The sequence below is a fragment of the Podarcis tiliguerta genome (genome assembly GCF_965153285.1).
Source record: "Podarcis tiliguerta genome assembly, chromosome: Z".
Taxonomy (NCBI): Eukaryota; Metazoa; Chordata; class Lepidosauria; order Squamata; family Lacertidae; genus Podarcis; species Podarcis tiliguerta.
In genome coordinates, this window is record NC_139553.1 from 46,815,294 (window position 1) to 46,886,183 (window position 70,890).

A 70,890-nucleotide genomic window follows, 5' to 3' on the forward strand; every position below is an offset into this window, starting at 1 on the left:
CTGCAAGGGGTTCTTGAGCAGGGGAAAGATCTCAAAGTATCTTTAAAAGTATGCCTGTTTGGCTAGAAACACAGGTAGAACAGATGCATGGGGAGGGAGGGGGTGCCTCCCTTCCCTACAAGGCACTGTTGCACAATGAGATACAACAGGCTGCCACTTTTGACACAGACAAGGCAGGTTGGGATTTGGAAGGGATGGCGTCACTCTTGTGGAGAGGCTGGCGCTGGGCTGATCAACTCTTGTATATGTAATGTTAAGCAATGGTTTAGTGTAGCTCTATGCTAGATCACAGCCTATAGCAGCCTTCACCAAAGTGGTGCCTTCCAGCTGTTTTGGATTACAACTCCCATCTGGCTGGGGCTGATAGGAAGTGCAGTCCCAAATTGCTGGAGGGCACCAGGCTGGCAAAGGCTGAATGAGAGCCATGTTTGAGATGCAAAGTGCCTAGCTGCAAAAAAGCATGTACTTTCTCTTCGTCCTTGTCCTCCACACCCCTGGAACAAGAATTGCAGCCTAACTCAGCTTTCTCAAATCATGCAGGGTGTTTTATTGATAACAGTTTCAGAAGCACGTAAGAAAAAAGAACATTTCTATCACCTCCCAGACCAGGGACAACACTTAAACCTTCAGATGGAATCTCCAGTTCTTTGCCACAACTGGTACAGTCCTTTCCTGACAGTTTCAGGATCTAGGCCATGCTGAGAGAGATGATTGCAGGATAATTGCAGAAGTCCTGCTGTGCTCCCCAGAGGCTATGTGGCGGCTGTGCCTCTTGGCTCCAGGGGGCAGAGGCCCCCACAACCAGGTCTCAGCAACAGCCAGAAGCCATCCCCAGAAAAGACATTTTGAAAGGTGAAAACTGCCCTGCCCATTCACCAATGGGAAGGACAGGGCGTCTGCTCTGTTTGTGCTGATATGTCACTCAGACAACAGGCTGTGGATCTTTGTCAGGAGCACATCTGAGTCATAACCTGGAAGAGCAGAAAGGGAAAAGAAGAATGTCAACACAGGAGATCCTGGGTAGGGGACTTCTAGCTTTATGGTGTATTCATTGTGGGCCAAGGTGTTTGTATGTTTTAAACAGTCAGGCTCTGCCTGCAGGATCGTTGTGGGTGAGAACCATGTACGCTACCCTTAAGCTCCTTCGAAGAAAGGTGCAATAGAAATAACTGCAGCCTCTGCCCACTGATAAGAGTTGTTGAATAGAGTTCAAGTCACCCCTGTCAGTTTGCAGGTATCCCAAACGATGGTGGAAAGTGGATCGCTTTTCTTTGTACAGCACAACACACACACAAAATATAGCAGAAATATCACACTGATCAGAAGGCCCAACGTCTCCCTTTACCTTGTGGATCTTTTCTTCGGGACCATTTTCTGCAAGGGGAAGGGAGGGAATAAGTTAGCTCAGAGACAGGTGTGCCCTCCCACCCTCAGCTTCATCGCTAGTAGTGTCTGTGGTTCTGCCAGAGACAAGGGAAGTATTTTGATCTTGGTGGAATAGAGGAAGCTAGGATATATCACACCAGCCATTAGCCATGTTGCAAATACAGGGGGATTATTTTACCCGCAACTTATTACCAACAATTCCAAGAAAAAGAGGAGAGCAACCATCTAATGGAGCTCAGGAACCTGAAAAAATATTTTAGGTAGGTCAACAGTGTCACTCAGCATTGAGGCCATGTTTGGATCAGGGAAGAGCAGGGCAGAGGTGAGGTCAGGGCTGCAAGGACACACCAGCAAGACTGGCAGATTGGTCCATGACATCAGGTGACTGACAGGTGGGTGGCACCCAAGTGAATACACTTGTGCATTGGTTTTCCTAAATGCCCCCTTGGTAGGCAGAGCCCAGCCCATGGTGTGAAGATATGGCTATATAGCAGGGAAGGCGATCATGAGTGGCCCTCACAACTCCCATCAGCCCCAGGCAGAATGGCTAATGGTCAATGAATCACGGGAGTGCCACAGGTTTCCCCAGCCCTGCTATGTTAGGTGTTGGCAGCTGCAGGATGCCCTGCGCATGCAGAAGGGAGTTCCTCACACTGTACTTACTTCAGCAAGAAGAAGGCCCAGACAATCAGCAGAAAGGAGACACAGTCTGTCACAATCCAGATCATTTGGTATGTGGCACGAGGCTGTGGAGAAGGGAACATGGGGAACGGAGGTCATTGGGGTGGGAGAAAGGGCAAACGGGCAGCTGCCAGTTTCCCTGGGGAGCTGCCTACACAGGGGTGGTGGTGGTGGTGATACAAGTCTAGTCCTTCCCTGCCCCAACCAGTCTTACCAGTAGCCAGAGGGGGCGCTCCATTCCCTGCAGCAGCTGGCAAGCGTTAGTGGTGACAGAGCTGGCTCCTGCGCACCACAGGATCGAGAAGAGCCACGGGGCATTCACCACGTACAGGTTCACAGAGATGTTGTCACGGCGATACTCCCTAGGGAAGAAGGTGGGATTCATGGCACCAAAGCAGAACAGGGAAACTCCCGTGAAGCCTCTAGGGAGGAGAAACCCCAGTGCCTAAGATACGCTGAAGGGAAAAGACAGGCTCCCAGAAGCAAAGGCAGAGAGGGAGACTCTGAGCGTAAGCCCCACAGTTTCCACCCACAGAGTTTGCTGCCGTGTTCTGGGACGATGTTCAGGGCTTATCATCTGGGGTTAGATACACTCTGGTACCTCAGGTTAAGTACTTAATTCATTCCAGAGGTCCGTTCTTAACCTGAAACTGTTCTTAACCCAAAGACCACTTTAGCTAATGGGGTCTCCCACTGCCGCCGTGCTGCCAGAGCATGATTTCTGTTCTCATCCTGAAGCAAAGTTCTTAACCCAAGGTACTATTTCTGGGGTTAGCAGAATCTGTAACCTGAAGCGTATGTAACCCGAGGTACCACTGTATCCTTTGCTCAGCCCAAAAGGGTGCCAGATCCCCTGCATGCCCTGTGTGAGAGCATCCAGCAGACAGTGGTGGGCTTTGGGGTCTCACGTTTCAGCGGCACCCTGTGTGACACCAACATGTGGCACGCACACACCCTGGCCTGCATTCTAAATAATGGTTGCAGTGCCACCGAGGCTCCACGTCCGGTGTAACTGAACTGGTTGTGCTCCCATAAATCCACTTCTGCTGCAGATGCCATTCTATCAGGAGACCCATTCTGCACCATGTTGGAATCAGGCCTTTGGTTTGGAAGTATCTCCCCTCTGGAACTCCCTCCCACTGCATATCAGAGGGGCACTTTCTCTATTGCCTTTTCGGAACCTGCTAAAGACATTCCTCTTTCAACAAGCTTTCTAAAAGTGGAAATCTTTATCCTGGCGGATATCTGGCTTGGATCTGTATTGATTTTGTGCATGTGCTGTTCTAAATTGTTCTCCTTTATGTAGGATTGTGTCCAAAGTTAGTTCCGCTCAAAGTGATCCAACTGAAATTAGTGGACGTGATTAACTTGGGTCCATTGATTTCAATGAGCCTATTCTATATTTCCAAACTTATCCATGGAGTAACAAAAACTTGAGACTTTTTTTTCAAAAAGAAAAGATGTTGTCTCAGGTTGCTCAAACTATCTTTGCTAGCCAATTCTCTCTTCTTGACCTATGCCTGGGATAGACACCAACCTGCCCCACTGTCACCGCCCTCCCTCCTGCGCATCGCCCCCCCCCACTAACCGGATTTCAGTGCTGCTCAGATTTTGGTAGGGCAGGTTAATACGCATAAGGTCTTCTGTTTCATTGCTCAGCTTCTTCCGGCCATAGACCTGCTGGAACCTGGGCGCCCGCTGCTTCACCCAGTCTCGAAACTCATCAGGGAGCCATAGAATCTGGGAAGGAGGGAAATGGTAAGCAAGAGATCCCTCCTCACTCCCCCTGCTTCATGGGGGGCAAGACCTAAAAGACAGGACTTGCTGTGCTCATTAGGCCAGACACTCCTGTGTAGATCCCGTTTTTGTTAATAAACAGCTACTTGCTCTATTTGCTCAGTGTGATTTACTGCTGGCTTGTTCATGGCTTCCTTGTTGTTTGCATTCAGGCAGAATTTCTCAAGGCAAGCATGCCAGCCTCATCCCTGTCCACCCACTTTCCCCACCAGCTCCAAGGGGAAGCCCACTGTGTCCTGTCAAGCAGTGAGGACAACTCACCAGCTCCGGGGAGATGTCTGAATGGAGGATAGTCTCCACAGTGACATTGACGAGGTCCTCGTAGTGGGGATCCTCCTCGGGACGCAAGTCAAACATGACGGACACGTTGTGCCTCTTGGCCTCAACCAGCAGCTGCTTCAGAGACAGAACACGCTGCGCCTGTGCCAAAGCTCGTTCTGCCTTTGAGAGGCTTCGTGCTGTGGGGAAGGGCAGCTTCTGGTAGGGGGAGAAGGGAGTCAGTGAGAGAGGACATCATAGAGCCCTGCAGCTGCAGGCTTCTTCAACCCAGGCTTAGTTCCCCATTGAGACTGAATAGGCAATCACCACCCATCCATTTTTGCTGCATGCAAGGGCTTCCCCAGTCAGACCTAAGGATCTTGCTCACTACAAGGGAGCATAACGAGCACTGTACCATTCACTCCTATGGGACAAGAGAAAGTAAGAGGGCAACTGCACTTGAGAGAATGCTGTTTCCATGGTCTGGGACTGGTAATCACAATAATATTCATTCAACAAAATATTTACTGGTATTCAGCATTGCTCAACAAACCAAAATGTAAACAATAGAAACAGTTTATTGATGATAACCATTTTGACAAGCAGTTGCAAAGCAAGGCTATGTGATACAAAACAAGAACCAAACCAAACCAAACCAGAGGCCTCTTGAAAAAGAACAGTGTTTTGAAAGTGTTTGAATAAGCCTCCCTTGGGAGAGAGTTCTGAAGTATCAGGGCTGCTCAAAGAAAGCCCTGGTCTTTTGTGAAGGATACTTACCTTCACAGTAAGACAGAATTTGGAGCAGGACCACATCAGGATATCAAAGGATTTACCCAATTAGCATGCAGTCCATGGAGCTCTGCTACCACAGAGCAGTCATCTGCACAGCCTATTGAGGACCCGGGCTCAGTAGGGATCAGATCATCATCAGCAAACACCACAGCCCACATGCCCCTGTTGGATTCATTAGATCTGGTCCTATTGAGGGACTAAGCCAGGCGTCAATCACCTTTCTGGGCCCACAGGAACATTTGGAATTTTGAGAAAGTACCATGCGCACCAGTCACAAAATGTTGGTGTGTGTGAGTAGCAGGGAAGCATGGCGTAATGCAAATTGGCTGCCACACCTAAAAGAGCAGAGAAAGCTGAAGGCAAGCCCCTGCCAGCATCACGGGGAAGGGGGGGGGAGGCATCTTGACAGAGAGAAGCCCTTTGCACCTCTCCTCTGTTCAGAATGGAAAAGAGGGTGGGTGTCCAATTCTGGAGGGTATGTCCAATGTAGGAGAGGCTGAACTGGTGAAAACAGGGGCTGAGCAGGAAGAGCTAAACATCTCCCATGTATTGTGGATTTTTGAGCAGATACATACTGAGATCTTTGCAGGTGCCATAAAGGTACAGATGGGCACAATGGAGAAGCCCACATTGGCAAACCCAGGTCTGTGTATTCTGGTAGTAAGAATTATAGCCAGATATACAGCACCTTCTTGTCTGTTCTCCATCCCACACAAGAGGAAATCATTTCCCACCGTATTGTATCCCTTCAGACCAATGTTATTCCACTCATGCAAGTCAGCCCAGCAGCACCCATTTCACCCCACCAAGCAAAGCACAGGGCTTGAGTTGGCACCACCACACAGCTCTCACCTGCAGAAACCAGCTGCCAGCATCAAGTTGCTGCAGCTGTGTCCAGTTGAAGGAGCTGGCATTGGACTGGGCTTGAGCAGGGAAAACCTCTTGCACATTTGTGGTCCGGATGAGCTTCTCGTCATGCATGATGAAAGGGACCCCATCGGCACTGCCAGGCGAGAAAGAGAAAAAGAGCTTGGTCTGGGGAATGGATTCATCTCTACTGATGGAGGGGGAAGGAAAGAACTCTGGAAGTTGCCTTGGGGGACCAGGAAGTCTCTTCATCTCCCACACACAGCTGATCTGCCACCTCTTCTCCCCTTACCTCACCAGGACATCTGTCTCCAAGACGCTCACTCCATAGTCAACTGCCTTCCGGAAGGACATCAGAGTATTCTCAGGTGCAAGCTGGATGGAGATTAAAAATGGACATAAAATGACAGGTGCATTTGAAGGACAAAGGTAGTAAGGTTGGTGCTGGATGGCAAGTAATGCTTAGTGGGGACATGGGAGAGGGCCTTCTTGGTGGCTGCTTCCAAACTTTGGAAGTCCCTCCCTAGAGAAGCTAAACTGCTGTCTTTCTGCTAGCCGGTGAGGACTTTCTTGTTCCAACAGGCCTTTGGGAACTGACTGCTTTTAATGAAAGGGCTGGTGCTGTGCTGCTTTCATTGTAATTATCTGCACAGATTTTTGTATAATTTTAATTCTACCAATGCTAAATTGTATATTAATGATGGATTTTTCTATGTCTTTTCTTGTTTTTATCTGTAGGCTACTTTGAGTCCTTTTGGGGGGAAAGGTAGAATATAAATCTAACAAGAAGAAGAAGAGGAGGAGGAGGAGGAGGTGGTGGTGGAGGAAGAGATAAGGCACCTCTGGATCCCTTTAGTCAGTCTCCCTGTCCCCAGTAGGATATGCCACCTATTATCCTGCTTCTTGCTATGCAAAGGAGGTGCTGGCTACTCACCATGGGAGCTCCACGGTGCCCGAACAGAGCTGGCTTGGGGGGCAGCTGGCTGTACTCCAACAGACAGGGGGAATCAATACCCAGTGGGGCTAAGTACAGAGCAAACACTGCACCCAGATACAGCAGCAACAGAAGAGTTCTGAGGACTGTGGAGACACAGACAGATGGAAAATGCAGGTAAAATGCAACAGCAGTCTTGGAAGAAGATAATAGCAAGCTAGACCTTCATTACTAGCATTGAGAAGACATTCCAGGTAAGATATCAGAATTGGGCCCCCAGCTCTTTGGGATCATCCTAGTCTCTTCCCACCAGTGAGGTTACTTGTTTCTTCAGAATGGAACTCTAATAATGCAATGGTGCCACCTGCTAGAGCCCTAAAGAAATAGCTGAGCAACACACTGCAGCATGCAGTACTGCCAATAAACAAGACGTAGGGCCCCTCCATACTGGCATTTTATTCAGAGTGTAGTCTGCAACATGCTCTTGGCACAATAGTGGTGCATTAGTGGTGAATTTAGTCTGTTTTGTTAGTTGTTCTGTGATGCTTCCCCACCGCTACTATGTCATTGTTGTCTGGAGGGGCTATAAATCGACAAAAGTGGGACGACTTTCCCCTCACTTTCTCAGTTTTGGTACAAATAAATAGGATTTCAACAGGATATGCACTGACTGGAAATGAAGCAGTATGACTGCCCCAAACATTTGCAGGTGAAAACAGTATTTGAAGAGAGATTGTGTGTAATTGTCTGAGTAGCCTCATCACAAGCACAAATAATCATGAATGAGTGGTAAAAAAGGACACTAGGGCTGGATCAACACTGATCTGGAAAACTATATATTTCCCAATGCAAGTTCTCATTGGCAACATTTCGCTGCTCTACAGCGCTATCCGGTGTCACATTTTAATAACACATTTCTAACGTTTTAAATGATGATGGTAGATTAGTCCTAGGAGGGACCCCGTGTGGCCTTGAAACATTGTTCAACACCTAAGGAAGACTCCGAAATGCCTGCTGTAGGAGCCTGTACTGGGAGAGAACAAGAATAGCTTTGGCCTCCCTGGTACCTGAGCAGGATGTACGGTAAAAGCAGTCAGCCACTGGCCAGGCAAGCAGTGTCATGCCCACCACAGCTCCGATGTGCAGGAAGGGACCTGTTGCCTGGCAGGGCAGAAACAAGAGTTAGCCATTGGTTTGGAGTTTCCAAGGGAGTCATATCAGGCTGCAGCAACATGGAACAAACAGAACAGGTAGAATGATGGGGCAATGCCAGGGAATAGGCTGGCCCTGAAGCTAAGCTTTTAACCCAGAGTTCCCTGCAGGATAATAGCAGAGGGCATCAAGGGCTGGAGTCCCCACCCAGAAGGAAAAGCCACAGTTAGTGTTAATTGCTGCAAGATGCTTTCACAAGGAATGACTCATAAATTAAATAAGTGAGCTGGAATTTAAACTGTACTAAGGTTATACGTTTTTGGCAAGAGGCGTTGAGGATTATAAATGAACTTCTTTGTGGCAATATAATCTTAACCACCAAATATGTTTTACTGGAGTGTCTAAAATGCATAGCAAATGTGGAAGGTTTGGAACTTGCAACGCTGCAGCCAGTGTAGCCACAGCAAGGAACTGGAAATCAGATAAACCAGCTGACATCTTGCATTGGTAATAAAACATATGGGATATATAGCACTGTTGACAAAACTTGCATGTTATAAAAGAGATGCTGAAGGATGTGCACAAAACCAATTTTATTGAAAAAATGAGTACCAGATAAGGTTGAACATTCCAAAACAATGTTTAACCTTATCTAGTATTCTCAGTCTTATAATTTGACATTTTGTTTAAAATATAATAATGAGCAAGGATGCCTGATTATATAATGCTCCTTAAACCATAAATGACATTTTGTATATACATGATATTAAGACATTATATATCTATTATTTATTTTTGTAACCCCTTTATTTTGTGGTATAAAACTTGGTCAAAATGTGCAAGGGTATTCTGTGTTCCAATCAACTTTGCCTCCTCCTGTCCGGTCTTCATCAGCCATAAGAACCACCCCACCACTGGCAGATTGCCTGACTTGCTCCTTACTACCTGTACTGGGTAGGATGCTAGAGGGCAGGGGGTATCAGACTTTTCCTGGGGGTCTACCTGTGCTGTCAGTTGTCTGGCCGACAAGGTCCAACAGGTGCACAAGCAACTGTTGCTGAATGTACCCACTGGGTTGGTTCACAAGTTAACTGCTGTGTAGAAGCTGCTATGAATCATTCCATGTTTCAGTTGCTGCTGCAAGCGATGCCATGCGCAGCAGCTCAGCAAGAAGGGAAGGCAAGGGAAAAAACACAACCTGTGCCAAAATCACATGGCAAACACTTGTTATATCCCAAAAGCTCACCATTCAATTCATTTTTGGGCAGCGTTCATGTGGCAGCTGTGCCATGGCTCATATTCTCTGAGATCATGCCATCAGCTGTGGATTCTTACCTGCAGGGAGATGCGGGCACTTTCCCACTGCTCTTCCCACTGAACCTCCACCCCCACAAAAGCAGAAGCCACCACAAGTGCCGTCAGGATCAGAAGAACCTGGAAGGAAGAGAAGACAGCATCAAGTGCCTGGGGGCGGGCGGGGGGGGGGGGGGACAATTGTATTTAAGGCCAACAATTGTATTTAAGGAGGCAGTATGTATAGACCAGGGGTTGGCAAACCTTTTCAGCAAGGGGCCAGTCCATTGTCCCTACACCTTGTGGGGGGCCGGACTATATTCTGGGTGAAAAAATGAACGAATTCCTGTGCACACCAGGCAGGCCCCACAAGTAACCCACAGGTGCATTTTAAAAGGACACATTCCACGCAAGAGCACCATGCAGGCCAGATAGCATTGTAGATGATAAATATTAAAATTAAATTTTTTTCTTACCTGCACTGATGATAGTCATTGTTTGGATGAGGGGGCCCTTGCCTGGGTTTGGTGCTGCATTGTGGCCTGCTGGGCCTCCTGCTGCTGGCACCTCTTCTGCGCTTTGGGGGTGGGGGCCCCCCCTCTCTCTTTTCCCTCCCCCCATAAATATCTTTCCCCCTCCCTGGGTGGTGCCTCTTTTCCTGCCAGCAGCACCTCCTCCCCCTGCTTTTCCTCCTTCTGAAGGAGGACTTTGCATAAAGAACATCCGGCAGCTTCCCTCTTTTTTTGTCTTTCCCCCCAGGGAGCTCAGAAAGCGGTTGGGCCGGGTTAACGACCCTTGCGGGCCTGATCCGGCCAGCAGACTGTAGTTTGCCAACCCCTGGTATAGACTGTCAAGACCTTTCTGCAAGGACTGTACCACTTTGGTTATTTTGTACACTGTTGCAACTAAATAAAGCTATTGGTTTCTCACCATTCTGGAAAAAAGTGTGCTTGCTTTGGCAACACATGTATTAAATTTTTGGGAGGCGGGGGGTGAAAAGTAGGGAGCTGCAGGGTTCTGTTCTGGGCTAGTGAACATCTTTAGAGAGATTGTTGCGCATTTGGAATGGGAAAGTAATTGGGTTGCTTGTGAGTGTTTGAGAGAGAAAGTGAGTAACAGAACGTAGAATCATAGAATGGCAGAGTTGGAAGGGATCCCGGGGTCTTGCTGTCCCCTGCAATGCATATATTGGGGTGCAGGGAGGCTTCTCTCTGGGGAAGCTGATGTGGGTATGCTTTTCACTTCCACCTGTGTTCTACTTGCATGTTTGTAGGGAATGGTGAATATGTCAGTTTCAGTTTATTTTAGTTTCCTATTTTTCTAGTCTTAAGCTCAGTTCCCTACATTTCCAAATCAGTTACAAGTCCTTGTGAAAAGCCGTTAAGCATTTTAGTGTGTATTTATATGTACACTTTACTGTATGCATTTTTGAACATATTGCTTAGCTGGAGAACTGCACAGAAAAAAATAGAGAAATGTAAATTTCAAAGCACGGCAGTATTTTGGTTCTCACATTGTAGTCATGTTTCTATTAAATGTGAGGTGAATCAATTTTTTCCTCCATCCTTACAAAACATTGCAAGCCCCCAGTGTCCTCTTCCCTTCCATGGTATTGTTACATTAGCTCATTACTGACTTTATTGGGAAAATATTTGTTAGTTTATAGCACTGGCTTTATTGGAAAAGTCTGGAAATCTGTGGTATTTTTGCTTACAGTGCCTTATCGTTTCAATTGTTTGGCTTTTATTCTGTAAATTACCTTGTTATCTTATAATGGAAGACAGTCTCTAAACATTTTAATAAGGAAAATAAACTTACATAGTGCCATCAGTGTGCAAGGCACTGTGCAAAGTGGAACCCTGTCCCAAGGAGCTTACAGACTAAAATGTAACAGGAGAAATAGAGGAAGGAGAAGGAAGTTGGGGGACCACCAGGCCGTTTTGGGCCAACCCCCCCCCCCGTCATTCACCTAACATCAAATGACATCAGGTGAAGAGATCTGTTGTACTTTATCTCAGCACTAAGTGCAAACATAAATAAATGCATGCTCATTTGATACTGGGAATCCACCTAGCTAATGGTGGTGATCTGGTGTGCACCAACATATGCAGCAGCAGCAGCAGCAGCAGCACAAACCTTTGTGCAGGATTGTGCCTTCCACAAAGGAAACCGGTAGGAAGTTGGAATTGTGCTTGGGGCAGGGTTTACCTTGTGTATCCAATGGAGCTTCAGGGGCTGGTGCCAGAGCTGCAGGCAGAGTGCCAGAACCTATAATTAAAATGGGAGAGTGATGTGACTTAGGACCAAAGAACCCACTTTGGATTCTGGCACAAGGACCACATTCTCATACGAAGATGATGGTGTTGACACCACTCAAAAATGAAGAAAAGCCATAACTCTGCAATTAGGCAACCTGCTTTCTATACCCAAACCCTTCAGACCTGTATTATGAAAGTTGCAGATACTTTCCTATTTGCATTACAAATTCCACTGTCACAGTCACTAACCACTAGACACCCTTCTCAGAAACTTCCTTCTGGCTTCTGAGATGTTCACTTATACAGTGGTACCGCAGGTTCCATACGCTTCAGGTTACAGACCCCACTAACCCAGAAATAGTACCTCGGGTTAAGAACTTTGCTTCAGGATGAGAACAGAAATTGTGCTCTGGCAGTGCAGCAGCAGCAGCAGGCCCTATTAGCTAAAGTGGTGCTTCAGGTTAAGAACAGTTTCAGGTTAAGAATGGATCTCTGGAATGAATTAAGTACTTAACGCGAGGTACCACTGTATACGTTTTAGGCTAATCTTATCCAGCTGATGGAGAAGGGGCTGTGGCTCAGTGGTAGAGCATCTGCTTTGCATGCAAAAGGCCCTGTGTTCGATTCCGAATCTCTCCAGGCAGGGCTGGGAGAGGCATCCTCTCTGAAACCCTGGAGAACTGCTGCCAACCAGTGCAGAGAATACTGAGCTAGATGGACCAGCAGTCTCACTCAGTCCGAAGGTATCTCCTAATGTTCCTACTTTGTGTGTGTCTGTTTTGAAGTACAGTGGTACCTCAGGTTACATACGCTTCAGGTTACATACGCTTCAGGTTACAGACTCCGCTAACCCAGAAATAGTGCTTCAGGTTAAGAACTTTGCTTCAGGATGAGAACAGAAATCGTGCTCCGGCGGCGTGGCAGCAGCAGGAGGCCCCATTAGCTAAAGTGGTGCTTCAGGTTAAGAACAGTTTCAGGTTAAGTACGGACCTCCGGAACGAATTAAGTACTTACCCCGAGGTACCACTGTACACTGGTATTCTCAATGTGCTGATTTAACTTTCTCCCAAGGAGCTCTATTAAGTTTTATGAAACGTTGGGCTTAGATATTGCTGGATCTCTCAAAAAACTGGAGTTCCCAGACTTAATCACATACTAGCAAATTCAGACAGATAGGTATGTCTTGTGTGACAAACCCACTTTTCTCAAAGACCTGACTTTTTCTAATAAGGAAAGTGATGGGAAAATGTGCTGGAGTATGGGATAACCCTTGTTTTGATGCAACATCATGTAACCTCTCCTCTAACAAATCAGGATAAATGCTCTACAAATAGGTTATATGAAATGGTCCTTAGTAGACAGAGCAGCATGTTCCCAAATGGGTTTTAAGAAGTTGATTTCCCCCCACCCCCAACCACCCCAAAGCGAGACCAGGGAATTCTGGAGGTACGGTGCAAGTGTCCTGGGAAAAGAGCCAAATAAAAAGGGTGTACCAGGAGCAGTGAGGAGAAGGTGACCAGAGTTGTTGTTCCAGACAGCATCACCATCGACCAGTCAAGCCACCATCCTGTCTTGCGGAAAATGAATCTGTTGGGCAGGGGAAAAAACCCGAGGTGAGGAAGGGTTATGACAAAGGTAGCTGGAGAGAATCTTAGGTGGGGGAGGGCACCCCGGGCCTTCTACTCACTCATTGAGATTGTGGAAATCATTGAGGGTGACAAAGGCAAGGTAGAACCAGGCCAGGGCGAAAAGGCACACGCAGAAGACGAAGAAGAACCAGGCACAGTCGCACTGTGAAGAGGAGGAACAGGTTAGAAAATGAACCACCGGCAGATGCACCTCAATAGGTGGCTCTTGACTCTTGGATGACACACCCTCTGGCCTGGAAGCCCCACTTGCAGCTCCAGATGTGCAAGGCTGGCTGTGGCTACACAGTGGAGGGCATGCCCTAGGCACATGCTTTAGGTGGTCATATGTGAGATCAGACAGGAAAGTACCCATGACAGGTTCCTTTTCAGTGACATTGCTGTGGAATTTCCTCCTACTGTCAGCCTCCTTCTCCTTTAGTATCTGGATCAACCTGGAGACTTCCAGATGTTTTGGACTTCAATTTGCATCAGCCCCAGCCACTAAGGGATAATGAAAGTGGTTCCCACCAAAACAGCTGGAGGGAACCAAGCTGTTGAGGGCTGATTTAGACACTTGCTGAAAATTGTTTCAGCAAGCTTTTGGTTTTATTTCTTACCATCTGCTGTGCCTGTGATACTGCATTTGTTTTTTATCTGGTGCCATTAAGCTGTGGCTGTGCACACACTCCCATTTGCTCTAGATGCAGCACAACACTGGTTTGGGAAGTGGTGTACATAGGATGTTAGCCCTTCTCCTTATTATCATCATAATCACTGATTAAGTGCCGTCTAAACTGCCATCTCAAGGCGATTTACAGAAAAAATATTTTAAAACAGTTTTTAAAATAAAAAACGACAGCTCCGAATACATTTAAAACAGGACTATCTGGCATCAAACCTGTCGTTCCTTATAAAATCTGAACTTTGGTATGTCTTCCCTCCCCAACTAGCTTTGATCCAAAGCGAGAGAGAAAAGATTCAAATAGCTACAGTATATTTAAACCTGAAAATTTGTACACCAACATGTTTTAATCTTGTAAGCCAGTTTGTGTCTCCACACAGAAAAGTGGGTTAAAAATAACGAATGAAATTATGCTTTTGCCTTGCTTGCTCTAAGGCTGAGCTGCGGCACTGACAGCAGATTCTGATTTATACCCCACCTTAAATCAAGCTCTGAGGACAGCTTAGCTTTAGACTGAAGATTAGATAATAATTTTGAAAGTGATTTGAGGAGCTTTACATCCCTTGGGGAACATACATATTTCATTAGTTCTGAAATCATTTTGCTGATGTGCCTTAAAATGAAAGGTTGGACATAAGATCTTGTATTATCTTCCATGCTTTTGGCTTCTTCTTAGTAAGGGTAGATAGACTATTTTGCTGTTAATTTGGATTTTGTCTTTAGTAGTTTTATTCCCAAGCTTTAGAATTAATTGTTGGCCTAGGTGTATAATACTGAGCTGATTGTTAGGTGTGTTTCGGTGGGCCTTTTGAAATGTTGATTCTATGTTTATATTTTGGCAATATGTTTTGAATTGTTAATGATTACCTTGGAAAGTAGATGCTAAATATTTTACTAGGTGTTGTTATATTACATTGTTATTGCATGGTATACTGATGCTTTAGGAGCTGGTTTACCACAGAAAGGCAACATGCAGATAAACTGAAGCCAGCCAAAGCGGACATAAAGCCCTATACATGGAGGCATACCTGAGCAGAATATATACATTGTGAGCAGCAATCCCTCTTTCAAATGGCCTTCAACTCTCTGGAGGGAAAAACATGCCATCTGCTCCAGCCATGCACTGCTTAGAGGGCCTACACTGCAGGAGGGGTGGGAAGCAGAAAGAACACTTTCCCCCATGGCCAATCCCCCTGGCTTCCTCCCACCCACATTCTCAGGAACTCACTTTCCGTCACGTGATCAGATAATGCCTCTTCTCACTTTTGCTGAACATGCCACCCCGTAGTGGAGCAAGCCAGTCGGGTGCCTAGGGCAGTGTGCATGCCCTGCGCCCAGGGGCGGGGCAGGATGCTCCGCTGGGCCTCTGAGGAGTCTGCCTGCCTCCTCCCACTCAGCTGCCCTACAACTGAGGGGGAGGCGGTGGGCGGACCTTTGGGGGCAGTGTGGAGCCTAAGGGCACCCAAGCCACCGCGGCACTCCCAGGAGAGATGTGTGGCTCGGGCATGGTGCAAGCCCCGTGGTGAGTGTCGCCTGGCATTTTGTCTCAGAGGTTACACCCGGGGTGGCCCGCCCCAGCACACCCCTTTCCTCCACCCCTGTGTCACCCAGTATACAAAGGGGTGGAGCTGGAGCCACAGACTCTGTGGCTGCCCATGGCTGCTACTTCCTCTAAGCTCCCGTCGCCTGCCCACCTCTGCCCATCCCTGCTGTGTTGCCATGGTTTGTTTTTTAATTATGGTTTTAATGTAGTTGTTGCAAACCATTCAGGGATTCTAATTAATAGAGGGTGGTTTAGAAATTCATAATGATAATTATCATGTGGGGTTGCCCACGGGCCTGGTCTGGAAACTCCATCTAGTGCAAAACACTGCAGTTAGGCTGTTGATGGAGATGGATTATCACCAGCACATAACTCCAGTTTTCAAAAGCTTGCACTGGCTGCCCATATGCAACTGGGTCAAGTTCAAAGTTCCTGCATTAATTCACAAGGCCCTTAAGTACTTGGATCCCGATCCCTGCCTGATCCCTGATGTATTTGGGGGAATCGCAGTTAGGGGTCCCGAATGGCACTGCCTGCATCTGCCAGGAGCCAAGCGTTCCCTCTGTATTATATATATATTTGTAACTGCATTGTACATTGCTTAGAAAAAGGGTTTTAAGCAGCATTAAAAATTGTTGAACTAAATAATGATGAAGATGAAGTGATAATAATGATACAGTGAGGACCAGGGTACTTTACAGGCATGGCTACATTCCCCCACTGCGCTGGGAAACCAGTTTGTCTTTTGCTGTCAAGAAAGAGAAGGGGGCCATGATTAGTCAGTAAGAGGGAATTCCTAACACGCCAGGGCAGGCAAGCCATCTTTCTCTGTGAGAGACAGGCAGACTGACCAATTCCAGCACCAGGTCTTCTGGAACTTTTGAGAGCACAGCACTGAGTGGGCCAAAACGGAGGGTGATAGGAGAGGGTGGTGAGAAAGAGAGAGAGAGCTGGAGGATCCTGCCATATTGGACACTAGGGAAAACAGGTCAAAACACAGCTGCCTAAGAACAAAGACTTCTGTTGAATTTTTGCTGGAGCTTCTGTTTCTTTCCTCCCTCCTATTCCTTTTTCCTTGTGTGTCATGCCTTTTTAGATTATGAGCCTGAGGGCAGGGACTGTCTTGATTTTTGCAAGTCTCTCCGAGAGCCCTTTTGGCGGTGGGGTAGGGAATAAATACTGTGAAAAATGAACTTTAAAAAAGCCCATGACAGAAAAAGGGTCCATGCCTGGCACCCCCCCACCCCTCTTCTCCAGGACATGCCAGTGCTCTCCTCATGCCTCATGACGCAATAGAGCCAGGCCAGCCAGTACTCTCTAAACACACCCCTACAGATGCCGGAGAAGAGTTGCCCACTCACCTTGCTGGTTACCAGACCCTTCTTGTTACGAGTCCAACGGCAGCTGTAGAGGCACAGCAGGCAGGTGGCACACCGGCTGCAGCAACCTGCGTCCTTCACCATGGTGCGTCAAGTAGTGGAGGACACCAGGCCCTGCTGGGGGGAACACATGTAGCCTATTGGTACTGCATGGTAGGGCACGTGGAGTTTGCAGGGAGGAGGCAGATAATGCAGGAATAGGTGTGGCAAGGGAGGGGGGATAAGGAAGGAAAGAAACCATGCTGGCTTGAATGGGTCTTCCGCCTTCCGCCTCTCCTGCTCTTTTCCACTCACCAGGAACAGTTGCGGTTTGCAAAAGGGAGTGCAGAAATGTGTGAAGTTCAACGAGATCCCAAGCTCCGTTCCCCCACTGTCATCACCCAGCGCAAATGTTGCGGGTGCAATACCAGAAGAGGCTAATCTAGATCAGGCACCAGGCCAACGGAAACCTGCGCACGGTGGCGGCGGCGGGGGGGGGAGAGAACTCAACCTGCCTGGTGAGTTGCACCCCGGGCACCCCACCCCAAATTTGCAAGCTGGGGCAGGCCCACGTTGCAAGGAGTCGGGTTAGTATGGAGCTTAATCGTACCTCTCTCCTCCAGAGAGTGAAAGATAAAGAGGCAGACACAACACACGAGAGCAACAGGACAGGAGGGTGTGGGGAAACCCACAAACACAGCCCCTCCTTCCCCTGCTTCTGGTGTTGTTGGGGTTTATACTCGGAAGTCACATTTTGGAGAGGAGAGTCTGCTTCCTGCGTACTCACTTAACCCTACCTACCAGCCTCATTCATTCATTTCTTTCATGCACAAGCAAAGGCTATTCCTGCATTCCAGGTCGCAGCTCTGAGTGGAGCTCTTGGAACCCCTATGGAGGGTCTGTTTACAGAACAGGTGAAGCACATGAAGGGTGGAAGCCTGTTACTTGCAGCTCCTCCTCCTCCAGCTGCTGTGAGAGCAGGATGGCGGACTAGATGGGCCACTGGCTCTTCTTAGGTCCTCAGCTGAATTAAAACCCAGATTCCAGCACACTCAAGCTACCTAACATCAGCCACACAAACAGGGCAAGGAAGACATGCAGACCTGCTTCTTTTCCCATTAAACCCTGTCTCCATGTCCCTCTCACCATCCTCTGTCCCGCCCCGCCCCCAGACTGTATGGCCACTGGGGCAGGGACCTGCATTCTTGCTCTTGGGAAAGTATGATGTACACAAATGGCACTGTAACAATAATCACAAATAAAAACCATAATGGCAGTATACGGTATTTCATAATGATGATTCCAGTAATACTTATGAGCCCCCAAAATGCTCTTACAAATCAGAAGCCTGCTTTAATTGGGTTAAGTTTCTCCCCATGTCAAGATAATTGCTTTGGGAAAAGACGTATCCAGCACCTGGCATAATACGCACAAGTGTGTTTACCGCAATCACCCATAACCAATGTCAGAAGAAGCAACAACAAAAACGCATACGATCTTCCTCTTCACACATGGCGATACAGCTCTCTCTCTACACGGGGATGGTCTCTGCATCACGTAATGTGTGGAGCACTTGAGAGTTGTGAGAGGGAAGGAGCACTCCCGCCCTGCCAAGGCCCCTCAGGCATGGGGAAGGTGTTGCTATGGATACCAGAGAGACTTCAGGCCTTGGTGCACAGGGGCATGTGGGGGGTGCAGGAGGAGAAAACACGACCAGTTGGCTACTCTGCTCAAAAAACACCAGCCTTCTCAGGCCACCTTATCCGAGAGTGCCAGGGTAAAGGCAGGTGGGCAGAGGCGATGCGGAGACTACCCCTGGTTTGGTTGCAGTAGGCATGGAGCCTGGGGGACACCACAATTTTTATTTAGAATGGAGCGTGAGAGGCAGTGGGGCACTGAGGTTTGGTGTTGCACTGGGCACTGCTTAAATTTGAGACTGCAAGTTCTGCCATTGCAGATGGGGACAGGATGGCACCCACTGAGGGGGGCAGAAGGAGCTGCTAGGGGTGGGGTGACTCTGCAAGTCTTGCAAAACCGGGCAGGCATGGCCCCAGCTTATTTCCGGGGGGGGGGGGGAGACATTGCAACATTTTGAGGAGTCATGTGTTTAGAAAAAAAGGCATTTTCCTTCTGAATAAAAGTTTGGCTGTACAAAATTATTTCAAGTATGAATGACCAGATTACATTAGTCAGAGGAAGGGGAGAGCAAGCTGGGAAATAAACTAGTCTTAATTGTATCCTCTCCCTCCCCCACCCTCTCCAGCCCAACTTCACACACAGAAAGTGGAGGAATGCACATGGAATAATTGCATATAATTATTAAGGAAAACCCCATACAGTGGTGCCCATTCCCATGATGGGGGGGGGGGGATATCATGGTTTCGCTCTTTTAAAAGAAAGGAAAACTTGGAGAGAAACCCACCTTCAGAATCCCACACCAAATATTTACCCCATCTAAAGCTGGAAAGTGAAACTAAAATGCGTATTTTCAGAAGACAAGATAGCTCCTTTCTCTAGCCCCTTCCTGCCGCCCCCACCAAAACAACCCAATTCCTACTTTATTACCATCCCCTGTTTTTGCTGGGTGGGCTGGAAAAAGGAGGGACCCTTCTTTTCTATGTCCCAGAAAAGAGCCTATTTTGCTTCAAGGCAGTTTGCCTACTGCCCAGTTTGCAGCACCTCTGGTGCTCCTCCCAGCCCCCTCACTCACCTTGACCAAGGCCCCAGTCCCCTTGGAGGACAGGCTGAGAAAGAGCTGGCTGATCAGATCTCCCTTCTTTTGCAGGCAGTCCGATGAGGCACTTTTATCTGACAGCTGCTTTTATTCTTCCAAGCTGAACTTTTGCTGCGGATGCTCCTCCTCCTCCTCCTCTCCTCCTCCTCCTCCTCCTCGCTCTGCTCTCACCGGCTGTCTCCTCTCACCTGCACAGTAGCTGGCATGAAACCCGTGTGTGTGCCACCTATGGGCAGGGCCAGGCAGGCTAGGTGCACCAGGGAGAGGCAAGAGCGCGTGAAGTGGCTGTAGGGCTGCAGCTGGAGGCCAAGGAAGGTGCCGCGTTTGTGCCACACTCTTCAGCCACTCAGTTCACAGGCCAGGGGAGCTTGTTCTGTGGCTGGCTGGAGAGGCCCAAGGTGGGGGGTGGAGGGTGGGGGGAGTCACTCACTCAGAGCCCAGACCTGAAGTTTGCAGGCAGCCCACGCTCCGAGTGGAGGAGACGGAGGAGGGAGCCAGACAAAGGAGAGGGCTGCCCCAAAAGGAGAGAAAAGGAGCTCTGCAGCACCCAGGCGGCTCATTCCACTCTGTCTTCCTCTAGCAAGCAAGAGGAGCTCTAACAAGCATACGCAAGTTATTTCAGGACCAAGGGCAAGAAGAAACCCAAACAATATCCTCTCTTGTAGTAAAACATTCATAAAACTTAATTGTCTGACCATTTGTAGCCCTTTAATGATACTCCTTCACATCTTCCTCCTTCTGCCTGCCTAATAGGTATAAAAGCTTCCCTGGGGGGTATGGACAGTTTCTGGGAAACTTAAGTTTTTATTTATGCATTAAAATGATGTTTATATATCACCGCTCAGGGCAATTGTTCACACAAAGCGGCATCATAGAGAATAACCACACAACACACAAAGCAATATACTAAGATTTAAACTGGCAGCATAACTCTTTAAAATTAGCAGTAAAACTTCATCAAGAAAAGTAACTTAATTAAAAGATTGGAATAATAGCATATTAAATGTATGTTCTCTTCTAACTCAGCTTGCGCAATGGGGGAAGAGCATCTAGAACTAAGGGGCAACCTCTGAGAAGGCCATGACTCTGGTACCAGTCAACCTAACACAGAAGCCTTATGAGGAACAGTTGAGGGAGCTGGGTATGTTTAGGTTGGAAAAGAGGAGACCGAGAGGAGATATGATAGCCATTGTCAAGTATTTGAAGGACTGTCACATGGAAGATGGAGCGAGCTTGTTTTCTCCTGCTCCGAAGGGTAGGACTCCACCAATGGCTTCAAGTTACAAGAAAGGAGATTCTCACCAAACATCAGGAAGAACTTTTTGACAGTAAGAGCTGTTCAACAGTGGAACTGACTGCCTCAGAAAGTTTTGGATTCTTGTTCCTTGGAGGCTTTTAAGCAGGGGTTGGATGTATGATCTAGTTGAGATTCCTGCACTGCAGAGGGTTGGAATAGATGACACTCAGGATCCTTTCCAACTCTACAATTTCATGATTCTACTGTTATGAAGTTGGGCTTTGGGGGGGGGAGGGAGTTGAGATCTTTCAAACCCCTGGACCCAGCAAGTATTAAAATATAAGACAGGCTAGCTTCCTGTGTTGAGGTGCTTGTCTGGGTGATGAGTCATTAAGAGAACAAAGGAAAGTGGGGTCTATGCTAGGCAGAAAATGGGTGGGGCCCCTCCCTCAACTTGCAAAAGTGAGGACAAAAGACAGAGTTTAGAGTTGAGTTATGTGACCTAGAAGCTGGATGAAAGGAAGAGAGACAGCCATAGCTGATTTCTGCTGGAATCCAAGACTGTGGCTATGGGAGAAACAAGTCCCTCTTGGGGTGTGAATGCTATGGGCCCCTCCATCATAGGCTCCACATATCGGTTGTATATGTGTAAACAAACCATATATCTTAAAGACACCACAGTCTTCGCTGAGCTTCATCCTTGAAGGAAATATGAACCTTGGGTAAGCACTAGAAAATTCCCAGACTCTTATACTGCTCAGAGATTGGGGCTCATAAGATGCAGATTACTTAGGCAAGGATTTAGAACAATTTAGGCAAAATATATAAAGCAGGTTTCGGAGTTTCTGTGCTATGGAATAACAACTGACCTTCCACAAGTATTCTGTTTTTATACTATAAATTGCCCATTGACGGAGCCAAGAAGAGGTGTGAATTAATGAACTGAAAAAAGAGTATCTTAACCCAGTAAAATTCCAGAGGTGAGACATCTATGCTGTCAGACTTCAGTCTTTCAAATTTCAGTGGCGCCGTGTGCAAGGTTAAAATTCAGCATGCTCCTGCCTCTCACCTTCTGCTCAATTCTGTCACTGTCACAGGGCTCTGTGGCGCCCTGTGCAGTGGAACTGATCATGCTGCCTCATGTCTGCCTCTGCTGCAAGAAGGATTACCGTATTTTTCGCTCTATAAGACGCACCAGACCACAAGACGCACCTAGTTTTTGGAGGAGGAAAACAAGAAAAAAATATTCTGAATCTCAAAAGCCAGAACAGCAAGAGGGATCGCTGCGCAGTGAAAGCAGCGACCCCTCTTGCTGTTCTGGCTTCTGGGATAGCTGCACAGCCTGCATTCGCTCCATAAGACGCACAGACATTTCCCCTTACTTTTTCGGAGGGAAAAAGTGAGTCTTATAGAGCAAAAAATACGGTAAGTATGCCTGCTCAAGGCCACAGCATAGTCCCTGGCTATGCGAGCAGCTGTAGACAAATAATAATAATAATAATAATAATATTTTTTGTTTATACTCCGCCTTCCCTAGCCAAGGCCGGGCTCAGAGCGGCTTACAAGCAATAATAAAAACAAGTTGAATGATTACAACTTAAAAACAAAATTAAAATACAACATTAAAATATTGAAACATTAAAATATTAAAATGTAGCCTCATCGCAGGAGAAGGAAAAGAAAAACGAAAGAGAGGGAGAGAATAAAATTGGCTCCAAGCCAAAGGCCAGGCAGAACAACTCTGTCTTACAGGCCCTGCAGAAAGAAATCAGATCCTGCAGGGCCCTGGTCTCATGAGGCAGAGCGCTCCACCAGACCGGAGCCAGAGTTGAAAAGGCCCTGGCTCAGGTTGAAGCCAATCTAACTTCCTTAGGGCCTGGGACCTCTAGGGTGTTGCTATATGTGGACCTTGAGGCTCTCTGTGGGGCATACCGGGAGAGGCAGTCCCGTAGGTACAAGGGTCCTAGGCCGTGAAGGGCTTTAAAGGTCAAAAGCAGCACCTTAAATCTGACCCTGTACTCCACCGGGAGCCGGTGCAGCTAGAAAAGCACTAGGTGAATATGCTCCCATGGCAGAGACCCCGTGAGGAGCCTCGCTGCAGCATTCTACACCCGCTGGAGTTTCTGGGACAGATTCAAGGGCAGCCCCGCGTAGAGCGAACTGCAGTAGTCAAGCCTGGAGATGACTGTCGCATGGATCACTGTGGCCAGGTCGGGGCGGGAAAGGTAAGGGACCAACTGCTTGATGCGGCGAAGGTGGAAAAATGTCGCATTGACTGTTGCTGTAACTTGCGCCTCCATGGAAAGGGAAGCATCAAGGATTACACCAAACTCTTAACGGAAGGCAATGGCACTAACTGGGCATTAGTGGCAAAGGGCCACATCTCAAGAGTAGAGCATCTGCTTTGCATGCAGAAGGCTCCCGGTTCAGTCCCTAGCATCTCCAGGTTGGGCTGGGAGACACCTCTGTCTGAAACCCTGGACAGCTGCTGCCGGTGAGTGCAGGCAGCTCTGGGCTAGAGCAGGACCAATAGTCCAGCTTAGTGTAATGCAGGTTCCTATGTCTCTACCCTGTCCCAGCCGAGAGAGCGGTGGCAGGAGGCTGAGATGACCAACTCTAGCAGGGGCATGCAGGACTGCCCTGGGAAGGTGGGTGTGAATAGGGGCGACTGTCCCAGGCCCCACGCTTTGGCCACCCCTGCTTGTCACTGGTGGCACAGACAGTAGCCCAAACTTCCTGGCTGGTCTTGCTGTCTCCTACCCAACTGGATAACCTCTCAAACCCCTCACTTAGAATCATAGAATCATAGAATCATAGAGTTGGAAGAGACCACAAGGGCCATCGAGTCCAACCCCCTGCCAAGCAGGAAACACCATCAGAGCACTCCTGACATATGGTTGTCAAGCCTCTGCTTAAAGACCTCCAAAGAAGGAGACTCCACCACACTCCTTGGCAGCAAATTCCACTGTCGAACAGCTCTTACTGTCAGGAAGTTCTTCCTAATGTTTAGGTGGAATCTTCTTTCTTGTAGTTTGGATCCATTGCTCCGTGTCCGCTTCCCTGGAGCAGCAGAAAACAACCTTTCTCCCTCCTCTATGTGACATCCTTTTATATATTTGAACATGGCTATCATATCCCCCCTTAACCTCCTCTTCTCCAGGCTAAACATGCCCAGCTCCCTTAGCCGTTCCTCATAAGGCATCGTTTCCAGGCCTTTGACCATTTTGGTTGCCTTCCTCTGGACACGTTCCAGTTTGTCAGTGTCCTTCTTGAACTGTGGTGCCCAGAACTGGACACAGTACTCCAGGTGAGGTCTGACCAGAGCAGAATACAGTGGCACTATTACTTCCCTTGATCTAGATGCTATACTCCTATTGATGCAGCCCAGAATTGCATTGGCTTTTTTAGCTGCCGCGTCACACTGTTGGCTCATGTCAAGTTTGTGGTCAACCAAGACTCCTAGATCCTTTTCACATGTACTGCTCTCAAGCCAGGTGTCACCCATCTTGTATTTGTGCCTCTCATTTTTTTTGCCCAAGTGCAATACTTTACATTTCTCCCAGTTAAAATTCATCTTGTTTGTTTTGGCCCAGTTCTCTAATCTGTCAAGGTCGTTTTGAAGTGTGATCCTGTCCTCTGGGGTGTTAGCCACCCCTCCCAGTTTGGTGTCATCTGCAAATTTGATCAGGATGCCCTTGAGTCCATCATCCAAGTCGTTGATAAAGATGTTGAATAAGACCGGGCCCAAGACAGAACCCTGTGGCACCCCACTAGTCACTCTTCTCCAGGATGAGAAGTTGGGCGGAGGCAGCAGCAGCAAAAGAAACGAGATTAAGAAAGGAGGGAATAGGCCACCGGAGCTAAAGTGGCTGCAAAAAACAAGAAATTTCAAGTTAGCAAGTGAAGGACACAGAGAGGAAGGCCACTGGCACTTTTTGCAGCTGCAAACAACAACGCTAATAAAGCCAAGGAGAGAACAGGGAGAGGGAGCCCAACAGTGTTAAACCGGGTGCAAAAAATGGCACAAAGTAAGACAGGGGAAGGAAAATGGGGAGATATTGGCCACCAGTGCTAAAGCCAAAAGCCAAAAACTAAATTGGGGGAGGAGGGACTATCAGCATGGAGAGGAGGCAGGATGGCAGAGGCAGAGGGAGATGAAAGCAATGGTGCACCCCACTGTTTGATTAGCCTTGCACCCTCTTAGGCAGGAGTTGGCAAGGTTTATCTTGCCTGGGCTGGATCGGTCCCGCAGAGATCCCTCCATGGGCCGGATCGTGCATGTGTGCGTGTAGGAGTGAGCATGCCGGTGATTTTCAGCATCTGCGCGTGTGCAGATGCGATTTCTAGTGCCGAGGAAGCAAGTCCCTGCACCGTGCTGTGTCGGTTCAGTGCAGTGCGTGAGTGGGCAACTCGGTTCAGGGGCAGCTTGTGGGCCGGTCAAACGACCTCCACGGGCTGCTTCTGGCCCAAGGGCCTTAGGTTGCTGACCCTTGCTCTCAGGGATAGCTCTGGAGACATGATATGTCACGCAAGCCGTGTTCAGAGCCTTGAGGTTGATGCCAGAGTTGGATGCAGGAGCTGAGGATGGAAGGTTCCAGGGTAACCCACAAAGTCAAAGGCCAGCCTGGAATTAATGCTGGAATCTCATTCCTAGGGAAGAGCAAGAGCAGAAGGCCAGTGGCGGTAGCAGCCAAGCTCATCTTGTTATAGGGCCATCATCCTAGTGGCGCAGCAATAAAGCTGCTAGGACATTTGCAAAGCTAAGCAGGGTCCGGTATGGTTTCAAATGGGGTGGGCAACTGTGTGTTGAGAATCCTGCATTGCAGTGGGTTGGACTAGATGACCCTCGGGGTCTTTTCCAGTTCTACAATTCTATGATTCTATTATTCTTACCTTGCTCATTGCTTACAGCATCGGTCGCTTCTTGTACATTGTGTTTTCTCCCTCCAGGTGGTCTTCTCCCTTCTCCAAAATACACCCTTCCTCCAAAGTACCGTAGACCCCTAATGAGAGAGCCTTCTGGTAGCTACTGACTCTGGGCTTCCTCCCTGTCATCATTGGCCCATGACAGGGACTTTTCTTTTTTTAAAAAAATAACAATTTTATTTATATAATTTATTTTACAACATACAAAAAAACCCCAACTTTAAAAGCAAAAGGTTTATCATATATCTCTTACTTCGACTCCCCTCCCCCCTTCTGCAATTCCTTGTTTTTATAATATTTTACTGCATTTCCAAATTAAACCAAATTATCATTTTCCCCTGTGTTCCATAGAATTCCCCTCACAACTGCTGCATGTTTTTATATTAAACCTGCTAATGCCTTAATTTGTTTATAATAATTTTGTATGTATTCTATAAATGATTTCCATTCTTTCTTAAAAACTTGATCATTTTGATTTCTTATTCTTTTGGTAACTTTCGCCATTTCTGCATAGTTGTTTCTGTAACCATTCCTCTTTTGTTGGGACGTTTTCTGCTTTCCATCTTTGGGCAAAGATCATCCAGGAGACCATGGCTGCATACATAAATACATTTCTATATTGTCTAGGTAATTCTCATAATTCTCAAAAGAAAAGCCTCCGGTTTTTTTGTTTTGCAAAAGTTATCTTAAACACGACGGGGACTTTTCAGTGGTGGCTCCCCATTTGCGGAATGGCTTCCCTATTGAGGTGCATGCACCTGTGTCCATCAATATTAACTTCCAGGAATTTTTTTAAAAAAACACATCCCTGCACTATTCCTGGCCACCCCAAAGATCACTGAATCCAAGAATGTTTTTGAAGGGCAACTGCTTTTAGAAGTACGTCTTCTTCTTCAGACTGCTTTAATTGTTTTAGGGTGCATTTGTTTTTATCCTGTTTTTATCCTCACGCAAGTCACTGAGAGACAGTGATTGGCCCAAGGCCAACTTTTGGGTTTGACAAGTTCCCTCACGCAGCAAGGACTACAGTTCCCAGCATCCCCCAGCACGCCCATTGAGCCTCCAGCTTCCCTTTTGTACCGCTGCGCATGCTGGGTAACGCAGTCCGCTTAAAAGCAGCTCTTTGAAGTCAGCGCAGGGCTGCCGGAAGTAGCCCCTTGCAGCGGCATGCTGGGTATTGTAGTCCGTCTGAACCGTTAATCGCCATGGGAACTGCAAGCCGTGATGCCCTTCTGCCGTCTTATGCTTTGGTTGTCCCTGCCGCCAAGGGAGCAGGTGGCTGGGCCTCTTAGAAGGCCTGACTGGGGTCTTAAAAAGGAAGCAGTGGCGGAGAGAAAAGGTCCTCAAAGAAGCGCAAAGAGCAATATCCCGCGTTATGCCTCAGGAACTCCGCGCAAGGTGTGCTGGGAATTGTAGTCTTTTCCATACCTGCCATGCTCTTAATACTGAAGTACTGTATTAATTGGAAGTAAATTTCATGGAGCGCCCTGGTTCCCAGAACACGTGCATAGCCAGTTGTTTATCTTTGCACAGGACTCTTTGTCCTATATTACTTACTACTACAGGATTCTTTCTCCTAACTTTAACATTCATTCATTCATTCTCTGCCTTTTCCCCTAATAGAGACTCCAGACTTCTTACAGCTAAAAATGAGAGCAGCTTAAAACATAGGGGGAAAAGGTCTCATTAAAAACAATGTAACACACACATTTTTTTAGACACCTCTGCTATTGTGCCCATTTGAGAGGTGCCGGAACTGAGTTCTGGCAAGTTCCGGCTGAAAAAACCCCAACTTCATATAGTGGTACCTCGGGTTACATATGCTTCAGGTTACATATGCTTCAGGTTACAACTCCGCTAACCCAGAAATATTACCTCGGGTTAAGAACTTTGCTTCAGGATGAGAACAAAAATCGCGCAGCAGCGATTTTTCTTAACCTGAAGTGGTGCTTCAGGTTAAGAACAGACCTCCAGAACGAATTAAGTTCTTAACCCAAGGTACCACTGTATATACAATATCAAACAAATTGATAGAATTATATATAGGGGTGCATGAGGCGATAGTGGGGGGGGGGTAGTTCCTCTGGTGGGGGACACATCATGCTCCTTCTAGGGTGGTTTGTCCACTTTTGGTCCCCACCCTGCACTCATCTCTCAGCTGGGGCTCCCAAAAGCTGTCCGCGTAAGACAGCGGCAGTGCCTCATAAAACTGCTTCAACTGGCCAGTTAAACCAAGTGAGGGTAGCTCTCAAACCCTTGGTGAGTTAGGGACTTCCCCTGCATGTGAAGACAGCTTCTGGTAGACTGAGTAGATGAAACCAGTAGTGGGTCCAATGGTCAAGGGATTGGTTCCTTGCATGTGCTGCAGAGGGAAGTGAGGGGCAATTTGAGTTCATCAACCTGAGAAGGTAGCTCATCTAGGAGAAGAAAAGCTCTGATCCTAAGCCTCTTTTGCCTTGCAGGATATCTTCAGGAGTAGAAGTAATCCCTACACAAATCTGGAGTCCGTAAGGTAGTTGGATGTCTTCTTTTACGCCTCTTTTGAGATTCCCACATTGCAGAGGACTGGACTAAGGGTCTCTCGGGGTCCCTTCCAACTCTACAATTCCATGATTCTGTGATTTCTCATGGCAACTCCTGCAGCCAAGCTAGTGCCATACATACTGCTTTGGACCACATCAGTGAGGCCAAGAGGGGGTCTTGTCATCTGGGCAGCCTTCATGCACACTGCCCAGGCTTGCACCTCAGAGAGGTTACGTTGGTGCTGCTAATGCAGCGGATAGACTTCAGTCCTGGAGGTGCATTCTATTGCGTTTTGAAACAGACTGATGCCAACTACCTCATAATGGGAGGGCAATGCCTCCCATTTTACAAGATAATCCAGTTCAGAAGAAAATATTATGTTAATCTCAGGGGAAAGCACTGCATCCCATGGGTCCAAAATGCCAGCTGAGAAAAATACAGGAACTTAATGTGTTGAACCAAAGAGGAAGATGTTATCTGGAAGGTCTGCAGGTGCCATCTTGGTAGTCAAGATAACCCCAAAACTAATTGGTAGTTGTATGACTGAGCTCATATTTGTTTATGTACTCACCTGATTGATGTCGGCTAATTGGCTCCCTTATCTTTTGATGTTGGGATGCTTGGCTCTAGGCCCAGAGAGGAGAGAAGCTTTGGACAGCTGTGGGTGAGAAAAAGCTAGAGTAAACCCTGTACAAATCTGGAGCCCCTAAGATAATTGGATAGTGCCTTGTATGCCTCCTTCTGGCAACTTCAGTGCAGCCAGGCTGGTGCCAAACAAAGTAGCTGTAACCATGGATTTGGTTGTTTTGGGGCTGAACTCCAAGGCCTTGTGGGCAAATCTTGCTGAGCTTCCTGTCACTCACCTTCCTGGCTATGCAGACACTCCTGACTTGGTCACCCAGCTCAGGCCTTGAGTGTCAAGAATCTCCCCAGGCTGCTAGAGTAACTGTGTTTCTGTTTCCATTTGTGTTTCAGATATCCAGGAGTGTTATGAGCTGAACTTGTTCTCTGCTTGAAAGCAGGATGGGGCCATGGATCTGGAGCCTGGCACTATCCAAGAACGTGGGTAATGCCAGCAAAGAGTGATACTTGGAGAATTGTGACCATAACAGATACGGCCTGCAGATGAGAAGGTTTAAAATACCATAGATTGCTGAATTAGCCAAAGGCTTGTCACTTAAAGGTAACAAAGGTTACCTTTGGAGAGAGTATGCCAAAACCAGGGAGCCATGACAGAAAAGGCTCAGTGTGGCTGCCCTCCAGACCTTTTGCAAGGAGGGCACATGAAGACAGGCTTCAGAAGATAATTGCGGGGTGTAGGACAGTTCCTTTGGGGAGAGGGAGTCCTTGAGGCATTGGAGTCTTGAGCCATTTACGGCTTTATAGGTCAAAACCAGCACTTTGAATTGGCCCTGAAACTAATTGGCAACGAGTGCTATCTGGCCAGGATTGGTGTTGCCTGCTCAAACAGTCTAGTCAGCTGGCTACCGAATTCTGCACCAGCTGAAGTTTCCAAACCATCTTCAGACGCAGCCCTATGTATATTGTGTTGCAGTAATCTAGCCTAGAGGCTTCCAGAGTGTAGACAACAGAAGTTAGGCGGTCCCTGTCCGGATAGGGGCATAGCTGGGCTACCAGCTGAAGCTGATGGAAGGTACTTGGCACCACTCAGGCCACCTGAGCCTTGAGCAACAGGAGTGGATCTAGAGGTACATCCAAACTGCGTACCAGCTCCTTCAGAAGGAATGTAGCCACATGAAGGGCAGGCCACTTTCCATCCATCAGTTCTAGGGACCCACCCACTAACATATATGTATAGTTACATATAATCATCATAATGGTGACAAGGGACTTGTGTCCTCTCCTTCCAGCTGCATTTGGATCACCCAGAGTCTGATAATAAGTACTGTTGTATGTAAGTCACCTGGAAACCAGGGCCAGCCAAATGCTACTTTCAAGACTTTGTCCTCATCTTAGGGTTGGAAACACTGTAATACAGAGCTGGATTGCCTTGATTGTGTGACATATTTGCTAAGAACATCATGGTGATTAAAATAGAGATACTCCTTCAGAAATTACTGTAGTTTGCCTGCCTCTTCTTTAGCTAGAGCTAATGTCAAAGGCAAATTCCACCCCTGCTCCTCATCATCAGGGCCGGATTTAGGTTTGATGAGGCCCTAAGCTACTGAAGGTAATGGGGCCCTTTATATGTCCAGCTGTCTTTGTCACTGTTTTTTGTGTTGAATATATGCTATATGGTAATTTATGGACCTAATAGGTATCTAAAGCCATTTGCACATAACAAAATATGTACTGTATTTTTCGCCCTATAAGACACACTTCCCCCCCTCCAAAAATGAAGGGGAAATGTATGTGCGTCTTATGGGGCGAATGCAGGCTTCTTGGCTTCAGCAATAGCAACGCAAAGCCTCCGAAGCCTGCGCTCCAGAGGCTTCCTGTTGCTTCTGCTGAAGCCAGGAGAGTCTGCTCTTTGAGGCTGGCTGTGGGGGAAAGCAGCGCTTCCCCCATCGCCAGCCCCAGAGGATGGGGGGCAGCGGGAAGGCGCGCAATGCCTTCCTGCTACTCTCCAACCCGGCTTGGAGGCTGGCAATGGTGGAAAGCAGGCTTTTCCCCAAGGAGGGAGAAGGGACTGACTGGTGGAGTCCGTCCCTTCTCGCTCCTGTGGGCTTTTGCAGGAGATGGGGGAATTCCCCCACCTCCCACAAAAGCAGGCAAAAGCCGTGCGCTCTTTAAAGCGGCTGCGTGGCTTCTGCTGGCTTTTCTAGGAGGTGAGAGAATTCCCCCACCTCGTAGAAAAGCCGGTAGGAGCCATGCAGCTTTTAAACAGCGTGCCGCTCTTGGGGCTTTTCCCCAAGGAGGGAGAAGGGACTGACTGGCCATTTCTGTCCCTTCTCCCTCCTGGTCGAAAAGCCCGCAGGAGTCGCGCGCAGAAAAGCAGGAAGAAGGTCTTGGAGTAGCGCACAGGCTGCGTGCAGCCTGTCTGCTGCTCCCAGAGCTGCGGGGGGTGGGGGTGGTCATATTTTTTTCCTTGATTTCCCCCCCTGAAAACTAGGTGCGTCCTATGGGCCGGTGCGTCCTATAGGGCGAAAAATATGGTATTTTATCAAAGTAATTGTTGAACTGAAATACAATTAAGAAGAAGTATATTACTAATGAAATACAATTAAGAAGTATATTAATAGTGAAATAATTATTAAGCTCTAACTATATGTAGGTTTTATTTTATTTGTTTTTTCATCTTATATTTTGGAACTGTACATCCAGTTTTTTTCCCTTTAATTTTTTTTGGGGCACCCAAGAGAGTGGGGCCCTAAGCTATAGTTTGTTTAGCTTATACCTGCTGTGGGTTAAACCACAGAGCTTAGGACTTGCCGATCAGAAGGTCGGCGGTTCGAATCCCCGCGCCGGGGTGAGCTCCCGTTGCTCGGTCCCTGCTCCTGCCAACCTAGCTGTTCGAAAGCACGTTAAAGAGCAAGTACAGTGGTGCCCCGCAAGACGAATGCCTCGCAAGACGGAAAACCCACTAGACAAAAGGAGGTGCTTCGCAAAACGAATTTGCTATGGGCTTGCTTCGCAAGACAAAAATGTCTTGCGATTCCTGGGTTTTTTTTCCCGCTCCTCACCCCCTTTTTCTAAGGCACTAAGCTGCTAATAGCCTTTTAGCAGCTAATCCGCCAATCCCTTAAGCCTTTAATAGCCCCTAAACCGCTAATAGCGCTAATCTGCTAATCCGCTAATGGGGTTGCTTCGCAAGACGAAAAAACCGCTAGACGAAGAGACTCGCGGAACGGATTCTTTTCGTCTTGCGAGGCACCACTGTAGATAAATAGGTACCGCTCCGGTGGGAAGGTAAACGGCATTTCTGTGCACTGCTCTGGTTCGCCAGAAGCGGCTTAGTCATGCTGGCCACATGACCTGGAAGCTGTACACTGGCTCCCTCGGCTAATAAAGTGAGATGAGCGCTGCAACCCCAGAGTCGGCCACTACTGGACCTAATGGTCAGGCCTCCCTTTACCTTTATCTTTAAATCCGTCACTGCTCATGATAACATTTTTTACTGTTTCTCCATTGATAATGCAGACCAATAGTCTCAGTGACATACACCTGAATGAATGGCAAAAGAATCACTTTGTTGTTATCTCTTGCTCCTCTACACCAGGACAGAAGGCGGATGCATATGATACATAGATTTTACACATTCAGTACACGTAGCTAAGATCAGAGATCTCCCAGGTTCATGCGTGAACCCGTTAAAAATATATGCAGAAAAATACTTGACAGCTATTGACTGCGACAGTGCCATGACTGGCTTGAGTAACTGTGCTAAAGACATTACAACTCTGGCAAGATGTCAGCAAAATGACAGTGACAAGTGGCAGTCTGGGTTGACAACAAGTAATGTGATGGAACTGAGGTGTGTGCAAGAGTTGAGGCAGGGTTGCAAAAAGCCCCAGAGCTTTCTGATGCCAGCTTTGATAAGGGAACTGTTGCTTCTGTTATTTCAGGCCTTCCCAAGCTCACTCTCTGCCGTGGAGATGGGGATCTGTGCTTGGCGCTGCCTCATCAAATTGTGTAAATTGGGGACCAGATATCCTTGGGATCCCACCAGCTTTAAGAAGTCATCAAAGACTGGTTCCAATACCATCAGTTATTTGAAAAATTTAAATCTGACAAACAAAAGGGGTTCTCAACAGAAATTTCCCGATTTGAATCTGATCTTGTAAATTCTAAAAGAAAAACCCTTTCCAAAACTTACCGACTCCTCCTTGACTGGACGGTCAAGGAGGAGGAGGAAACAGTGGCAATGGTGAGGTGGTCCCAGGATTTTGGCCACTCAATAACCAGGGCCCAATGGGAAAATTTATGGAAGATCAATTGGAAATTCACAAATTGTTACACGATTAGAGAGAACTTTCAAAAAATGCAACATCGATGGTATCTAACACCATGGAAGCTTTCAAAAATGTATAAAAATGTATCAAGTAATTGTTGGAGATGCGGAGACTCAGGAACATTCTTCCATATGTGGTGGATATGTAGGAAAATACAGGCATTCTGGGAGAGTATACATGCAGAGCTGCAAAAAATGCTAAAGATCTCTTTCAATAAAAAACCAGAGGCCTACCTCCTAGGAATAACAGATTTGGATATTCCACAAAAGAGGAAGGGTATCTTTTTATATGCCACGGCGGCAGCAAGAGTTTTGATCGCAGCAAAATGGAAGAGTAATGAAATCCCCTCTATTCAAGATTGGATCCAAAAGCTGACAGAATATGCTGAATTAGATGGTTTATCAGAAAAAATAAAGAATAAATCAAAACAGGAATTTGTTTCTAAATGGGAGGTTTTCAAAGAATATCTGAAAAATAAATATAGTAGTTTAAATTCTGTTGCAGCATTCGAGGAACTTCAGTAATAGTAGTAAGGTAGATATAAGAAATTAGATTTAATGAGAATAAGTTTAATTATAAGAAAAAATGTGTATGGGCAATAAGTAATATGAATTTGAAGTATGGAATGGACGGGAGGTCGGGTCTTTAGTGTTAAGACCAATAGATGTTTTATTGTCTGCTAGGAGTATTGTGTGTCTATGGTTGTTTTTGTGATTAGTGTATGGTTTGGTATTTGTGTTCGGTGTTTGTTTGTTTGTCTTTCTTGTTGTATAAATAAAAAACTTAAAAAAAAAAAAAAGAAGTCATCAAAGTGGGGGGATACTTTCTTCAATGAAGATAGGAGCTGCACCTTCTTCGTCATCTATGCCTAGAAGTAAAGTGTGTGATGTTACCATTCATTCAACCTTTTCTTTTGTAAATAACGAATAAACATTGAATAGTTCTCTGACACTCATGACAAACTCTGGTTTAGGGCAGAATTCGCCATCTTCCAATTAATCAGCTTTCCCACAGCGATAAGCCACGTAGGAAAAGGAAAGTGTGTTGTGTATTCAGTGAAGAAAGCAGTAATACTGTTTCTACCTTTGATCCTAATTAAGAAGGAAATAACTTTTCAGAGAGTGGAAGCAAAAACAGTGAGAGTTGAGCATCAGGTTTCAAAACAGCAAAAGAACAGCTGTGAGTGGATAAGCAGAATTACCCAAATCAGCCCCAGCCTGGGGCTTGGAAGCTCTCAGTGCTTATTTGGAAAATTTGTTCCTCCTTTGTCAAAAGAAGAGGGAAATGGAAATTTTGGAACACTGTGTAGACTTTATGTGGCTAGGTCTACAGAGCTGCCTTGTCCAACAGATGAACGGTTAAAGAATATAGAACCAAAAATGATGAAGCAAATTATGCAAGAGACTGTGGACTGTGGGCCTCTGGTAAACTGAGGTGACATTGTTTGAGCTGAGTTTGCAAAAGCGACTATCAAGGAGATTGTAGTGTGGCCTGTGTTGATGGCCCAATATTTTTTGCCACTGAGGCGAATCAGAAAATGACATTCCCCTGGAAATGCTTGGAATTGTAGCACCTAATTTTTTTTTTTTTTTGAAAAAGAAGAAGCACTGATAAAAAATGCAAGTGGGTTTTATGGAGCTGATGTGACTCAGCTTTGCTGAGAGGCATCTATAAGTTCCTTCCACAACCTTGGGTCTGGTGACATTCTGACTATCACACCTGAGCAAGTCTATTGTTTTCCCCCATTCAGTTCTGACTTGTGATTTACTTTCATTTCTGAAATGTTTGTGGCTCCCTAATAAATGACACTTTTAATAGTTGGTTGCCTAATAGTTTAATAGTTGGTTGCCTAAGCTTCTGAGCTTCTGAAGCTTCAGGCAGATTGCCTAAGGAAAGATCCTGGTCCAGTTCGCATGCCATGCTACTCAGTGGTATACTGTGTATGCATGGATCTCACCCACTTTGCTCCTCCACAAGTTCTAGTGTTATAAAGGAGGGAGGGAGGAAAACTTAGTTCTGAGTCCAGTTTCACCCGCACTGTCACTGGCGTCGCATTGCATCAGAGCCCCGGAGTTTGTTTCACTCAAAAACCCCTACAGTATATACCTGATGTAATGCTTGGCTGGAGATTGTTGCTTGTTTTCCATGCATGTTAGAAGGAAGGAATTCAGTGGGTGAGATCAGTGCATTCATGGTAAATCATTATGGTTTTCTGCGACGTGTTAAAGGGCCAATTGTCGTCATGTAGAACAACAATCCTCAGCATACTTACAAGGAAACAAGTCCCCTTGAACTCGTTGGAATTTACTAATAAGTAAACATGCGGGTGGCGCTGTGTGTTAAACCACAGAGCCTAGGACTTGCTGATCAGAAGGTCGGTGGTTCGAATCCCTGCGATGGGGTGAGCTCCCGCTGCTCGGTCCCTGCTCCTGCCAACCTAGCAGTTTGAAAGCACTTCAAAGTGCAAGTAGATAAATAGGTACCGCTCTGGCGGGAAGGTAAACGGCATTTCTGTGCGCTGCTCTGGTTCGCCAGAAGTGGCTTAGTCATGCTGGCCACATGACCTGGAAGCTGTACGCCGGCTCCCTCGGCCAATAAAGTGAGATGAGCGCCGCAACCCCAGAGTCAGTCATGACTGGACCTAATGGTCAGGGTCCCTTTACCTTTACCTTTAAACATGCATGCAATCTGATACAGCATAAAAGTGTCATAGCTGCTCCCATCATAGCTAGTGTATAGAATCCATAAGGATTATCTGTAGCTTTCATGCCTTCTCTTGCTCTCTGTTTCTGGCATTTTACCCCTCCTCTTTCACTTCTATGCTCGTTCTCACTCTGCTTGCTCTTCAGGTGCTCAGGTGCCAAACTGAGCCTTGAAAAACATAAGCTGAAAGAGGAGGTGGGAAAGAATGCCTCTCTTCCAAATTCTTTCTTCAGCTCTATGTTCTTTCTGGGTGGGTAGGAGGCCGAGGCCGAGCACCCTCACCATGGAATGACAAAAGGGTTATTTAGTGGGGAGGGAGTGCAGAGTCTTTGTGGGCACTAGAGGCGCCATATTAGTGACTTCAGCAGCAGGCCATTCCCATTCTGCAGCTACCTTAGCTCTGTGTGCTGACCTGGATTAGGAAGGCTCTGCATTTTCCCTTCCCAATGTTTTTAAGTTTAAAGTTGTGGTGCTGGCCCTTGGTGGATTTCACTGCTAGAGGTATTGATGGTTAAAAAACTAAATATGGAAGGGAGGTGGGCCACCTACCGATGGAAACTGATACAGGTTTGAAACTGAAACCATATGACCAAACAGAAGAGAACTTTACAGGATGGTTGCAATATCATCAAGTGAATGACGTCTTTATGAGAGATAAGAAAATTGGTTTTGAGAATAAAAAATCTAGATTTCAAATCGAGCTGTTGGAAGGCAGATGTAAATTGTTATCAAAAATGTATAATTTGTTATTGGAATGATATACAATGGATGAGCAGACGAAAGAAGTTATGATAAAATGGGCAATAGATTTTGGGTATAATATTGAATATGATGCGTGGTTAAAACTGTGGAATAAAAATTTAAAATTTACAGCTTGCGTGTATTAAAATAAAATGTAATGAAAATGATGTACAGATGGTATTTGACACCAGTAAAATTGGCTAAAATTGGCTTGGAACCAATTTGATTCCCTCCCCCTCTTTCTTTTTCCTTTTTCCTTTCTCCTCCTGTGATGAGGCTGCATTTTAATATTTTATTGTTTCAATATTTTAATGTTGTATTTAATCTTGTTTTTAAGTTGTATTCATTCAACTTGTTTTTATTATTGCTTGTTAGCTGCCCTGAGCTTGGCTGGGGAGGGTGGGGTATAAATAAAAAATATTATTATTATTATTATTATTATTATTATTATTATGTATAGAATGAATAATAGAATGTGTTGGAAATGTAAAGAGAAGGATGGAGATTTTTACCATATGTGGTGGACATGTGACAAAATAAGATGTTTTTGGGATCTGATATATAATGAACTTAAAATGATGTTCAAATATACTTTCCCCAAGAAACCGGAAGCATTTCTGCTCGGGTTGACGGGGGAAGAAACTGCGAAAGCAGATCAAAGACTATTTTTGTATGCCACAGTTGCGGCAAGAACTTTATTAGCCCCAAAGTGGAAATTACAGGATATACCAACGATTGCGGAGTGGCAGATGAAAATGATGGACTATGCAGAACTGGCAAAACTGACATGCAGAGTCAGGAACCAGGAGGACACAAAATTCCAGAGAGACTGGAGTAAATTTATTAACTACATTAATAATCATTCTAAAAATTTGAAGACACTAGCAGGACTGAAATAATTCCTATGACGTGGACTTTATAGTTTAAGGTATAAATGTGATATATAGATTGGTAATAGAAAGCTTGTTGAAGGGGGGAGGGAAGTCTCAAGCTTGGCAGAGCGCAGAAAGATTGGATTGGCGATGTAAAGTGAAATTATTGTTTGATGAGAAAATGAATAAAAATTATATATATATATATATATATATATATATATATATATAGTGGTAAGCAAGAGAAGATTGGCTCTGAGCTAGTACACTCAGCCAGACACACAAAGTTCTGTTTACACACATAAGCATATGCCGATTCATGTAGCCTGTTCTGGCAGCCAGCCATTCTCCAAGATCTCAGGAAAGGGGGCTTTCCCTAGAACTTTTAGCTTGCAGATGGGACATTCTGCATGCAAAGTCTGTGGCACATGGGAAACTGCCTTATACCAGTCCAGACTATTAGTCCATCAAGCACAGTATTTCTTCTTTGGACAGGCAGTGGCTATCCAGGATGCTGCTGGTGTATAGCTTGGTTTGTGGATAAGATGCATTGTGGGTAGTTAAACTGTGGCAATAGTGCTGCATGAGGTTGAGGCAACCAGTGCTTGTGATCCCCTTGGACAAGAGCAGGTAGGCCCATGAGTTTCTGTTGAGTCAGGTGATTAGCTGTGGGAGGAGCTTATCACAGCTTGCTGGGTAGCGGCTGAAGAAGGAGTGTGTGTTTCTTTGTGGCTCTCCCTGTGCAAAGGTCAGAGGGGGCAGGGTTTCTGTTGAGTCAGGTGATTAGCTGTGGGAGGAGCTTATCAGAGCTTATCAAACTGGCGGTGCATGCAGTTTGATCCATCTTTTAGATTTAGGGGAGCTAGTCTCAAACGTTTGTTGGGGGAGACCTAGGTTTTTTTTGGGGGTATTTGTCCTGTCTTCACGCTTTTTAAGATGGAGGACCACTGTAGCCACCCCCAATGACACGTTCTCAAGATGGAGGGTGAGGGAACAGCTGAAGTCGCCTGCGGTTCCTGCGCAATGTTTGCCATCTTGCCAAAGGTTGCAGGCAGCTTTACCTGCAGCAATTGTATGTTGATTGCCCTCTTAGAAGACAAAGTCCAGCAACTGGAGGAACGTGTAGCTACGCTCCAAAGAATTAGAGAGCTGGAGCTCTTCTTGGAAGCTGCAGAGCACACCGTCTCCACCAAGGAGGAGAGAGGGGACACCCCTGAGAAGGAGGCTAGTTCACCAACACAGGTGCCAGATATATGGAGAAACGTGACTCAGAGAAGTAGGAGGCCCAGGGTTCGCTCTGATTGGTTAGAAATACACAATCGCTTTGAAGTCCTCTCCCCTAGCATGGAAGACGAAGAACAGACTCCATTTGAGGATCTCTCCCTCATTACAGTCGATCAGGTATATGAAGACGAGCAGCAAAAGTCAGTCCTCAGGGAATGTGCAGGCGACCTTGGAACGGACAGCTCACAGAAGAACCCCGTCTAAACCTAAGAGGAGGCGTGTAGTGGTGATAGGGGATTCCCTGCTGAGGAGAACAGAAGCAGTGATCTGTGGGCCTGACAAGATGTCTCGGGAGGTGTGCTGTCTCCCCGGGGCTAAGATCCAAGATGTAACTGAACGACTGCAAGGAATCATAAAACCCACTGACAAATACCCCTTCCTCTTGGTTCATGTGGGAACCAATGACACTGCAAGCAATAGCCTCCAGAAGATCAAAAGAGACTACGAGGCTCTGGGCAGGAAATTGAAGCAATTAAATGCACAAATCGTCATCTCATCTGTCCTCCCAGTTGAACGACGTGGCCCAGGGAGAGAGGGGAAAATAGTGGAAGTAAACAGCTGGCTTCGCAAATGGTGTAAACAGGAACGGTTTGGATTCTTAGATCACGGACTGCAGTTTCTTGAAGATGGACTTCTGGCAAGCGATGGGCTGCACCTCACAACGGTTGGGAGGAATGTTTTTGCCAAAAATCTCAGAAACCTCATCAGGAGGGCTTTAAACTGACTAATGTGGGGGAGGGAGACAGTGCTCCTGAAGGTAGGAGTCTATCAATTGATGAAGATGATCATCCAAATGTCATAGACCAAATGGAGCAAACAGCACGCAGACCTAGTGGTGGGATGAAAAAATCCTTAAATAAGAGACACAGGGGAATGATTAATGGACTTCAATGTCTGTACACTAATGCGCAAAGCATGGGAAATAAACAAGATGAGCTTGAGCTCTTGGTACAGCAAACTAAATATGACATAATAGGCATCACTGAAACCTGGTGGGATAAGTCCCACGATTGGAATGTAATAATGGAGGGATACAATCTATTTCAGAGAAACAGAGCAGACAAGAAAGGAGGAGGAGTGGCGTTATATGTCAGGATGTGTATACCTGTGAAGGGATCCAAGATTTAGAACCTCAAAGGCAAAGTGAGAGCATTTGGGTCAAAATTAAGGGAGAGAAGAATAACAGAGACCTCATTGTGGGAGTTTACTATAGATCCCCAAGCCAAACGGAGGACATAGATGATGCCTTCCTGGAACAGATGGCCAAGCATGCAAAAGGAAGGGAGATAGTAGTAATGGGGGACTTCTATTACCCGGATATTTGTTGGATGTCAAACTCAGCCAAGAGCATAAGGTCAAACAGATTCCTCACTGGCCTTGCAGACAACTTCATTGTCCAGAAAGTGGGAGAAGCAACAAGAGGAACAGCCATTTTAGATCTGGTCCTAACCAGTGTTGATGACCTGGTTAGTGGGGTAGAAGTGGAAGGATCATTAGGCGTGAGTGATCATGCTCTTCTGCAGTTTACTACACAGCGAAAAGGAGCAGCCAAGCATACTAGGACTCAATTTCTTGACTTTAAGAAAGCCGACTTCATAAAACTTAGGGAAGTGCTGGGTGAGATCCCATGGACAGTAATACTAAAGGAGTTCATGATGGCTGGGAGTTTGCTAAGAGGGAGATAGTAAAAGCACAACTTCAGGCAATACCAATGAGACGGAAACATGGAAGGTGCCTAAAGAAGCCAGGGTGGCTATCTAAAGAACTTTTAACTGAGTTAAGATTAAAAAAGGATGTGTACAAAAAATGGAAAAGGGGGGAAAGCATCAAAGAGGAATTCAAACAAATAGCCAGCACATGTAGACACAAAGTCAGAAAAGCTAAAGCACAGAATGAACTCTTGTTCACAGAATGAACTCTTGTTGTTCAGGTTGTTTTCTGCTGCTCCAGAGAAGCGGACACGGAGCAATGGATCCAAAATACAAGAAAGAAGATTCCACCTAAACATTAGGAAGAACTTCCTGACAGTAAGAGCTGTTCGACAGTGGAATTTGCCGCCAAGGAGTGTGGTGGAGTCTCCTTCTTTGGAGGTCTTTAAGCAGAGGCTTGACAACCATATGTCAGGAGTGCTCTGATGGTGTTTCCTGCTTGGCAGGGGGTTGGACTCGATGGCCCTTGTGGTCTCGTCCAACTCTATGATTGTATGATTCTATTCTAACTCAGGCTTGCTAGAGAGGTTAAAAGCAACAAAAAAGGCTTTTATGGGTATGTCCGTAGCAAAAGGAAGAACAAAGAAACAGTGGGGTCACTCAGAGGAGAAGATGGTGAAATGCAAACAGGGGACACAGAAAGGGCTGAACTCCTCAATGCCTTCTTTGCCTCATTCTTTTCTGATAAGGAAAACAATACCCGACCTGAAGAATTTGGAGCAAATGATTCAGCAGAGGAAACACAGCCCAGAATAACTAAGGAGATAGTACAAAAATACTTGGCTAGTTTAGATGTATTCAAGTCTCCAGGACCAGATGAACTGCATCCAAGAGTATTAAAAGAACTGGCAGATGTGTCTCAGAACCACTGGCAGTCATCTTTGAGAATTCCTGGAGAACAGGCGAAGTCCCTGCAGACTGGAGGAGGGCAAATGTTGTCCCTATTTTCAAAAAGGGGGAAAGAAATAATTGGGGATGAAATCAAAAAAGAAGATAAGACATTATTCCAATATGCTACAGCTGCCGCTAGAATATTAATTGCACAAAATTGGAAAAGCCCAAATACCAACAATCAGAGATTGGCAAGCAAAATTATATGAGTTTGTTGAGTTAGCAAAAATGGCACAAAAAATCAGAAACCAAAAAAAATACAAAGTTTATTAATGACTGGAATAAATTTATGGTATACATTGAAGGAAACTACAGAGATTTAAAAACTATAGCAGGTTTGATATAAGTCTTACGGCGCGCAAACCGGTAACAATTAATAGCTGCAGAAAAAAAGAAAAAACTTTTATTAAGAAACCCGAAAACAGGAGGGTAGGAGGTCAAGGGAGGTGTAGGGAAAAGGTTTAAATATTTAAAAATATAATGTTTCAAGGAAAAAGACAAAAACTGTAATGAATGTTACTTCTGTGCCATGTATGGATATTACTTTTGAACTTGTTGATTTGTTTTTTTTTTCCTTTTGGTTTTTTTTCTTAAGAGAAATTCAATAAAAAGAATTAAAAAAAAAAAACCAAAAAGGGGAAAAGAGAGGACCCAAATAATTACCTCCCAGTCAGTCTGACATCAATACCAGGGAAGATTCTGGAGCAGATCATTAAGCAAACAGTCTGTGAGCACCTAAAAGGAATGCTGTGATCACCAATAGTCAGCATGGATTTCTGAAAAATAAGTCATGTCAGACGAACCTGATCTCATTTTTTGACAGAATTACAAGCCTGGTAGATGAAGGGAACGCAGTGGATGTACTCTACCTTGATTTCAGCAAGGCATTCGACAAGGTGCCCCATGATATTCTTGTAAAGAAGCTGGTAAAATGCGGTCTTGACTATGCTACCACTCATTGGATTTGTAACTGGCTGACTGACTGAACCCAAAGGGTGCTCATCAATGGTTCCTCTTCATCCTGGAGAAGAGTGACTAGTGGGGTGTCACAGGGTTCTGTCTTGGGCCCGGTCTTATTCAACATCTTTATCTACGACTTGGATGATGGACTCAAGGGCATCCTGATCAAATTTGCAGATGACACCAAACTGGGAGGGGTGGCTAACACCCCAGAGGACAGGATCACACTTCAAAACGACCTTGACAGATTAGAGAACTGGGCCAAAACAAACAAGATGAATTTTAACTGGGAGAAATGTAAAGTATTGCACTTGGGCAAAAAAAAATGAGAGGCACAAATACAAGATGGGTAACACCTGGCTTGAGAGCAGTACATGTGAAAAGGATCTAGGAGTCTTGGTTGACCACAAACTTGACATGAGCCAACAGTGTGACACGGCAGCTAAAAAAGCCAATGCAATTCTGGGCTGCATCAATAGGAGTATAGCATCTAGATCAAGGGAAGTAATAGTGCCACTGTATTCTGCTCTGGTCAGACCTCACCTGGAGTACTGTGTCCAGTTCTGGGCACCACAGTTCAAGAAGGACACTGACAAACTGGAACGTGTCCAGAGGAGGGCAACCAAAATGGCCAAAGGCCTGGAAACGATGCCTTATGAGGAACGGCTAAGGGAGCTGGGCATGTTTAGCCTGGAGAAGAGGAGGTTAAGGGGTGATATGATAGCCATGTTCAAATATATAAAAGGATGTCACATAGAGGAGGGAGAAAGGTTGTTTTCTGCTGCTCCAGAGAAGCGGACACGGAGCAATGGATCCAAACTACAAGAAAGAAGATTCTACCTAAACATTAGGAAGAACTTCCTGACAGTAAGAGCTGTTCGACAGTGGAATTTGCTGCCAAGGGGTGTGGTGGAGTCTCCTTCTTTGGAGGTCTTTAAGCAGAGGCTTGATAACCATATGTCAGGAGTGCTCTGATGGTGTTTCCTGCTTGGCAGGGGGTTGGACTCGATGGCCCTTGTGGTCTCTTCCAACTCTATGATTCTATGAGACTTCAACACCATCTCCTGTTGAATGGATGTAATGATCCCTCCTTTTCCAGATAGGAGAGCCGTCAGGGACTTACGGTATCCTCTGTGGATTCAGACCAATTCAATTAAGTGCCCCATCTACAGTTTCATTAATTGCAGTATGTACCTGGAGCCTGTACTTGAATTCTTTTAAGAGAAGCTTTCTGGCTATTGTTACTTTTGGCAATGACAAGTTCTTACTTTGTTCAGTGAAGACAATGGTGAGGTTAGAGCAATTTAGAAGATGGAACAATTTCACATCATAAATGCAAATGGGGCACATTCCTTAACCTTCCTGCCACTCAAACTGCTTGCCAATTCCTTCCCAGAATTAGAAGAGGGGACAATTAGACACCTATTCATATGGTAATAGCCACCTCTTCATTGAAAGTGGGCTTTCTCCATTAAAGAAGAAAGAAGGCTTGAGCCTGAGAATTGATTAAAGTGGCAAATGGCATTTATACACACACAGTGCTACGATTCACACAAACACAACTAAATGTGCAAGATTAAGAGCTATTGTTCCTTTCAAAATTTTTGGAAAAGCAGACGTTTCCCATCCAGTCTGTAAGAGGGAATTGCATTAGGGCTGCTGGCTCTTGTTTCATGAGAGAAAACAACGCACAAAGGCTAGAAATACTATATTTCTTGGCTACACAGTGAACCCAAAGCCTTCCCTTTTCTAGGAAAATTAAAAAAGCCAGATTGAAGGGCACTGCCAGGCCATCTCTATTTTCACATGGGATTCAGTAATGTGCTGGCTAATCCAGTTTGTGCAATTACAGTTGATTTGGAGGTCTTATGCAACAAACCCGCTTTGCCCCCCAAATCGGACTTTTGATGATAAGGAAAGTGAGGGGGAAATGTCCTGGAAATATGGGACAAGCCCTTGCTTTGACACGATGTCATCTTCTGAAGACAGCCACTAAGCAGAGCAGCAGTATGTGCTGGCAAAACAATTCATGGCATTTGGGCCGAATGGAAAAGCTTAGCCTCCACTCCTCTTTTCCATGGCATGCTGGGAAATGCAACAAAAACTTGGAGGAAAACTTTGATCTGTAGGCAGTGACTATTCTCAGGATGTTAGAAGTGTCAAGCCACTGTGAGATCTGTTGGTGCACAAGTTCCTAACAAACTGAGATTATGAAATTATCCCATCCCAGAAACTCTGGGCAGCTTGAAAGTGGCAGCCAGGACATATTGTTATGAAGGCTGTGCACCACCCCCAATCTCTGCTGAACCTCTAAATGTCTACCCAGAAGCAAGCCCACTATGTTCAATTAGGCTTTTCCCCAGGTTGGGTTTTCTTCAATCAGCCACATCAGTTGTGATGTTTGAGACTGCTTTATTTGGTCTCAACAACAACAGCCGCTGGGGAACCCACAAAAGTGGGATTCACAGGCCTAAAAATTGCACAGATGTTCCCTCACCTTAGCTTTACACATGTGTAGAAAGTAACTCTCATTCTCAGAGAAAAGCCAGCCTGCATTATCAGAGCTGAAGAATTGTCAGGCAAAAGTACAAGGCCATGTTTTCCCAGCACAAACGTCCTTGACATTTTCTCAATAATCTCTAGCTAAGCCGACTCTCCTAGCAACATCCTGCCACATGCTTTTTAAAAACATCTCTTCACAAATAGGCTGTCTCATACCTTCCAAGTGCCCTAGAAAAAGGGACATCCCATTTGTTTTCATATCTTGGGGACCATTTTCGTTGCCACAATTTTGCATGCTCTTGCCCCACAAAAAGCACTTTTTCGGGGTGAGAGCGAGGCACGGGTCATGTGACTATCCCGGAATACAGGTGTTCTGGATTTGCATTGGAAAAAAGTTGGAAGGTGTGCATTTGCTCTTAGAGTCATTGTTGTCACCCTTCTATCTTGAGAGGTAACCTTCCTGGGCAACAAGCTTAGGCACTGAGTATGGAGCTCCACGTTGGATGGCATTTTCTATGCCTCCTTACGGCAAGTCCTGCAGCCAAGCTGGTGCCAAGCATCTTGCTCTCCTTTCCTTTGTGCCACATCAATGAGGCCGAGGGGGTGGGTCTTTTTGTCTGGGCAGCCCAGTAAGTGTGGGAAACCTCAGTCTCAGCAGCCGAATATGATTCAGTGAGGCCTGACCTGCAAAGCTTTCCTACATCCTAATTCTTTCAGGCCTCAAGTATAGCAGTTCGGAGGCGTAGGAGGGGGCCGGGGGGGCACCCCAGGTACCACCATGGGGGAGGGGGTGACAAATTATCAAGGAACAACTACTGCCCTACTAGGGTGGTTAGTAAAAAACTTTTTTCGAAAATGCTGCTCCAAAGTTCTTATCTTACTACACTAGGGATTATATAGCTGTATATGAAATTTCATGCATATCCATTAATATCTTGACCCTCCTCCAGGAAAATAGCTGTTTACTTGGCCGTTTTCCTATGTTGTGAAGGCTGAAATTTCAATTCAGTGGAGCAGGGTCAAGATATTAACTGATATGCATGAAATTTCAGATATAGCTATATAATCCATAGTTTGGTAAGATATGAGCTTTGGGGCAGGCATTTTTTTAAAAAGTTTTTAAATGAACCGCCCTACTGCCCTACCCTTCACGGAGCTTCCCTCCCCCACCTCCAGTCTCCATTGTTGTGTCTTTATCCATTGTGTGTCCTGGCTGAGGGGGGAAACAGAAGGCGGCTGGCCATCAGTCAGGAATGGTCTAGTTGAGATTCCTTCATTGCCCCAGGGGTTTAGCTAGATGACCCTCAGGGGTCCCTTCCAACTCTACAATTCTGTGGCGCAGGTTTGTGAAGATTTTTAGGTACAAGTTGGATGCAGGGGGTGCATAGGATTGTAGCCCCTCTTACGTGCCGTCGGCTCTGGAATAAGTCCCACTGATCATGATGAGACTAGATTGCTGCTGTGCAGTCCTTTTAAAAAAAAATGTTTTCCTTTTCAGATAATATAGAGCATAGTGAAATCACAATAAATAAAACCTTCCCTTCTGTAGTTTCAAGCACTACCTCAGGTTCCACATAATATCTGTACTGCCTTGTTTAGTGTGGCAGCACCTGCCCTTTGGAACTCCCCGCCTCTTGCAACAAAGCACGTGCCTTTGCTAGACTCTTTTCGGGCACCTGCTAATAGCATTCTTCTATAGGCAAGCATACCTAGATGCTTAGAAAGCTGAAGTAATTTTAATTTTAATATTTTAGCTTTTCAATGTTTTAAGGTAGGATTGTTAATTTTTCTTGATTTTACTGATGTGGTGTATTTTTGTTTTTTGTTTTGGTAAACCACTTTGCAGGTTTTTTTAAAAAAATAAATTTTATTAAATAAATAAACAATAAATATAAATAAAATAACACAAGCAAAAACACAATCCATCCTGTAGATTTTGCCGGGGGGGGGGGGAATCAATGGGGGGGGGGGAGTGACAAGAAATTTTCTTCACTGGGTTCCACCTGACCTTCCTACACCGATGTAGCAGTTATTGGTTATTTGCTCTCTGAAACGTAAGAAACTGTGGCCCAGATAACAGGTCAACCCTTTGCTCAGAATGCTGAACACGGGGTTAGTTCCTCTAAACTCTGGGGGCTCCTGTGAGAACAAATAAGATCTTTTCATTTATGGACAATGAGAAATCAGTTGGCAGCCATGACTGGGCAGTCACTGAGCTTTTGGCTGCGGATCCTGGGTGACTACATAACACAGGCACTTGCCATGGGCAGGGTCTTGTGAAGTCTGAATTACTACTACATTTATGCAACTGCGATCTCACCCGTATTCTGATTCAGGTCACAAAACCATAAATGTGCTGACATTTTAATTCCCAGCCCCTTCTTTTTCGTGGAGGATTTTGTTTAAACTCCTCGAGGTGCTGGGGTAGTGATGAAGTGCCCTATATGGAAAATGCTTGATTTTTATCCCCTTTAGAAATGCTGCCTTGCAAGGTGTGCTTAATGTTCTTCCTGGTCCATCTTTTTTGTGTGTGGAAGATGAGTGATGCTTTGGCAACAACTGATCTACAAAATCCAGCAGGTGGCGCTGAAGACTGCCCAATTCCTGCAGAACAACACACACTGTGTGGCAGCCTTGTGCAGAATTCAAATGGTTCTCAAAGCATGAAGCTGTTTCTCTCAGCAGCCTCCCCTAGACAGGTGACTTCCAGATGTTTTGGACCGCAACTCCTAGCAGGGGCTGATGGGAGTTGTTGTCCAAAACATCTGGAAGTCACTGAGTTGCAGGAGGTCATTCTAGAAGCGAAAGCATCCCAGTGGTTTGAGATTGCAGTAGAAACTATAAATGTCTTTTGTAGCAGAAAATATCAAACACATTCAGATGGTCAAATTGGCAAACCCATGAAAGTGGCATCTCACATGCCTTGACATCCCTTGTTTCTCCTTGTATCTTGCCTGAGCGATGCTTCTTTGGACAGGGTTATGGGGAATGTGCAGCTTCTGCAAAACATCCAGTGCGCATGCCCAGGCCCCTTGAGCATCATAATGTGCTTTCAGTTTCTTGGCATCTGGTGTTGCCCGAGGGCCAACTCTGGTCCTGCTTTTCATGTCAAGCATATCTCTGGCTGTCGTCTTGAAACCTTTCTATGGGGGATCTTGGTTTTATGCCAGAATATTTGCTGCTGCTGCTGCTGCTGCTGTACTGCTGAAAGCTGTGTTTCTACAAGGCTCCCTGCTGGAAGGATTAATTTGGGGGATGGCTCTGCTGGGGTAGAGCACCTGTTTTGCATGCAGAAGACCTCAGTTTCAACCCCCAGCATCTCCAGGTAGAAACAGGACTACACATTATATCAAACCCTTTAATATTGCAAACTGCCCTGAGATCAGATGGAGGGCAGTATAGAAATAATAATAATAGCAGCAGCAGCAGCTACTAGATGGACTAAGGGTTTTCCTCGGTATCAGGCAGCTTCCTATGTTCCAAGGGGTTTCAGATATTTTTGCAGCTGGAGAGATGCCTGCTGTGTTCATAATTTCCCAAAGAAGTCAGAAAAATTGATAGGATTACTATTCATTGTTTATGTAGCAACCTCAACATCTGTGGAATTTTTTTTTGGGGGGGGCAGTGGAAAAGCTGTTGCCCTCCAGAAGCTTCTGAATTATTATTTGATTATAATTATTCACCATTATTTATTTGATTATTTTTTTGGGGGGGGGGACACATCCGTTTTATTTCCCACCCTTCCTGCCGAAAGACTAGAGCATTAGAGTTGATCAGCAGAACCTCTAATCTGAACCTTGTGTAGAAATTAATTCTCTCCACCAACAAGAATGAGTTTCACAGCTTTACTGCAGGACAGTCTTAAATACTAGTTACAATAAGGCAAACAAACAAAACAACAAGAAACACATTGCAGACAAGAAATGAGTTTTTTGTAGTTCAGTAAACGTTCCCTTCTCTGGTCTCAGAGATAGATCCTAAGCTTGTTCATCACTGCTGAGCTTCTCTGCAACAGCTGCTGCTGCTACTAGTCATCTCCAGGAAGCACAGACAGGTGCAAGTTTCAGCTTCCTGCTATGAGAGCTCTTCAGCATCTGTTTCCTGTGATGAGTCACTAGGTAGCTTATCTCACGGAAATGGAAAAACACCTGCCTTCTCTGATGCTTTTGCCAGAGTGGAACCTCTTGCCTAAGGTAAGCTTCCCTTTACAACATGTCAAACACAATGCTTTCAAACACAACATTTTGTGTACATTAAACTTACAACTTTAACACAGAGGACAACTAACAACATAAATGCACACAAAGCAACACAAATACAGTCATAGAACAGTATCCAAAGACAGCAACATTGCCATCCACTTTTCAAACATAGAAGAGTCAGCGATAAGAGTCAGTGATATTACTTTCTATCTCCTGAAGGCCTCAGAAAATAAAACACCCCCAAGAGGAAATTCTGTTAAGGGTGGGCCACCACCAAGACTCCTTTGTCTTGTGTCACCGCTGTACACAACACACTCCATCTCTGACAGCTGGAGCTGATGGGAGTTGGAGTTCAACAACATTTAGAGGGCCACAGGTTGCCTGCCCCCTGTTTTAGAGAGCAACTAAAGGGCCAGGCTCTTGGTTGCTGTATCTTGATTGTGGGTCTCTCTTGCAAGGAGACTAGCCACCTGTATACCGACTTGAAAAACAAGGCACCACTGCCCTGTGACTCTCAGAGGTTGTGGCCCCAAGGGGAATGATGTGGCCCTTTGGACCCAAAGAGGTTTCCTCACCCCTCCCTAAGAGTAGTCCCAGTGCAACCACAAACCTATTCTGGTCAAATTCCACTTTAGACATGTTTTAACTATAAATAGATGCCTCAAGCTGCCTGGAAGCATCTATCAGAATCAGTCCAGGGAAAACAGAACTGTGGGATTATGAATGTGTTAGTTGGCACAGTAAATCTTACTGGCTGAGCATTTTGCCTTCATATATTATACTCGGAGACTGAAATGGAGACCCTATTCCCCTGTCAGTCTGCAGTTTATCCTTGTCTTTAGAAGGAAAACACACAAAGCAGGTATGTTGCTACCGGGTAGGAACTAAAGAATCTGCTAGTTTTGATACTCTTAGGATTCTCATTTTCAATTCAGTTCCCCAGATTTCTGCAGCAATTTGCTTTTGTTTCTTAAAAATCAATCTTGCAAAAATTCACCAGTATTTTAGTGCAATTTTCTCTTAATAAACACATTTTTGTATGTATTTTTGACTAATGCATGGTTGTTGTTTTTTGCAAGTTATTGTTATTGTTTTATTTGTACCCTTTCCATCTGACTGGGTTGCCCCAGCCACTCCGGGCAGTTTCCAACATACAATTCCTCCATATATAATGCATTTTTGTGAATTATTTCCATTGAAATATTTCTGATTATATGTACACTTTCCCACATTGTAAGCATTAAATAACTATATCTCAGAATCCAGATAGGTGCAAATTTTGAAGGCTAGCCATCCATGTTCTGTTTCATGCATTGGATTAAGTCAGAGATTTTCAGCCCCTTTGACCAACTACATTCTTTCTTTCAGGAGCCCAGTTCTGTCACCCCTTGCCTGAAGAGCTGGCAGCCTCTCACCCTTTATTGAACACCCTCCCTTGTGGAACTTTCCCTCAGCCTTGTCTCCTCTCCCCTCTCCTTAGGAGTCCTCCAGGCAGCCACTGCTGCCACCCCAGTCTCTGAGCTGCCCCCCTGCCCCAAAGAGAGGTGCCTCCTCACACTGCCCCACAGGGCCCTGAGACTTGTCTCTCCATTCTCATCAGCAAGGGCTGGTGGACTGGCTGTCTGGGCTCCCTCGCCCGCTTGCTTGCCTCTGCTCCTGGCAACCGGCACCCCCTGGCCAGCCCCAGAGGTACCATTGGCCTGCGGAGCTTATAGCCAGGGCTGCTGCAACAAACAGCTGGGCAAGCCTTTGGCAGGCTTGAGAGAGGGCATCAGAGGAGGGAGGGAACGAAAGAAAGAGGGACAGAGGCCAGGGTTGCACACTGGTTGAAAACCACTGGATTAAGTAGTTCCTTTTCAAAATACTACAAAATTTAATTTCTTCACTAGTGCCTCCTATTCCAGGGTTCTGGCACCATATTCCCTCTGGCAAGGAAGGGATTCTGACAGGAGTTGATAACACTGACATCAAAGAGCAGGGACCGGATGAATCTCCATATTCAAACAACATTGTTTGATTTGGCATGAAATGATTTCTATTGCTGCTGCATAGGACTTGGCCCCAGGGAGAATACAGACCTAGAGCATGGAGTTGGGTGAGAACAGTTGTGTCTTGCAAGGTGGACACTGTTACATTTAGCAAATGAAGGCTTTGTGGCCAGAGGCTTAATAAACGCCAACTGGCCTTCCTCCCAATGGGGCAGCATATGCGCGGAGATGAAAGCTGTTACTGTAAGGGGATGATTTGATGGTGTGCCCGACTCTCTTATTAAATTAAATTGAATTTATTAAGGAAACTTATAAGCTGTCCTTCAGAGGGAGCTCTCAGGGCAACAGACTTTTAAGAGGAGAAAAGAAAGGAAGGAAGAAAGCTATAAAATAATAACAACAAATCATTAATGGTAAAGCAACATGAAACCCTGGAACAGCAGCAACCAACAAGTATTCAGAATGCTGAAATGTCTGGACAAACAGAAAGTCTTTGTTCAGCATTGTATTGGCTACTGCAGGCATGGGGAACCAATAGCCTTCCCTATGTAGTTTGACTCCAGTTCCCATCAGCCCCAGCTAGTATGGGCAAAGATCATGCATGATAGGAACAGTAGTACAGCAAAATCTGGAGGGCATCATGTTTCCCTTCCCTTGGTTTGTATGCTCTGCTAGAACCTGGGAGACCAAGGTTCAAAAAGTCTTCAATCAGCCAAGCAAAGAGGATTTCAAGTTCGCTGTTGAGCATGAGCCCGCAGTGTGATGTTGCAGCAAAAAAGGCTAATGTGTTTTTAAGCTGCATTAATATAATCAGTCATGAAAAGCAATTTGTTCCATTTTATTCTGTAGTAGTCAGGTCTTGTCTGGAGAAGTGTGTCTGTTTCCAGGTGCTGCACTTTTAAGAAGGATCTATGGTGGACAAACTGGAACAAGACCAGAGGAGAGACTGAACAAAATGGGTATGCTTAGGAGTGATGGCTGTGGTGTGGGGGTAATTCCAATATCAGAAGCCTATCTCATAGGGCAAATATTTGTTCTTTGCTTCCTCAGGTGTCTGTGGTAAGAATAGTGGGCTTAAGGATGCAAACACACCTTGCATTCAAATCACACTACTTTCCCCTAAATAATCCTGGTAACTGTAGTTTGTGCTGGGAATAGTAGCTCTGTAAGGGGTGAATTGCAGTGCCCAGGATTGTTTGGGGAAGCCACGAGTTCCATTAGTTTGACTATGCACTGCATGAAGAAGCTCTTTCTTTTACCTGCCCCAAATCTTCCAGCATTCAGCTTCAGTGGATGCCCACGTGTTCTAGTGTTATGCAAGAGGGAGAAAGAACCATTTTCTCTCCCCAATTTCTCCATGCCATTTCATTTTGCTTGACTCATCTGTTGGGCTACCTGTGATCCCTCATTTATTTGGGGATTGTAATTACCACCGCTTCTTCTCTGATAATGACAGGGATTAATTAACATTAGCACAAACATCCCTGGCAGTCTTGCAGAGTGTTGTCAAGGAAGAGTAGTTTTCCTGCTCAGAGCAGAGCTGGTGACTGCCACCGAGAGCATTTCTGAAATGCTTTAGGAGGGTGTTTCCCAGACAGAAACACTTTGCCAAATACACTTGTCAGCTGAGAAAGCCATACACCCTTGCCGAAGAACTAGAGCATATTTCATAGAATTATGGAGGATGTTTTGGGGGTGCGCTTAAAAAGCACAGGGGCCTTCAGCATGGCAAGCAGGTGCTCTGCTGCTCAGCTGTTGCCCTTCCCCAAAAGACTGGTGACCCCTGGGTTATACTGGCCACTTGGCATGGATGCTTTAGTTGCGATTCCTGCACTGCAGGGGTTTGGAGTGGATGACCCTTGGGAACCCTTCCAACTCTACAATTCTATAACAGGCCACTGCTGTCCAGGATTTCAGGCAGGGTACATTACCAGCTGTACCTGGAAATGCCAGGGATTGAACTCGAGACCTTCTGCATATTATGATTATGATTCCAGATCCAACATTATCTGACCACTGGTACAAGAGCTGTTGCGTCAGCATTGGAATAATGGTTGCATAATATGAAATCCAGTGCAGCGCTTGCACTAATGGAGATTTGTGGTGCAACAGGTTGTGTAACGGTGTATCCAGGGTGACAGCAATCTGTTGTGCAACCAGCCATAAGTGATGGAGATGGACTGAGGATTAAATCTTTAAATTAAAATTTAAACCTCTTGTCCCATGTATGCAGGAGAAATATGAGAGTAATTCGGCTGTGAAGTCATTTTTTAGCAGAGTAAAAACACACAGGTGCTTTTGCAGGTTCCTGGAAACTGGGAATTAGGCAACTGCACCTTTTAATCCATGTTTATTTGTTGTCTGCTGTTTGTCCCTGTTACTAAGAAAACCCCCCACGTGTTTATAAAATAAAAAAGGTTTATAAAAATAAAGATTTATAAAAATAAAAAGGTTTGCTTACATTCAATGGCAGGAAGCCATTACTTCTAAATAAGAATGCTTCTTAGTTATGAAATTCCAAAATGGAGACTGGGCTCTGACCAGAGCCCAGGCAGGTATGTCTGCTCACATTGTTGGGTTGAAAGAAAGAGAGAGAGAGCTCAGGCAAGAAAAAAATACATAAGATTATCTTCTTTGTTAGAAATTCTTGCCAAAGTATTGAGGTAGTGACCCCATATAGTCCTTTCTATATTGATTCCGGAACTCTGTGAGTGTCTGCCCCTCATGTGCCTGTCTGGCAATCATGCATTCGTGATTTTGACTGGAAATCCCACATTGAGAACCAAGCTGACATCCTTCCCCTTCTCTTCTGCAAGCCATTCCACTAGCATGAGAAATACACCATTAAGGGACCAAAACTTGGTACTGCATTGAATTGCTCCTGCTCTTCTTCCTATTGTTGTTCTTCTATCCCACTTTCCCTCCAGGGAGCTCAAAGTAGTGTGAAATGCTCTCCCTTTCTCCCTTTCATCCTCACAGCAACCCTGTGAGGAAGGTTGGACTGAGAGACAAGGACGAGCCCAACGTCACCCAATGAGCTTCATGACCATATTGGGATTTGAACCCTAGCTTTCCAGGCCCTAGTCTGACACGCTAACAACTGCGTCACACTGGTTAAGGTAACAGGCATCTGCCTGTCTTTAAGGAGCCACAAGACTTTTGTTTGTGAAGTGGGAGAAACTATCACTTCTGAATGATATAAAGTCATACCTTGTGTTGCATTCGCTTCATGTTGCGTCTTTTTGGGTTACGAATGTGGCAAACCTGGAAGTGTTTACTTCCGGGTTCACTACGTGCTCATGCGCAGAAGCGATCTGCACGCTTTGCGCATGTGCAGAAGCACATTATCATGCCATGTGCGTGTGCAGAAGCGGCGTCCTAGCTTTGAACTTTTCGGGGTGTGAACGGCACCCCGGAACGGATTGAGTCTGCAACTAGAGGTACCTGTGTGTGTGTGTGTGTGTGTGTGCATATGTATGGTCACCCCAGGTGATTTTCAAGGGAAGTGTGGAAGTGTTTTAAGACTGCCAGATAAACAGCACCAGACAAGCTCATATAAACACAAGCAGGAAGGAGTAATGTTGCCCTTAATATAGAAAGAGAGTCAACAAAAAGAAGAAATATTCATTAAGCAGTAACAAGACTTTTGGGCAATTCCAAATCCCAAGTTAATCTATCATCTGCTCAAGAGGGAGGCAGAAGATCTCGCAGCTTGATAGAAACCCCTGTCTGAGAGTGTTTAGCTTTTCAATTTATCATTAAACAACCATAATAATTCAAGGCCTTGTTCAAAAGGAGTGTGACTTATGCCTGCCCCATGGATAGAAGCCTGAGAATGAGGAAAGAGGAGAGGCTACAGGGGAATATAAATTGCTTTGTAATGTTGGCAGTCCCTTAAACTACAGAGATCAAAGGAAGGAAAGCCCACACAATCAGATGCCCCCTCTCCTGACACTGCTGCCTGGCACCACCTGTTCTCTAATCATCCCCAAGGACAGAGGCGCCCTGAGATTACATCCGAAAGCTCCTTTAGTACGCTTGGGTGCAGCTCATTAGGCTCTGGAGATCTGAATTCATTTAACATAGACAGGTGTTCCCTTACCACCTATTTTCCTATATCGGGTTACAGATTCTTCCTTTCATTAATTAGTCTGTTATGAACAGGTTGGGCAATGCTTTTTTTTGGGGTGAAGACAGAGGCAAAGTAAGCATTTAGCACTTCCGCCTTCTCTCTGTCCCTCAGTAGCATTTCTTCATCTTCTCCACACAAAGGACCTACTACTTGCTTTGAACATAGCTGAAGAAACCCTCTCTATTATTTTCAATCTCTCTTGCAAGCCTGAGCTTATTCTGAGCTTTAGCCCACCTGAACTTCTCCCTGCAACTGTTGGCTACTTGTGTATACTCTTCCTTTGTGATGTCTCCTTCCTTCCATTTCTTATACACGCCCTTCTTACATTTTAGCTCATTTGTAAGCTCCTTATGTATTCACACTTGTTTCTTTAGGTGCTTCTTGTTGGAATTGTCTACCTTTCTGCCTTCAGTATACCACCATTAAGAATTCCCATCCATCTTCTGCTCTTTGAGCATTTCTGACCATAGGATTTCACACAGTAGTTCCTGAAGTTTTTAAGAAATCATCCTTCTTAAAATCCAGAGTGCATGTCTGGCTACACTCAACTTCTCCTTGCCCATGTTTCATGATACACTAGATGATATGGTCACTTCCTACCAAGGTTCCCAGTTCTTCTACTTCATCAGTCAGTTTCTTCCTGTTAGCGAAGACCAGGTTCAAGAGAGATGACCGCCTTGTTGCTTCTTCCACCTTCTGAGAAAAGAAATGGTCAGCAAGGCAATGAAGGAATAGTTCCCATTGTTGGAATGGGAAGCTAAAGATGAAGAAGTCAAATCAGTAATGATGTATTTTAAATGATTGTCTGATTTTATGTTAATGTTATACATTTGATGTTAGCCGCTCTGAGCCCAGCTTCAGCTGGGGAGGGCGGGATATAAATAAAATTTATTATTATTATTATTATTATTATTATTATTATTATTAAATGGGCACAGGATTTGTGTCATAATATACAATTTGAGGAATGGATAAGGCTTTGGAAAGTGAATCTGAAATTTACAGATTGCATATTGTTGTAAGAGAATTACATGCAAATGATGTATAGGTGGTTTTACCCTCCAAATATCTATTAAATTCAATGTCCCTGTCATGTCGAAAAAGGTTTTTGGGAGCCTGCCTTCTTTAGTATCTTTTTTCCTAATTGTTCTATCCATCTCTAATGATAGTACTCCGTTTAAGTCTCCCATTAATATTACCTTCTTGTTGGCAAACTCCAAGAGATGTGTTTCCAATTTTTGAAAGAATTTTGATTTATTTTCATTTGGTGCATAAATACCTACTCTATCAACATTATTTTTTCTCCCTGGATTTTAATTTGTACCATTAGAATTCTCCCTTTGTCATCTTTTTGGATTAGTTTGGGTTCAAGTGCAGATTTGATATAAAATACTACACCACCTCTTTTAGCATTGTCTGTTTTTTATTAATCAGAATTCTTTTGTGTTTCTTTGCTGCATGTGTTTCCTGAAGGCAAATTATGTCTAGGTTCTGTTTGAGAATTACATGTTCAATCCTATTTATTTTTACTTTGTTATTCAATTCAATTGTTATTCAATCCATTCAGCTTAATACTTTAAGGTTTGCCCTTGTCAGTTTTGTTTTAAAAACTCTGTTTCTCCACCTACTGCTCCCTCCAGTTGTTCCAGTGCCTCCCTTTGCTGTTTTAAGGGACTTTTCAACTCTTTTGCCCCTTCTCTAAACTCGAAGTCTCTGCTTTGTTTTTCCAGAAATTCATGGGCCTCACTTTCTGTTAGCAGTCTGTATCTCTTCTTTCTGTAAGTAAAGGAAACTCCTTCTGGAAATTCCCATTTGTATTTTATATCCGCTTTTCTAAATCTTATACTTCTGTCTCCTAATTCTTAATTTAAAGGGGATTTCCCAGAATATATCCACCCTTTTACCCTCAACCTGCAGACCCTCTTCATAATTTTTTTGAAGGATTGCATCCTTCACTCTTTTTGTAACAAAAGTTACCAAGACGTCTGGAGGCTGTTTTCTTTCTCTGGACGCTCTTGTTCTGATTCTGTAAGAATTTTCAATTAATTCTTCCATCCCTGCTTGCCCTTCCCTCATCCAGTCTGCCAAAATTTTACTTAAATACGTGGCCAAGCCTTGCTCTTTTTCAGATTCTGGCAATCCCCTTATTTGAACCACATTAGCATTCTGTTTTAACTGAAGAAGAAGAATCTGTTCTTCCTGCTCATTCTGCCTGTTAGAGAGACCCCCTATAGCCCCCGCCCAGCGCATGGTTCCTCCTTAAGATCTTCCACCTCCCCAGCAGACTTTCCCAATTTCTCAGTTTTTGATTCTAAAGTATTCACTTTTTCATCTAATTTATCAAATTTCTGAGAAAGTACCGCAGTACCATTCTCAATACCCGCTTTTACTTCCCTAGTTAATCTTTCCACTGACTGGTCCATTCCCTTTTTGAATTCTGCAAAGTGTAATGCCATGAGTTCTGGAAAATCTGCTTTGGCCATTTTTTCAGTTTCTTCTTGAGCAGAGGCCCTTCTTTTCACTTCTGCTGCTTTCTGTCTTGTTGCAATGGATGGTTCCTGCTTACTCTTTTTAGCCATGGCTAATCTCAAAACAATTGCTTCAGTCAAGAATGGAGAATCTGACTAAACATCAGGAAGAATTGGACGGTGATGGATTCTCCTTTCTTGGAGGTTTTTTTAATGAGGTTGGATGGCCACCTGTCACAAATACTTCAGTTGCAGTTCCCGCATTGCAGGGGGTTGGACTAGATGGCCTTTGGTATCCCTTCCAACTCTACAATTCTGTGTTTCTATGATCTGAAGGAAGATTAATTTGACTCCCTCCTCCCCCTGCTTGAATGTGAGAAAACATTTTTGCTTAATGATGAACTGAGAATTTCTTAGACAAAGATTTCAGTGCATTTAACAAGGCACTTTCCATTATCACTTGATTGCACTCTTCAAGAAATTAAAAATGCCAAACATCATTTTAGAGTTTTCTATGCTGATGACAAGACCTGCACAATTGATAATGAAGACAGTTATTTAATTGGGGGAGGGGGAAGGTTATGCTTTGAATCAACATCAGAAGGGCTTCAAATGCATTTTTTTTGGAGGGTGGGGAGAAGTCTCCTAGGACCAACATAGAGAATAGTTAACGATTTGTGCCTCTTGGAATTTATATCAGAAAAATTACTCCAGGGGGATAAATTATATGATTGTAATGTTAATAATGTTTATGCGATTTTGTTCTTCAATTGTTGATTCGATTGTAAACCACTTTGGGGCTTCCTTAGCAGGAAGGGATAGACAAATTTAATAAACCTAAAACTAAAGCAATAAGTACGCTGTTCTGTACATTATAACATGTCTAGGACTTCTGTTCCTTGAGGGGGAACTTTAAAGCTGCAGATTCTCTCAAGATGAAAATGCCATTGATAGGATTTGTTTGCTAAGCGTCGCTTCAGCTGGCCCGGCCTCTCGGCTCTGGGGGGGGGGGGGGGGCACTGACTCTGGAAGTGTTGGTGGCTTGCTCATCCCGGGCCCCAGCAACCTTTGCTACATTGCTGCCACAGTATATTTTCTGAGGTGAGGAGACCAGAACTCTATACAGTATTCCAAATGTGGTCACAGCATAGATATGCGCTATTGGCAAATAAGTGAATTGTTCCAACCTTGCTGCAGCTGGTAGAAAATTTGTCAGTGTTTTAGTGCACATTCCCCGTAATGTACGTTCCTTTGTAAGCAATTTCTGTTAACAGAATGCAATTTTGTATGTTATGTTCACTCACACATTTATTTTTTAATGCACGCTTAATAATAATAATAATAATAATAATTTATTTGTACCCTGTCCATCTGGCTGGGTCTCCCCAGCCACTCTGGGCAGCTTCCAACAAAGATGAAAAATGTCACATATTAAAAACTTCCCTGAACAGGGCTCCCTTCAAATGTCTTCTGAATGTCAGGTAGTTGTTTATCGCTTTGACATCTGATGGGAGGGCGTTCCACAGGGCGGGCACCACTACTGAGAAGGCCCTCTGCCTGGTTCCCTGTAACTTGGCCTCTCGCAGTGAAGGAACCCTAATACATGCATTTCTGTCCATATGGAGAATTGCATCATAAAATTCAGAACTGCATATTTCAAAGGATGGTTGCCTTTTGGTTTGTGCATTGTTTTGGCAAGTGCAAATTAGGTAGTTTTGCATTAAAATGCAACCCAAACCAAACCTCTCCCCCATCCCTACTATTGTGTAGGGCTCTGTATGCTAAAGATGGGAGGGGAGACACCCACAAGAGGGCTGCACCCCATAATGAGCTCTGGAGCAAAATACGAACAAAAAAAACCCATGCTTGATGAAGCAAAGTCTTTATTCAACCCAGCACACACACATTCTGAGCTATGCTCTTCTACATGGAAACTTGAAAATGGGTGAAACAGGCATTTCAATCCAAACCTTCTGACTTTTCACTTTGCTGGTCAAACAGACACAGCCTTGCCTCTCTGACCCATCCACACAAGGCATAAAGCTGGTGCGCTGGCCAAGCAGGTAAGCATTGAGCATTCTGCAGTGATGCAGAGTCCAGTTAACCTATGAGCTGCTCCACTGAGTGAGGCCATCAAGTACCTGCTGCCTTTCTTGTAAACAGACCAGCGGGCTGTGGGAAATTATGTCCCACCTGCTAGCAAAGGGAGGCCATAACCTCATTCCTGATTACCATATTTATCATGGGGCTGGAGATCAGCCAAGTGTTGGGCATCTGCTCTCTGGAAAAGTCACAGAGCTAGGCTCTCCCAAAGGCCTTTTGCGCTCTGCAGAACATAGGCTTTTCTGCAGGCTAACTTGCAGGAGGTTGGGGTGCAAGGAGCTGGTGATTGCAGGGGTGGGGGGAGGGCAGGGCTAGCAGCCCTATGTTGGACTTTCTTCACCAACCGAGTTTGTGCAGTGACAGGGGCAATGGAATAAAAACTTGCCCACAATATCTTTGCTTATTTTTTATTTTTAAATAATAATCAAACAGCTGCAACTCACCACTCTACACCTGCCAGTACCATACAAAGCATTTGGTCAACTTTAATACCGTTTTCAAAACAATCAATTACCCTATCACATCGCTGCATTTGGTGCAGCAGGTAAACTCCCCCCTGCTAATTAGTTAAATTGTTAAGATACTACAGGCGTGTTGAATTGTCAAGAGCTCACAGATGTGCTGCCATGCAGGTTATAATTACAAACACACACTTCTGAATAGCACCATTGACCACATCAATAATAAGAAAACCCAACACCTTAATGGTGTAAGAGAGTGGATGCTGGTTCCTTAGGATGAATGGGGCACTGCCCATTCTAATTTGCCTTCAGTGTTATCACCCCTTAGCTGCCTTGCTGCTTGCGACCAGCCCAGATGGCACCTGCTGCTAGCTTCCTTCTCCTCAGTATCCGTGTTACCCCTGTACTGTAGAACTCTTCAGGGAGGAAGGAGGGGACAAAACGAGATTTAGCTGGCTCTTCCTGTCACTGGTTCTTGCTACACCTGTTGAAAGAACCTAAGATGATTCTGCTGTCTAGTCCAGCATCCTGTTCTAATGAGGCCAAGCAGATGCCCGAGGGGGTCCTGCAAGCTGGACCTGAGCAGCCCCCCAAAGTGATGCAGGACTTCTCTTTCCTGCTCACAGTTGTCAGTCTTCTGTTGATGCCTTCAGCAAACATGGACGCCCTACTGCTCAACATCCCCACCTCCTTGGAACTTCTGCTGCTCAGGGACTCTGGGCCCAAGAGCATGACACCCCCCCCTTCCTCTACCATTACTGACAGTGTACCAGGCTGAAGGCACATTTTTGTCTTGACCCTGCTCTTGTCACAGCAGCCTTTCTATGTGATCAGAGCACCTCCCTAAGACAGGGGTGTCCAAACTTTTTTCAAAGAGGGCCAGATCTGATGAAGTGAAGGGTCGTGACCTTTTTTTAGGAATGAAGGAATGAAGTAGTTGTTGAGCTTTTTTTAGGGTTGAAGTTGTTGAGATTTTACCCCAGGTAAACTGCCACAGGGCCCCCGGAACAGACTTTGGAGATGCCTACCTGCCTGTCCAAAGTAGACAAGACTGTGGCCAGATCAACTGAAATGAATCCAGAGCAGGCAATGGCCCTTCCAGGTGTGAAGATCATTAGCTGGTTGACAATTTATCTCTATTATGTTCTCTCTGGTTCCATTAAAAATGTGTAGTGTTAAAAAAAATATTGTAAAAAAAAGAAAGAAAAGATAATTGCAAAGAATATATTTAATGTGCATGATTTCATAATATAATGTATTCTTATGCAAAAAGCCAATTACAGCTTCAGAAGTGTTGTATACACTTCTTAGGTGCCCTTAGTAACCATTATATTTTTAGCTGTGTGTCAGATTACAGGAGGGAAAATAATAATATATAAGCTTGGATATTGAACTGGGATTTTACATTCCAATGATTAACAAAGAGATTCTGGTTTTCGATAATGTTTGCTTGGACATGTCCTTCAGGCTTGCTTTTACAAGTGTTGGCAGTGATGCCCATATCCCACCCGTTTTTAAATTGTCACGAAACATAGCTGGTTTTCTGATTTTTAAAACTTTTAAAATTTCATGCTATTTTTATCTTCTGTCCTAAGCTGCTTTCAGTGTGCATTTATTTAAAGTATTTTAAATAACAGCGCTGCCTATTTACAATATTATGTTTTCGGATAACTGTGGGTCTGCTGCTTCCAAGACTCTTCCTGCTGCAATTAAGCTCCATTTCTCGGGCAATGGAAGCCTTTTCTCCTTCATGGTTCCGGGATTTAAAGCGAAATGAAGCTTGCCCTTGCGAGGGCCATTTTAATTTGTTTTACTTAGAACAGCTCCTTGACTAATGTGCCTCCATAATTACAGTTCCACAAAGGTTGCCTCCTCTGCCTTTGGAAGCTCAGGCTCTGGGAGGAAGGCCTGGCTTGGTCAAGCTTTGCCAATCCAATACTCTCCATACATTTGGAACTGCGATTCCCATCGGCCCCAAGCCTGGTCATCAGGAGCCTGGTCCAGTTCCATACCCTCCAAGTGTCCCAGTTTTCCAGGGACACTCGTGGAACTACAAAAGCCACCCCGGTTTCTGATTTGATCCTGGAATGCCCCTATTTCCCCCACCACATCTAATCTTGCCCATTTTGCAATGTATTTATTGGTGTGTGTTTTTCTTTTAGCAAATCTACCAAAGAATAGAACAAAACAAAACTGGGGTTAAGGGGTTTTCTCAGGATGGCACAGGTTTGCTGCTGTGTCCTGTTGGTGTCGTGGTGGAAGGGCTCGCCCTTCTTCTGATAGGAAGTGCTCTGCGGGGGGTGGGAACACACAAAAAATGTGGGGGTCAAGGAGGGTCAGTCGGGGGCGAGTGAGAAATGTTCCTACTTTCATCTGAGGAGCGTTGGAGGCAGGGCTTTTTTCCAGCTGGAATTTGTGGGAACCCAGTTCTGGAACCTTTTTCATTCTAAGAGAACAAGGGAGGTGGTCATGGTGAGTTCCAGCACCTCTTTTTCTAGAAAAACAGCACTGGTTGGAGAGTATGCAATTCCCAAGCTGGTAGCAACAAGTCCAGGCTTGGTTCCTCCACCAGCTCTGAGTTGGGACCATGAGTGGAGGCAAATTAGAAATATGGGAGGCTGCCTTATATACTGAGTCAGATCCTTGGTCCAACCAGCTAAGGATTGTCTGCACTGATTGGCAGTGACTCTCCAGGGTTTCAGGCACGGGATTTCTCTCAACCCTTCCTGGAAATTGGACCCAGGAACTTCTGCAGGCTAAGCAGATGTTCAGCCACTGACCTATGTCCCTTCCCTTAAAAATAAAGTAATATTTCTAGTTTTCATGGCTCTGCATAAAGGGCCGATTTAAATAAGAAATTTCCTCAGACCCTTGGTCTATGTTGCCACCTGAGGCAAACCATAAAATGGCACCACCAGCAGGGAAGAAGCAGGGAGTGAAGATCTACATTGGGAACAAAGGGGGTGGGGAATCAAATCTGTCTTACCCGATGGCTGAAGTTGGAATCAAAGTCCATTGTGGGGGGAAAGGTGTCTGCTCTGAATCATGCTGGGCAGATGCAGCTTGGGAACTGCAGGGCCATATCTGCCATCCTTGCGGATCCTGCTGCCTGAGGTGGCTACCTCACATTGCCTCATGGGTGGACCGGCCCTGACTGGCAGTGGCTCTCTGGTGTTTCATGCCTGGGGTGTCTCCCAGCCGTACCTGGAGATGCTGGGGATTGAACCCTGGGCCTTCTGCATGCAAGGCAGATGCTCCACCACTGAGCTATGGCCACTGTGGGAAGCAGGCTGCTGGGCTAGAGGGACCTTTTGAGGTCTTCCCTAGCCCTTTCTTCTTGAGGCATCATTTTGTAGTTCTCCTCAGGTGCCAAAATGTCTTTGGCCAGCCCTGGCAATCTTGGAAGGGGAACTGAGGACAGCCAGTGTTGTGTGTGTGAAGGGTGTCTCTATGGTGGCAGGAGGACTCCACTTCTGGGGCACATGGCTTGGCTGTGCTTTCCCTTTACAAAAGATACGGGGGCACTCTGAGGTGAGAATCAATTATCTGCAGAGCGTTGGAGCTATTCCAGTTCCCTGGCAAATGTTTCAGGCAATTAGAACCTATTTTGGTTCCTAGAAAAGCAATTTCTTACATACCAGCCTGCTCTATTAGAAGCACTTCAGTGCTAATTGAAAATATCTTTTGTAATAAATACTCGTGGAAACTTGTATGTGCTGCAGCAGCACAGGACATTTTCTGCAGCTTCCCACCCACCCTCCTTATCATCTTAGCATCTTCCGTTGAAAAAGTGAAATGAAAATGCAAGCAGGATTCGAAATATGAGTAACAGCCTAGAAATATTAAGATGAATAAATATAGAGATTAAGAGCCAAAGATATGCAGCATTTAAGGGAAAACATAGGACATCATGGAACAGTTGATGGGAGGTCACAAGAGGAGTTCTGCAGAAAAAAAGGGTAAAATTTGAAAATTCAATAAATAAAAGTTGGAGGAGGTGGAGAACAAGTCTAGTACCCACTAAGGAAGAATGGCAGTGTAAAATGTTTGAGTATGCTGATCTGGCTGGTCTGACGAACAGGATAAGAGACAACGAAGATGAAGAATGGACAAGGTTTATTTACTATTTCAAGAACCAGCATATCGTAACTGGCATATCGTAACTGGCCTCCTTTAGCCAAATCCTACTGAATTGTAGCTTTCCAGTTCATTGTTTTAGGAACATGGGAGCATCTAGCTCAGTATTGTTGACTCTGTCTGGCAGTAGCAGCTGCCTGGAAGTCTGTCTCAGTCCTACCTGGTGATGCCACTGGGGGCTGAACCCAGGACAAAGCAGTTGCTTTGCCACTGAGCTGTGTCCCTTCGCATGGCATTTAGCCTCAAAGGTGAAGTCTGCCCAGACTGAGGGCAGAGCACCAAAATCAAAGCACCTTTTGCCTTCAAGGTCCTTGACAACACCTGGAAGCGTAACACTCCGGCATGGATACTTCTGTGGGTAGGATGACACTGCCCTTCACCCCCTAGGACCGTAGCTCAGTGATAGAGCAACTGCTTTGCATGCAGTTCAAGGTCCAATGTCAATCCCTAGCATATCCAGTTATAGCAGGGAAGGTCTCCTCTCTCAGTGCATGGGCAGCTGCTGCCAGCCAGTGTAGACAATACTGAGCTAGACGCACCAGTGACCCAGCTCTGTATAAGGCAGCTTCCTACATTCCAGAGTGATCCAAGCATTCACCCTGAAACTTGCTCTGATACTTGCTCAACAGAACACAAGGCCTCCTAGTAGACAGAACACCACAGACTCTGAAAAAGTTGGGATGTGACTGCCTGAAACCCTTTCACAGAAGCCTTGGAAAAGCTTGCAAATGGTGGAAAAAAAGATAGATTTTTTATTTTTATTTTGCACTGGGAGATTTGTCATCTATGTTGTCCTGATAGAAACGAGGGTATGCATGAAGGCAATCAACTGTGAGATGCACAGACCGTTTCCATCCCTGACAGCCCTCTATTCATAACTGAAAATAGAAGGAAATAATTAGTAATCAGAGAGGGGAACTTAATCTTTTAATTCTCCAGCTGTTGTGTTGATGGGCCCTGAGCTTGAATTGGAGGCGCAGATCCATCAATGCAAAGGAAATAAAAACAATGCAGCCTTGCACACAATGGGAGGGGGAAACGGATGTGCTCTCTGCTTCACTGCCATTTATCTAAATGCAATGCAGGCTCCCAAAACCTGTCCTAGTGGCAGGGTTTATTGCAGGCATGGAGAGCTTGACAGGAGAAGGCACAGCCTCAGTAGTAATGGATGCTCAGAGGCTAGAGAGATGTCGCAAATGGGGAGGAACTGGCTCCATCTGCTTTCCTCAGTGCCTGATTTGATGGTCCCAGATGTGTTTGCAGATCAGAACATAAGTCCTGATTGGATGATGTACTTCTCTGCAATGCAGTTTCAGTGTGCAGAAGTAGAAATGTTGTGCTTAAAAGTGCATATTTTACAGAAAAGTGCATCAAAATATTTTCCCCAGCTCTGTACAGGGTCTTGAGTGATCAAAGTACTCTATGGAAACAACACCAGCATTGACAAATGCAAAAGTGATGTCCAAGGTGGGCCTTGGACAATGCCGAGGTAATAAGGAAAGGGGTAAGGTCAAGGTCAGGAAACAGGGGCACAGTTGAGAGATGAGGTTAATGCAGTGGAGTCAAAGGACATGTCCAATAGGTGCAATTTAGTCAAGGTCCGAAGCCAGTACATAGGCGAAGTTGTAGCAGCTCTTAGAATCATAGAGTTGGAAGAGACCACAAGGGCCATCGAGTCCAACCCCCTGCCAAGCAGGAAACACCATCAGAGCACTCCTGACATATGGTTGTCAAGCCTCTGCTTAAAGACCTCCAAAGAAGGAGACTCCACCACACTCCTTGGCAGCAAATTCCACTGTCAAACAGCTCTTACTGGCAGGAAGTTCTTCCTAATGTTTAGGTGGAATCTTCTTTCTTGTAGTTTGGATCCATTGCTCCGTGTCCGCTTCTCTGGAGCAGCAGAAAACAACCTTTCTCCCTCCTCTATGTGACATCCTTTTATATATTTGAACATGGCTATCATATCACCCCTTAACCTCCTCTTCTCCAGGCTAAACATGCCCAGCTCCCTTAGCCGTTCCTCATAAGGCATCGTTTCCAGGCCTTTGACCATTTTGGTTGCCCTCCTCTGGACACGTTCCACTTTGTCAGTGTCCTTCTTGAACTGTGGTGCCCAGAACTGGACACAGTACTCCAGGTGTACTCTTCTAGCCTAGCACTGGAGTTTTTTAGTTGGAGCTTCTAGAAACACACCATGATCCCTTGTCTGACTGGTATCAGCAGTCCCCCTCCAGAGGAGGATCTTACTCCTGAGGAGACCTTGACTCTTGAGGAGTCCTTGCCTGCCGGCCATTTTTTTTTGGAACATGGTTGCTCTTATACAGACTCTCCTCTCTCTCTCTCTCTCTCTCTCTCTCTCTCTCTCTCTCTCTCTCTCTCACACACACACACACACACTTCTTTTTATTAGGATCTTCAAACTGCTTAGAGATTTATGCTGAACTATGACTATAAGTAAACGTATAATGTATCAGCCCCTGATGGAGCATTCTGTACTGGTTGGGACAGACAGGAGCTGTATTCCAAAACATCTCGAGGGCACAAAGTTGAGAAAGGCAGTTTTAAAACATATACACCATGGGTAGGCAAACTAAGGCCTGGGAGGTGGATCTGGCCCAATTGTCTTCTAAATCTGGCCTGTGGATGATCCAGGAATCAGTGTGTTTTTACATGAGTAGAATGTGTGTTTTTATTTAAAATGCATCTCTGGGTTATTTGTGGGGCATAGGAATTCATTCATCCCCCCCCCCAATATAGTCTGGCCCCCCACAAGGTCTGAGGGACAGTGGACTGGCCCTCTGCTGAAAAAGTTTGCTGACCCCTGATATACACCTTCCTCGACTTGATTTCAAAGATTCTTGGGGTGGCTGACAATAGTACTAAAACCATCTGTACAAAAGGTTCTGTTTGCAGTTCAGCAAGCTCACCCCGGTAGCAGTCACCCAACTCCCACTAAAAGCTAAAGAAACATAAACAGAGGAGTACAAAGATTTATGGAGGATGAGACTATTAATGGCTACTCAGCATGATGGCTGCATTCTACCTCCATTGTAAGGCCAGCCCTTCCGTGAGGTGAGGTGAGGTGAAGCAATTTGCCACGGGCAGCAGATCTGACCCAATCCCCTACCCACTCCACCACTGCTGTGCCCCTGCCTGTGACCCCACTGCTGCTCCCACAACACCCTTTCTCTCACCACTAATATTGCACCCTCACTGCTGAATTGTGGTGGCAATGTAGGTGCAGCCGCAGGTGAGAGTGCAGTTGCGGTAATGAAGTGGGCAGCAAATGATCCAGTCTCCGTGGGTCTTCTGTCTCATCCCCAACTCTAGGTGTCACTTATTGTTTAGGTCAGTGGTTTTCAACCTGTGTACCGTTGCCCCCCGGGGCACCTTGAATGATGGTCCGGGTGCCACAGGCAACCCTGGCTTCTGTCCCTCTTTCTTTCCTTCCCTCCCTCCTCTGATGCCCTCTCACATGCTCTCTGCTTCCCAAAGGCTTGCCCAGCTGTTTGTTGCAGCAGCCCTGGCTAGAAGCTCCGCAGGCCAATGGTGCCTCTGGGGCTGGCCAGGGCGTGCTGGTTGCCAGGAGCTGAGGTGGCCTCAAAGCAAGCAAGCAGGCAGGCAGGCAGGCAGGCAGGCAGGCAGGCAGGCGAAGGAGCCCATTGGGGGCTGGCTGTTGGGAATGGAGAGACAAGTCCCAGCCCCCTGGGAGGGCAGTGTGAGGAGGCACCTCCCTTTGGGGCAGGGGGGCAGCTCAGAGATCCGGGGTGTAGGTGGCAGCAGCGGCTGCCCAGAGGACTCCTAAGGAGAGGGGAGAGGAGAGGAGGCTGAGGGAACACTCCACCAGAGAGGGTGTTTGAAAGAGGGTGAGAGGCTGCCAGCTCTGCAGGCAAGGGGAGGAGGAGACATAACTGATCTCCTGAGCCCCACAGGGGAGACACAGAAAGAATGTGGTTGGTCAAGAAAGCTGTGGGACTCAAAAAGATTGAAAATCTCTGGTTTAGGTATTTCTGAATGCCAATGTTTTTCTGTGTTCTAAGGTAGTTAAATAGCAAACAAAACAAAACCCACCTCTCCTGCTTAATTAAGTAAAGGCAGCTCTTTAAGGGATTGCAAGCTTTTTGATTCAAGTGCTGCAGAACACTTTTCAGGACTCTGCTACCAGAGACAAAGCAACAGCAGCTTCGTGCGCACATCCCAATTCAAATGCCTGTTTAAAAAAACAAAGCGAAGCTACAGGATGCATGATTGTATTCCTTTCTAGTAATGCAGCGAGGGCAGCTCTCACTCATGTTTGCCACTAGAGGGCAGCAATCTGCTAATCTCTAAATAAAAAAGGTAAAGGACCCCTGGATGGTTAAATCTGGTCAAAGGCAACTATGGGGCTGCGGCGTTCATCTCGTTTTCAGGCCAAGGGAGTCGGTGTTTGTTTGTCCACAGACAGCTTTCCGGGTCATGTGGCCAGTAGGACCAAACTGCTTCTGGCGTAACGGAACACAGGAACACCATGACAGAAACCAAGAGTGCATGGAAATGCCGTTTTACCTTCCTGCCACAGCGGTACCTATTTATCTTATTTGCACTTGCGTGCTTTCAAACTGCTAGCTTGGCAGGAGGTGGGACCGAGCAACAGGAGCTCACTCCGTCACTGGGATTTGAACCGCCGACCTTCTGATCGGTAAGCCCATGAGGCTCAGACCTTTAGACCACAGCGTCACCCACATCCCTAATCCACATACCTTTACCTTTAATCTCTAAATATACCAGGTAGGAACCACCCATGCTCTTTGGAACAGGGCAGAAATTTCTCAAAAGACAGTTCCCCTCCTGGGAAAAGTAACTGGATTCTGCCTACCCCTACTCTCGAGTTCTTCCTAACAGTTGTTTTATCCTCATGCATGCATACTTTTTGCAGCATCCACATAACATCAAAATGCAAGGCTACAAACTCCCCCTTCCTAGTTTAATCCAGATTTTCCCTTTCTGGGCAAAATCCATTAAACTGAAAAATAAATAAATGCTGCCATGTCTGGCTTGCTAAAGGAAAGTTCCCATGTTTCTAGTGGTTAATGGATCAGGCCCTAACTCAGTGGGTAGAGTACTTGCTTTGGATGCAGAAGGTCCTGGGTTCAATTTGCTTATCAGATTTATATATTACTCTTCATCAAAAGATCTCAGGGCAGTTCACAAGACAAAAATGCAAAATAAAAACAAAAATAAATAGTTTAAACAGAACAAAACAAAAATGCCCACTCGCACAAACACATTTTAAAGTCTGTAGAATATTAATTGGCCAAAGGCCTGGTGGAAGAGGAATGTTATCACCTGGTGCCTAAAAGAAGAGATATGGGGAGAACATTCCACAAATGGGGAGCCACTGCAGAAAAGGTCCGCTCTTGCATTGTCACTTTCTGAACCTCTCGTGGAGGACAAACATGAAGAAGGGCCTCAGATGACGGCTGCAGGGTCTGGGGAAGTTTATAAGGGGCGAGGCTTTATAGGTCAAAGCCAGCAGTTTTAATTGGGCCCATAAGAAAATTGGCATCCAGTGCAGTCAGAACAGGATCAGCGTAATATGCTCAAACTCTCTTGCCCTGGTGAGCAACCTGGCGATGTTATTCTGCACCAGCTGAAGTTTCTGAATCGTCTTCAGAGGCAGACCTACGTATAATGTGCTGCAGTAATCCATTCTAGAGGTTACCAGGGCACAGGCAACAGAAATTAGGCTATCCCTCTCCAGATGGGGTGCAGCTGGGGCACCAGCAAAAGCTGATGGAAGGCACTCTGGGCCACCATGGTTGCCTGAGCATGAAATGAAGGCATTAATCACCTTCCTGGCCCAGCCAGCTGTCCCCTCCCTACTAGTTCTTATCAGCCAAGAGGGTCCAGAGCAGAAGTGGTTGCTCTGACCGATCCAAGCACCTTGCCTTCATCCTTGAGCCTTATTAAGTGAAACTCATCCAGCACAAAAGGACTAGACAGTGCTGTGGACACCACATGAGTTTCAGCTACTGTAACGGCAGAGTCAAGATCCCAGTGGGGTTCTTGCAAAATGCTTTGCAAACAAGTCACAGCAATCTGCTGTCGGTTCTGCCCCAGCATCTCTGGTTGAGGTTGAGGAGAAATCTCTATGTTCAAGGGGAGGCCACCTGCTCTGCATTCAGAATGTTCCAGGTTCATTCCCTTGAGTGATATCAGATAGAAGAGCTGAGAAGGACCTTGGGGAAAGCCCAGCTGGAGAAGATGGTACTGAGCTCATGCTCTGACTTGAGCACAGCAGTCTCACGTGTTCATTCATGGATAACAAGAGCAGGGAATGACTTCAGTCTTCCATCATTCCCTTCTTGTGCCTTCTTGCATGGATATCCTGCTCAAAGAATAATTGTTGTTGTTTAAGTTAGGCACAAGTTAATAAATAACTACTTGTGGCAAACTGAGCTGCATATCCCAAGGACCCTGGGAATCTATGCAAAAGCTGTTGGTGTTGATAATTATTTCCATAATATAGCAGGCTATAGCTATGTTTGGGACCACAGGAACCCAGTTCTTTTTGCCTTCCTAAGGCTGGGCTGGATGAATCCCAAGCTAGAATTAAGATTGCCAGAAGAAATATCAACAACCTCAGATATGCAGATGACACAACCTTGATGGCAGAAAGTGAGGAGGAATTAAAGAACCTTTTAACGAAGGTGAAAGTTGTTGTTGTTGTTTAGTCGTTTAGTCGTGTCCGACTCTTCGTGACCCCATGGACCAGAGCACGCCAGGCACTCCTGTC

The 70,890-nt window shown here is 45.6% G+C and overlaps 1 protein-coding gene and 2 long non-coding RNA genes across 7 annotated transcripts; 1 reads left to right on the forward strand and 2 right to left on the reverse strand.

The window, feature by feature from the left end:
* Positions 1-523: 523 nt before the first annotated feature.
* On the reverse strand, positions 524-19,877 carry GDPD2 (glycerophosphodiester phosphodiesterase domain containing 2). 4 transcript variants are annotated; one of them, XM_083422633.1, is made up of 16 exons: positions 19,340-19,877; positions 16,633-16,764; positions 13,106-13,209; positions 12,912-13,005; positions 11,369-11,428; positions 9,203-9,301; positions 7,783-7,876; positions 6,716-6,861; positions 6,074-6,156; positions 5,767-5,917; positions 4,126-4,341; positions 3,656-3,807; positions 2,282-2,429; positions 2,050-2,132; positions 1,346-1,374; positions 524-971 (listed from the first exon to the last, which is right to left on the reverse strand). In XM_083422633.1, the coding sequence occupies exons 2-16, from the start codon at positions 16,732-16,734 to the stop codon at positions 919-921; spliced, it is 1,614 nt and encodes a 537-aa protein (XP_083278759.1). In that variant the 5' UTR covers positions 16,735-16,764; positions 19,340-19,877; the 3' UTR covers positions 524-918. The 4 variants fall into 4 exon arrangements, with proteins under 4 accessions (XP_083278759.1, XP_083278758.1, XP_083278760.1 ...); XM_083422632.1 differs by having other exon boundaries at positions 16,633-16,767; positions 19,340-19,876; XM_083422634.1 differs by lacking the exon at positions 19,340-19,877 and adding an exon at positions 16,945-17,074 and having other exon boundaries at positions 16,633-16,767.
* A 1,855-nt stretch (positions 19,878-21,732) lies between these two features.
* LOC310669133 lies at positions 21,733-26,365 on the reverse strand. The gene is made up of 3 exons (XR_014507035.1): positions 26,285-26,365; positions 25,494-25,679; positions 21,733-21,753 (listed from the first exon to the last, which is right to left on the reverse strand). It is a non-coding gene; the product is annotated as an uncharacterized lncRNA (long non-coding RNA).
* Positions 26,366-26,812: 447 nt separating this feature from the next.
* Positions 26,813-30,245, forward strand: LOC310669130. Of its 2 annotated transcripts, none has more exons than XR_014507031.1 (3): positions 26,813-26,924; positions 27,989-28,778; positions 29,921-30,245. It is a non-coding gene; the product is annotated as an uncharacterized lncRNA (long non-coding RNA). The 2 variants fall into 2 exon arrangements; XR_014507032.1 differs by having other exon boundaries at positions 27,989-28,038; positions 29,025-30,245.
* The last annotated feature ends 40,645 nt before the right edge of the window (positions 30,246-70,890 follow it).

Bases quoted from the DNA above. Each gene is read 5' to 3' on its own strand.
- GDPD2 (XM_083422633.1), bottom strand. From the start codon at position 16,734: ATGGTGAAGGACGCAGGTTGCTGCAGCCGGTGTGCCACCTGCCTGCTG. The intron at 9,302-11,368 runs GTAAACCCTGCC...TCTTCCTTCCAG, and splicing joins AGCTCCATTGGATACACAAG to GTTCTTCTGATCCTGACGGC. The intron at 3,808-4,125 runs GTGAGTTGTCCT...CCTCCTTCCCAG, and splicing joins CAGACATCTCCCCGGAGCTG to ATTCTATGGCTCCCTGATGA.